This window comes from Anguilla anguilla, chromosome 6 (genome assembly GCF_013347855.1).
Source record: "Anguilla anguilla isolate fAngAng1 chromosome 6, fAngAng1.pri, whole genome shotgun sequence".
Lineage (NCBI taxonomy): Eukaryota > Metazoa > Chordata > Actinopteri > Anguilliformes > Anguillidae > Anguilla > Anguilla anguilla.
The window spans coordinates 21199875-21271963 of NC_049206.1; the positions used below are offsets into that span (position 1 = coordinate 21199875).

The window sequence follows — 72089 nt, forward strand, 5'->3', positions numbered from 1 at the left end:
TGAGGGCATGTGCTATGCAAATGAATAATGTAATTTAAATAACTAAATCAAGAGCAAGTGTATAACATGCAAATTAGCTTGTTTTATGCTAAGTTAAATACTTACCCTAGACAGCATAATTATGAGTATTAAATGCATTCTGTGTTGAAATTTCCAAGGTTAGAAAGATCTATATTTCTTAATTAAACCAGTCAACAATCACCGCTACCTCCTTTTGAATTAGATCAAATTTCCGCATCAGTAGTTTTTGTCAAAATCTATGGAGATATTACCGAGCGCTACCTAGCATCTGCCGCTAGCTCATTATATTTCATGTACATACATAAAAGTGTCTAATAAAAAAAAAGCTTTGAAGACAGGATAATTATGTATATTGACACATTTGAGCCCTTTCCTTTTGTCCCCTGACGTGTCTGGAAGCACGGCAAATTATAAATCTTTTCTGCTTTGCATGTGGTAGAATATAATGTGCTTCACAAGTGAACAACTGTGTGTTTGCTGAATTAAATATGACATTTCATTAATTGCATTTAGAGCATGCTGAGCATGAAAATGTGCTGAACATGCCCAGTTCTACAGAATTTGCTGCTGTGGACGTTTTCTGCCAATGAGACAAAGAGAAAAAAACAAAACAGGAAAAGCATTTTTGTCCAGATAATCAGATCTTTCCATTAGGAAAACAAATTGCATTACATGATTGTCTTGGCATGATCATCAATTTCTAATATGCCATAGTTGTTGTACTGACACTCCGTAGAATTCTTACTACCTGTCCTTTATTTTCATTAATTACAATTTGAATATGTTGATAAAGCCACCTTGAACATTTTCTAGATGTGCACACAACAGAATTTTTCTATCCTTTCCTGTCACATAACAATTATTAAGTTGACAAATTTTTTAACAAAAGAAGTTGATAAACCCAATTCATTATCTGCTGGTTTCTGTAACTATATTGGGGTATTGGGGTATTATTTTTGGGCTTGATTTGTCTGTGGATTTTTCAAGTTTGTGTGTTTGTGTATGGGAGGCTGGGGGGTGCATTTGAAATAACATATCACTGCAATAAATCCAGACAGTGCCGGTGACACTATCTCCTAATTTGCAAATGCACATTTGGTATAAAGAAAAGCTCAAAGCCTTAAAAAAACATTAAATGGAATGTTATCAATTAATGTATTTATTAATTTTTGCCTATCTCTTCCCAGTCCCAGTCTTATTTGTGTATGCCTGTGCTCATTGTTGCAACAACCTGTGTCAATTTAGGAGAGTCCTCAGAGACATATTGTTTCAAGCTGTTCCTTCTCCGCAGTTAAGCTTGCATACCGAGTCAGAAGAGGACACACATACACGCTACATGTTTACCTAGTGCAAGCAAACTATGGCATCCGATTGGCCAGAGGCCACTGGCTGATGGGTGGCTCATCCTATTAAATACATTGCTATAGTGCATGGATGTGTCCTGTTGTCATAATCAGATAGTATTGAAAGTGTTGCTCATGTCATTGCAGAGTGACCGTCAGCTGTCAAGGTGAGAGTGAAAAAAAAACAAGACAGCAAAAATGGACAATTTAAAGTTTTGACATTGCCTTTTTTCCCAGGCTAGTTGCAGCCAAGTTCAGATAAAAGGCAGACTGCTTAAGCAGCCCTGTCCCTGCCATTCAGGGTGTGAAGGTAAGGCAGTAATTCAGAGTCCATTACAGATTAAATTAGGCATGACAAAAACCTGACATCATCAAAAATGCCAAAGAACAGATTTTGGCTTGGCTGGTCTTTTTTCCAAGCAGTGTAGGAGATTTTCTCCATGCTTAATTGCAGACTTTCTGACGTGGCAGGGTAAATCAATAAAACACCCAGAAATGGCTCTTCCTTCTGGGCACAGCTCCTGTACTGATCTGGATGGGCAAGATCTATTGTTTGCTTGTCTATTGTTAGATTTATTGCCAGATCAGCTTGTTTTACAAGTTAAATGTTGTTTAGGCTGTATGTCTGCCGTCTGTGATCTAATACGTGTGTGGATTTAATTGTTTTCAGGTGTGATCTTGTGCTGCCTGCTAAGTCAACGACGTGAAATTTGAGGACAGTACGGAGGCCATGATTTTAAAAAGTCAACAGTGCATCTATCTCCAAAAACTCAAAACATTCTATCTTGTCTATCTATCTTGACCAACTGCTATAGCTCCTTCATTGAGAGTATTCCCATTTGACCCAAGTGCAGAGGAACACATGAGACAGTTTTACACATAACTAACAGAAGACTTTTAATCAGGAGAACCAAAAATAACAAACAGGAGGAACACAAAGAACTAAACACTAAATACTAACAGGAAAAAAAAAACAATACAGGAAACCACTAGAGAACAGCTAACAAACATGAGAGATAATTAGCCAGGAAACACAAAAGGCAGGCGCTAGAAATCAGGCTGAGGAAACCAAGCGAAGACTGAACAAACACAGAGAACATAAATACACAAAACAATCAGGTGGGGCTAATGACTAATGACACACAGGAGAGGTGTACCATCAATGAAGATAAGCTAAGCAGAGGAAACAAGGGCAGGGGTAGGACGGGGGACCAACAGATCACTGGCACCCAGGACAATCACATCCACCTGCTCCAACGTTACAGGTGTTCCACTTAAATTCTTCCCTGCTTTTCATAGGCAACAGACTCTGAAGACTCTCCCAACCTTAAATGATATGTCCCATCTTCTTTACCTACTGCCCTATGTGTAGATAAGGACAGGTAAGGCTTAGGGTTGCATGTGTGGTTAGTCAATGACCTTCTCCCTCTGATCTAACTCGGCACTAAGAGACTGCACCAGTGGGACATATAGATTTACGTGCTCACGTGCAAGCATGCATATCTCTCTCTTGACTGCCCTTTATTGCATTGTAGAAGTATTATGTGTTCTTAGTAATTCCAGTGTCTGTCTGATGAATCCCAGGAATCTGATTTCCCCTCAGGGATAAATCAATTTTATAGAATTGAACTGAATTTTTCAAAGCCCAAACTGAAATTCATTTTAAGTACAGTGTGATAATTCGTAATCCCATTTAAATTTAAAGAACAAATACTGAAAAATTAGAATCATGCTGGTACTCATGGGAAAATTTCCAGTGCATATTGTACAAGGTTCCATTCTCATAATATAAATGGAATACTCATATTTTATGTACCACATTGACCTTGTAAGCATTGGTGTTAAATTTCTGGCAATGCCATTACAAGGAAACCAAGCAATGCAATGACTATGTAGTGCATCAGAAGTAAAGCTAACCTTAATTAGGTGAAGGCAAATTTTGGACCATCACAATTCCACATTATGATGCCGATGACCTTGCCTCTCCATTCTCTGTCCTTGATATTAACATGCTTGATTTAGAAGAGAAACAATGACTCATTGCATTGGCCAGTAATTTATCTTTGATAATATGACATTGTAGAGTAGTTGTATATAATTATGATATCTGGATAAGCTCATTAAGAATACAGATATTTGAGTTTGACCTTTGTTTCAAATGATCCCTTTAACTTATTTTCCCTTAAGAATTATTTTTCTGTTTATGAACATATACCCAGATCTTTACAAAAAAGCAAAGCTTGTGAATGCTTGCACAATCAATGGAAATTATTTTAAGTGGTTGTTTCAACTTTATTTTCATCCCTACGGTTAAAATTGATTGTTCTCTTCATAAGGCTTGAAATCAATCTACATTCATATTTAATAATTGCCCATTTATATCTATTGTGTTTACATAAGTATATATTAAAACCCCTACATGTAATTGTAGTCTATCAGCACATAGTATGCTGGTCATAGATCCCGTGTGGGTGTTGAAATACAATTAGACAAAAGAGCAGAATTTTAAACCTTTTCAGACTTTCCACTTTTGTTGTAACAAGCTCCTTGGACTATTTCCTGGAAATGCATGCACCTTGAACAAAAAGACACAGTGTGGTTGTGAAATATATGCTGATGAATAGCCTGGAGTTGACAGAAAAGATCAGAAGAATATTAATTATTTATTATTGCTCTAACGCCAAGGTGAATTAACAATGCAGGGAATATTGAAGTTCCTTAGACTTTAACCGCGACCACGTGTAAACCCCCTCCTTTCCACCATTAGACTCGTGATGTTGAAAATGGTAGTGATGACGGTCCCTTCTTGAAAGGGGCCCTCAGGGTCAAGTCATGCTTCTGTGGAGTGCTCATTTTTAAGTTATTCTGGAGTGATGGAGTAACTGTTGTGGTGGGATTTAGCAGCCGGGCTAGACATAGTAAAGTGGTTTCATGATTACCCTTGGAGAGTATCTATTACTTCAAATATTACTTTAACAAAATACAAAAATGTATCTGTAAAATTTCATTTTGAAAAATTCATGTTTGGAAATCTCAAATTTGCTATTTTCTGCTGATACACTAATGCAGAAAACAAAATAAACATCTAAGACCAAATATATACTATGTATTATGTGCAAAAATCTAGGGTGCCTAAGACTTTTGCACAGTAATGTATGTGCAGAGAAATTTGTAGAATGGCCTTAGAAACGATTTACACTACTGACGGCCATGAACACCAGCAGACGCTCTTCGGTCTGGATAAATGCCTGTAATGTAATGGCCAGTTATTTTTGTGGCATAGAAAAAGTTCCTTCAAGTCAATGGGCTACATCATTTAGCCATGCTACAGGTTTAAGAGTTCTTTTCATATTCCGCTACCATTTAAGCTTTATTGTATAGAATAATTAGTGCTTAACAACGAAATGTTGATTATGTTTAATGAAACTAATTCGCCAATTTGTCAAACAGATGACAAGGTAAAAACACTTGAAAACAATGTGGTCTAACAAAAAGAGGCTGGCTTTTTTTATTAATTAATAACGCTATTTAAAAATGATGCACACGGCCTACTCTGCTGACATCATAGATAAAAAACACATTCTTCCAGTAATACAAAGAACAAGGGATATTTTATTTTTGAGAAGTGCTGACATTATGGAGGAACTGATAACCGAAGTTTAAAGGAGGCAGTAAATATATTTACTTTGTTTCCACAGCGCAGCACTTTTCTAATGTGAAACAATGCCAGCAGTGCATTTTTCAAACAGAGGAAAATAAGGAAACAGTAGAGTCAAGCTATGCAAGTTCATCAAAATCTTTTGAACAAAGCTGTGTGTCTATATCTCAAGATACACAATTTGAAGTTTACACCTCACACACCTAATTTTTCTAACCTACATTTCTTGATATTTTGACATCCATTCACTTTCAACATACACATGTTCCTGTTCAGTATTTTTTACCAAAATATTTTAAATGTTATTAAGTTTTTTTAAAAATGTCTTTTCTACCGTTTCACTCAGTCAAACTGAGTGCACAATGTGAAAAATAGGTACAATACAGCATAGGACAATGCTGCATGGCTTGGCCCTGTGTTATGCACCTACTTAGTACTGATAACACCCAACAATCTGGTGCCTACAATCACACCATGGCCAAAGTCGCTTAGATCACGCATCTTGCCCATGTCTGGTTGAACAAAAAAAGCTAAACCTCTTCACCATGTCTGTATGCTTTAAATATTGAATTGCAAACACATGATTCTGTTTGGAGGAGCAGACTATTGGCACTAATGAGCAGGTGCATCGAATAAAGTTGCCAGTGAGTGTATGTATCACGGAGTGGTTATTCATCAAAACAGCAGACCATTGTTTATTTTGCCAGGCATTATCTATAGAGCCTGAGAAAGATTTTGATTCACCCCTCTCTCTCCCTGCCCTTACCCACTTGTGAGATTCTGTGCATTCAAAGGTTAATTTGCAAATGATATTCTGATGCTGTAGTTTGAGCATGATGAATCGCAAAGATGAAGTTCAATGATCCTAATTCCCCCAGGTCGTTATCTCCAGCTGTGCAACACATCGGGAATCCTAATGCCTCAATCCCAGACTGCAGACACAAAAACAACCGCATTTTTCAGATCTGGGGGATTAGAGAACAGATTGTGAATAACTCTTCAGTCTCTCTGGGGGCGTACCCCACGGCCTAAAAGCCATGTGCTGTGGTGTGGTGTGGATTAGTGCTGCATGTAGGTGGGGATTCAGAAATATCAAATGGAAAGAATACAGAGCAATTTAAAATTTCAAAGAGCAAAAAAATGGGCTTGTCATAAATTTCAATAGAGCCTGAAAGCAGATAGCAGCAGGATGGCTTTGGATACAATCATCATTTAAGGTTAAGGTTTACTTTGTTGTCTCGCAAATAAATGACCTTGGATCAGAAAGTCTCTACTGCATCAAAAATCAAGACGTCACATTTCACATTCACCATTTCATTACAAAAAACATACACATTACATATACACATGCACACATCTCCCCTCATACTATAGTCATCCATGTCTGTCTATCCATTGGTCTGTCCACCTCAAGTTGCTTATTAAGTTTTACTGAGAGAGGGATAAATGTGTGTTTGTAATGCGTGATACTATATTTGCATAGAGAGACCAATACCTCTTTCCAAATTTCATTAAAAAATTGGTACTCACCATACAATACATGAGAAGGATCTGATGTTATCCTGTTGGTCTGTCTCATTATAGATTGCTCAAAGATGTCTTGGAGATTGTAGTGAATGGGCATCTGTCACAAACCAGTTTGCCACCCCTAGGAGGGAGATGTGGCAGTGAGGAACACCTTTGTCTGTCGCATGGAGAGAGAGTGCGCCCACACAAACATAAAACCAAATAAATGACCCTCTTCACCCTTCCCCCTCACGGGTTCTGAGCAAAAACATTTAACTAAAACAACAAGCTAAAATAACAAGGACAACAGAAAGTAAAACAGAGCAGCAACTTTTCAGTTCCCTGCTCTGTAGCTGACCTGCCTTCCTGGCCAGGTCCAGCTCCTCCAGCATCCCAGCTGAGGATTCCCTTCTTTTTTTGTGTTCAAAATAAAACGAAACAAAAAAACTTAACTGCGCTCCCGGTGTTAGCTCCAGGTCTCAGCCCCGAACTGTGGAGCGCAGCACACCTTTAAGCACCTGGGCTGATCAGCTAACGCAACTCAGGTGCCTGTGCTCTCTCCACCAGCCGGCACAGCTGATTTCAATGTGGGATTCTTGCTGAGATAAAGTACAAAAAAGACTCACAACAGGTTGACAACAAAGTTATGCTGCTTAGAGATGAACTTTATTGAACTGCAATCTGCTTAAAATGGACAGATCATTCTGCTTTGGTTTGGCATAATGGATTTGTGCAATAATAACAATAATAATAATAATAATAATAATAATAATAATAATAATAATAATAATACAGCGCCTTTACAGAGCCCAAGGTTGCTTTAAAAAAGACACACACAAGGGACCAAGGGACAGTATGCACAGAAATAAAAACACATAAATAAAGACACATAGGACCATAATGCAGTAAAGAGCACAGAATAAAATATAAAGACAAAACATACTAGTCAAATCAATAGTGGAAGGCAATGGCAAGTTGTTAAAAGCAGTCACAAATGGTTTTAAATAGTTATAATTCAATACGTGTACTGAAGTGACGCCATAAAAACTGGCCTACCTACTGTATACATACATGTAAACATTTGTGGACGCTACTGCAGAACTGCTACTGCAGGAGTGCTTTAAAACCAGAACAAACCATTTTATGGTTCAGATACATAAGTTAAAGCCATCTAATTTACTATTCAAAACATCTGAGAACAAAATTAAAGAATATTCTCTTTATTGTTGTATCCTCATTGGCACCAAGTGAGGGGGGAGAGGGGCAAAAGGGTTGGATGACCCTCTAATAATTACACTGGGAGAGCACCCCCCAATATTTAGTGAAATAATTGTATTTATTTCAGTCAATGTCACGCCGCATTGGCCTTAATAATTGTGACAAAGTGACAAGAGAGACTTTCTTATTTTAAAGCAGGGACTTATATTTACAGCACGTTTTTTATGGTTCCACCAGACCGCCCCAAGGCAGCGATAAAGGTTTCAGAGCCTTCTCTGCATCTTCAGACTGCAGTTCAGATCCAACACAACATGAAAAAGCATCTACGTTTGGATGCCAGTTAAATCTGGCATCTACTGTTTCCACCCTGAGGCATTCACAAATCAAAATACATTCTGTGTCAGGTGCTTAGAAGTGAACATACCATAGAATAAAAGAAGGTTTGATTACACACTAAATTAACATGCAAAAGGTATTACATTTATTTACAAAATTTGAGCTTTTTTTTTTTCTTTTGATCTTTATAAAAGCTGAATTGCTATTATGATACAGTGACATTCTTAAACAGTGTACACCCATTACTGCTCTGTGAGAACTCCTAATACCTAACACAACTCCAAGACATCAAAGTATTCATGACCGAAAATGCAAAGAACAATATCTGGTCAATAAAAGGGATTTTGGGGTCTAAAATTTCATAGCCACAAAACTTTCAATAATTTCAAAAGGGAGTGGAACTACTTATAAAAATATAAGAAATTAAAAAAAACTGCATATATCTATATTGATAAACAAATCAATGCATTGGCCACAGAAGAATTGGATTAAATGCTAAAACTTTTTTGAATAAAAATGATGCATAATTAATGTGCCATTAATGTGCCATGCGTCATGTAAAAGCATATCTTTTCCAAAGCACGAATGCGCTTTGTTACAGATCCTACAATTTCAACATTATAAAATCTAGCAGTTTTCTCATTTTCTGTGGCTTTTTACATTTAATTCAACAAATCATCTAAATGAAAAAGGTCACCTATTTTATCTGTAGTTTTTATGACAGCAGAGCTCAATAGTTTTACTCTTTATAAAATGGCAGACACAATTCCCTCCAAAGATTCATCTCCATTCTCTGCATTCCAGAGGGTCATCATTAGTGGTGCAGTAAATTTGAGCATGCCTTTAATGCTAGATCCACTCCATCAAACGCGTACTGCTCTCATCAATTTCACACACACACACACACACACACTATAAATAAACATTGATTATGTACAAATGACGCATGACCACTACAAATCTAGACAGCTAGCTGGTCAATGAGTTGACTACAATTATATACAGTATATAAATGTAGTCAGCTTACGGTTATATATACAGTCTTTAAATAACAGGACTGTCTGTAAAGACATTAAAAATCACTGTCTTTTAGTCGAGTAGTAGGTTATATAAAGTTATACATATAGACAAGTTAAACATATTTAGCGTAGACTCCCTATTGTTAGTTTAGTATCTACCAAAAAACATAAGTTTATTCATTGGAAAAAGTTAGTTTTTTTGCAATTTTTCAGATGTGATCAAAGGCTTTGGATTCATTAAAAAAAATTTCACTCTGCAATGTCAACATAGCTGACACAATGTTTCTGTGAATACCCAGAGCTTTTTTGACAAAAAAGATTACGAGAGCGTAATGCAAAAAATGTCACCCATTTAGAATATCCTGCGATATTCTCCGACTATAGGCACTCTCACAAAAAAAAAAAAATAGTGTGAGTTTAATACTTCACTGCAGGCCTCACAAGTTTTACATCCACTAAAATCTAATTGGCCCTCTCGTTTGTGGAATGACCCACGTATGATAGGCTGTAAATCCAGAGTTTTCTAAAGAGGAAAATTGCACTTGTTGTAGGCTGGACCAAGGAAAATACTGTATCACCCTTCTCTGAGTGTGTGTTGTTCTATGTAAACAAGTCCTGAGTGAAATGATGTTGTGCTGCTGCTTTTATATTCATTGTGTCAGATAAGACCCGTTTTACAGTATCTACTTTTAGCTAAAGACCACAGTGGATGTGTGTGAGTTACTGTACACATATATTTATGTGTGAGTTATATTTTTATAATCACTCACAATGCTTTCCTCTCTTTTTCATTGTTGGGTGATCACCTTATGTCTGGACATTAACGTCATGATGGTCAAACCATCATGGTCGCAATTCTTTCGTGGCCTTGGAGGTATGAAAAGGTTTCTGCATCTAACATTAAATCAAAGTATATTCCATTTTCAGAGGGTATGACCATTAATGTGAATCGTTCTTGGCGCAAATGTCCAGGCATCAAAATTAATTTAGTCCGTGTGAACCCCACTGCCGAGTTACATTACATTACATTACAGGCATTTAGCAGACGCTCTTATCCAGAGCGACGTACAACAAGTGCATTGGTTCACGATGTAGAGGTGCAAAAGAAACACTAGGGTGAAGTAAGGATCGTAGTGCCAGAAGTGACCACATCGATCAGGACTCCGATCAGGAGTTGGGAAAGTGTAGACATCCATGGTTCTCCTCCAAAACACACGGCGTTGCCAGTTGCTTCTTTTCACACCGCGGAGCTTGATTAGAGTGGAATTGGAGGAAGACCTTTCATACGCAGCTTTCACTGCAGTCCACTGGGTGCTTACTGAGCTACTGGCCACAGTCAGCACTGGCACATTCCCAAAACGATCCTTGGCCATGAGGCTCATCCATACACAACATCTACACACCCTAGCAGATAGCTTTTTATTGTGATCGCCGAAATGTAGTACCTTTTCCTTTGCAACGTTTATAGTAATCCAATTAGAAATAATAACAAAAAATCACAGTGCTCTTTTTGATTTGAAAAACAGATCTCTGGTCTCTGGTTATGGAAATAATTTTAAAAAATCCAATCTTTTAGTTATATTGTAATTTAAATTGTTGGAATGTTACACAGAGATTCAGAAGAGAAATTCTCACACAACCCCTATTGGTCATACCTTATGAAGCAAAACCGGGTTTGCCTGCAGGTAAATCATTGTGTACCTTCAGTCTGTGTCAGTGGTTTTGGGCATTTCACCCCATCTTCACGATTATTTCTACTTTACTGCACTTTTCACCTTTTCTTCTATCCCTTTGTTGTTGATTTTAAAAAGGAATCGGCCAGTGACAGATGATACTTGATGAGCCTGAGAAACTTAATAATACATAGAAACAGGTTCAGGATCACACTCAGTTCTCAGTCTGAAGGGCCAATTAATTCTGTCAAATGAATGGGACAGGGATAGGTTATTCACTGTCTTTGAATAACAAATCTTGATATGATATAAAATGTCAAGGCTTTTACATGTGTACAGTATATATTTTTTTATCTTTGCCGGTAAATTTCTGAAAAAGAAAACACTTCTGACTAAATATAAAAATGTCAAAGATACAACAGTTGTGAACATTGAAGTAAATATGTTGTCTCCATTAGAAATGCCCCACTAGAACCCTGAGAGCACTAGGTAAATTCTGTGGAGGGCGATATGAAATTATAGAAAAAGTTTACCAACCGTACCAACCTTTAGGGAGAGTAATTTCAGAATTTCATATTTCTAAATATATCTTTCTTACAACCTCTAGTTGTCACCTCATTAGTAAATATTTCAGTCTATTGGCGATAGCACTGCCTTATTTCAGGGCACTGAATGTCTTCAGTTTGTCTTGGCTTGTTCCCTGACTGTGGAGATTCAGCAGTCGTAGTGAGCCACCAGAGAAACGACAGCGGGTTTTGGGATATCCGAGGGGGCCCTGTGTTCCCCACTGCTGGAGGGGTTGGGGGCGCCGGTGGTGGGGTGTCCAGCGGAGGCCACCACGAAAGTGAAGTTGTTGTCGTTGGTATGGCGCACGGTTCGGAAGGGCTTGTTGATTTTGGATGAGCTCTTGAAGCTGGAGCCTCTCTGGGGTGTCTGGCACATCAGAAGAGCCAGGAAACATCTGTAAAACTGACACACAGACACATGCACACACATGCTGAAACAACTGCAAAAGACACACACTAAAACACACATACTGGAGCACCTGCAAAACTGACAAACATGCTAGCATGCACACATGAACACACACACACACACACACACACACATGCGTGCACACACCCACACACACACACACACACACACACACAAAGAAATACCTGCAAAACTGAAAGAACACACATACTGAAGCACCTGTAAAACTGATGGACATGCACCACACACTCATGGCTTCTTTATTTTTTTTTGTGTTTCTTCTTGTTTGATACTTTATTTGATAGAACCTAATGTACATCCATTGGACATACATAAATCTGCTCAGTCGTCACAAAATAAAGCCATTTGCACCTTTGCCATCCATCCCACTGACAAAGAAATGGGTTACAAATGGAATGCTTTTTCCCAGGGAAGTTCATTTAGCCACATGGCTTTTAGTGAAAGGCCAGGCAATAGTTTTCAGTCAGAAATGTCCATTTGTTGCACTCTCTCTTCCGTAGCTAACACCCTCCATACTCAGCCTTATCACTTTAATGGTGGATTTTGTCATTTCTCATGCAAGACTGAACTTGATTGGCAATTATTTGTGTTTCCCAAATTGCATTAAATGACAGGTAATTAGACGCGTCATGCCCATTCAAGCTGGGGGGGCACGTGCCCCACCAGATTTTTGATATATTTTTATTTTATTACTATTATTTTTTATAATATGTAGTTATGATCATTTTATATTATGAGTCAAACGTATTCTTCTAATTATGTCATAGATCATACCTCAAAAAGTCGCACACCCCCTTTCCCTATGGTATTGGTTTCTTCCAAAAGTTTCTGGATGACATCGGTTCGCAACAGCAGGTACACACGCACACAACGCTCTGTTGCGCATCAATGCTGGAGGAGACGTAGGCTACAGTTAAACGGTGTGTTGCTGAAGTGGTTAGTAGAGCATCAGTCCCTTTTTCAAATGTGTGAAAATGAAATGCAATTAGTTATACACACTTAATTGCATTTGAGAAATATAGGCATAGTTTGCTTTGCAAGATAGTTGGCTAGAACCAGCTAAAGTTAGTAGCCATCCCTCAATCTGGTTGTTTAGCCTTCTGGCTCGCTAGCTAGTCGTGACTTGTGATAGCATAGCATCCTATTTAATATTGGTAAAGGAGACCTGTGTGAATCTTATGGCAGTGAGCTGATTTACCACCACTATCACAGGTTATAGTTCGCAAAACACTGAATTCCATTTGATATCTCTAGGTCAAGATGCAGAGGAAAATCTCGTCATTCTTAAAAAAAAACAATAGAAAGCCCTAGTCCCGTTCTCAGTCAGGAGGTTGATAGCACAAGAGGTAGGTTATCTTCTTAGGTGAGATTTATAGTGATAGGCTATTTTTCCTTCATGAAAATGTGTGCAGATTTAATTGTGTGTATGTGTGGTTACAGGTTATATGTACTTAGGCTAGTGGAGATGATGGATCTTTCAAGGAGGCTGAGCAGTTTGGAAAATAGGTTACTATTACTCAGTCTGAGCTTTTATTGGCAATGGAGCATACACTGCTATGTGATGCCAGCACAGTCTCATCTGTACTCATGCTGCTTCCTATGCATTGTGTTTGAAAATACAGCTAATACCATGTTGGCAAGTTTTTAAAATCTGTGGCTTTATTATCTGTTCTCTAAATTAATTTGCATTGTGGATATAGTCTTTGTATGTGAATTTATGCCCCTTAAATTTTTTGGGTGAAGCAGACAAGATTGAGCTCTTTTTCAAGAAAGGTGGCAGCAGTGTAGAAGCTAGTGTAGAAGTGAGTGAATAAGTGAGTGTCATTTTCAATAACCATAACAGCACAAATAATTGACATGAAAATCTCCAAATAAATATACACTACCCTAATATAAAGTGGGAGATTACTGAGCTACAAAAACTGATTTAGTGACATTTTAAAATAATCCAATTGCATCATTATGTTCTTTTTCTTTCTGGGGAAGGACCCACATGCCCCCAGCTCTAATTGTGCCCCCCCCCCCCCCCCCAGCATTTTGGCTTGCATGACGCCCCTGCAGGTAATTACATTTTCTAAAAAAAAAAAAAAAACTTTTACGAAATCTTCAATTGAACACATGCCATGTGAAAGAATGGCACTGAATGCCGCAAACAAAACAACAACAGATGTAATCATTATTATACAAATCTGCATTTGTTGTCCAAGGGAGAAATTGTTTTGCAGGTTGTTCAGTATTACAAATAAAGGCTTCAAAATTAAACTGAGCTGCTGGGCAACTGGCATGCAATATATTGTCAAGTATTGTTAAATTGAGAGAAACTTTTCAATAGGAATGGCACCCAATATAATTATTGGGCTTTGAGGTCAACCTAAAGCATCTGGTGGCTGTAAACATACTATACCTATGAGAATTTATTTAATTTGACTTATTTGCCTACCTATTGCTTAATACACATATTTACAACACAATGCAGTGCATACTGTGCTTACAATAACATACAAAAATATAGTTGTGATGAACAGATGGATGCATTTTTCCCAGTGGTGACTTCCAGCTTGGTAGTACAAGGACACATCTATAAAATGAGCTCATATGCATATAGAAATTTAAGAAAATAGCTCAAATGAAACTGGAATAAAATGATAATGAAAATAACAATAGATGGACAGTATCAACTTACCCTCACAGAACCTCACAAAAATATGGGCTCCTAAAAGTAACTTTAAAGTAAGTCATGCCTGGGATAAATTTTTAACAGCTTCAAAGCTTTCCAGCGGAATGATCCTGTTTGGTTTTCCTTCTTCTGCAGAGGCGTAAAGAGTTTGAGAGGTGAGAGCTAAACATGTTCATCTGAAACATGCTTCAGATCTAGAGGACAGAGATTTCACCTGTGTTGAAGTAGCTTGTACAGGCTTAATACAGAATAAAGTAAGACTTATATATATATTCAAAATATGTTTATTCCTACACTGAACAAATCCACAAACAAACTTTTGATGACAGTTTAGGCAACATCTGTTCAATTGCTCTGGGTTGAGCCCCTCCCTCCCCAGACACATACAGTACATTGATGCTACTTCCCTTGAGAAAACCTATGGTACCTAGTATACTCTTGTATGTCTACTATGCCTCCTCAAGAAATACCAAAGACTAATGTAAACTCCTCCCAATACACACATATGCACAGAGAAAAACCTGCCACAAACCGAAGGCACATTCACCTGCATGCATATTCCTGCAGCTAATTCATCAGATAAAACACATGCACACACACCTATACACACTACGCGTGCACACTCAAACACAAACACATAGGAAGATAATCAACTACCGTGGCTTTTCACCTGTTCCTCAGCAGGTGGGTGGTCAGAGACAAAAAACTGAGCAGTGCTGTAAATCTCTCCAATCCAAACACCCTACACATGTCTGGCACAAATTCAACACTGATTCAACAAAGTGTACCCAGACAGTAAAACACACCATGACATGTCACTCTTGGAATCCCTGGTCACAGAGCAAACCAAGTATGTTTTTGCAAGGCACTCTATGTGTTTGACTCACTGGGTTATATCATCTGTGCAAACAGCGACTCTTCAGTATTTCCAAGGGAAAAAAAACAAGGACAGCACAAATGAGCAACCGTTTAAACAAGGGTGTGGGGGGGGGGGGGTACTTTGACACCCAGAAGGAGGACACCTCTAATGGCAGGGACAGCCAGCTCTCCCTGGAAACCTGATTCGGTTCTGCCATGCTGGACATAAGTGTTTCGTGCGCAATTAGAAACACATGACTCAGATAAGCAAGGTGTTGCTGTTAAAGTTTCTGCTTTTTAAATTTGGGGATCAGTTAAATATTAAATCCTCCCACCCCTCTTCCTGTGAACAGATTGTAGAGGACTGCAGCTTTCCATTTGCTTAGTCATTTGGCAGCTCTGGGGATTAGCCTACATTCTCTATTGCATAAACCAGTTGATTCGTTACAGAAAAGACCACATCTGCAATGAAAATTTGTGACCAACATGGCAGAAGAATAATATATTTAAAAAAATCAAATGTCAAATGTCAGGCTCATAGCAACAAAGACTTCATTTCCTTATCATTTAAAGTTTTCACTTTCACTAGCTTGTTTTTCGTGGAGTAGAACTCTCTTTGAATTCTCAGACTGTAAACAATCCAAGCCCCTAATTTTGGTTGTGGGTAGAAGAATATTGCATGCATATTATTTTAAAGTTGACTGCTGGCGGAACTAGTCGCATTTGCTAGCCACGACTCGAACCAGAGACTATTGGGCACGGTCTGCTCTTGTGGAGAATGCCTTTATTGACTAAGTCACTGAGGAGCCCATTAATAATATTCAGAAAGAGCTAATATATTCCTTATGAAGGTGTTACGTGTGTTCCATGAGGTATGGCTGGGGCATGATTGTTAAGCTTGATGGACCCTGACAAAACCTCACAAAAAGATGAGCCAAAATGGAGAAATGGTAGGAGATAGGCCCAGGCCTATTGAGGCTATGAAAATTATCTATGTGTGACATTAGATGTGATTAGAATTTTCTTAACTGAAACTGAACTGAAAATTCCAATGCTGATGTAACAATCACTACTGGTAATTGAATGGACTGGAGTTCTAGAATACTGACTGAAAAAAAAAAACGTTGCAAAAGACCTACTCTTCAATGGGTTAAAAAGACCAAAGACAGAGAACTCAACACTTGAGTCAGTGTTGGTATACAACATGCAAAAGACTGACTGCACAACTGACAACAATACGGATACAGCAATGCCTATGGAAAGCTTTCCCAAAAACTAAATGTAGCCTGTTGAACAGTTATTCAGCATATCATGAAATATACGTAGGTAATGGTTAGCTTATGCAGTCAATTCTTGATTGACATGAGCTCTTTGATTTTTTAATGCAAATTACAAATGGATGGAACTAAACAGACAAATAATTGAATTATACAGTGCAAATCAAAAAAGGATTTTCTCCTCCATACAAGCTGTAACATCACAGCACTCAGTCTGACACCGTACAACTTAATGCAATTTAATAAAATCTCACAATGTTGCAAATTACTTCCCATGGAAAGCAATATTGAAATTAATGGGCTATTAAAGTCAAGACGGGAGAACATTAGCTCACAGAGCACAGGCATTACCACAATGATAAATCTTGACTCCAATTACAGGCATTCAAGAGTGGATGTAGCACAGATTTAAAAAAGGAGTGCTGACTTTGATTTTCACCTCCAATTTTATCCTCCCTTCAAATTTGTGGGCCCGTTACTTCTAACATATAGTAGCTACACACTGACATGATCCATAAATATATTATCATTACATATTATACATGATTTATTTATTTGGGAGTTTAAATTAACTAAATCACCTCGATATACTTACAAGGAACTTATTTTCATCCATGTGAGGATAAAAGGCAAAAAGTAATGATTAATATTTGAATCACAAATTAATTCAGCAAATATTTGAGAATACTTTCCAGGAAACATTTTTCATTTTTTCTTTACTTGTTATTTTACTTCACTACCTGAAATGCGGGTCAGTAATAACCATCATTGAAACCATCATGGTTGCTGTCAAAGACAATCATAAAAACTCTGCTTCATGTACAGGCATACCTTGTTTCTCACACGAGGCATCATGGTCTACCTGCTAGGGAACCGTACTTCGAATGAGACAGCTTTGTGTTTAAGATCTCAATGGGTCCTTCCTTTAAGACCCCTCCAAACAATGCACCTTATCTTAATTTATCTAATAGAAATCCTGCTTCATAAATGGTTAATAAGATAGATATAAGCCATGTTAATCATCCTACGTGAGGCTACTACAAGCTAAAATAGTAAACCAGGTGATACAAGTCCATCAAGCACCCCAGTCAGCCAAATGGTCCACTGTCCACCCTTTGTGAGTTGAGAAAGAATTGGCACACAAGTACTCACCAAGGCAGGAGTTCCCCCACCTCTCCAATAGGGGGTGCCCCTCCCATCTTCAGTGATTGGGTGCGTGCCCTTCTTCGCGGATATGCAGTGCTACTTGTATCTGTACAGCATTTTTAGTCTTCAACTCGCCTCAACTCACAGTTTCCATAAACACGGGCTGGGAGGAATTGAAGACTGAAAATGACATACAGGATAAAGGGCTTCTTCAGCGGTCGAGGCGGACACTTCTCAAAATATTGCAGATGTTTTTGATGAGGTAGGGGGATGTGGGAGGGAATGGAGAGTGCTTCAGAAGCATTATTGCTACCAATAAGCACATTCATCTACTTGAAAAGCTTGAATAAACCTGGATATGCTTGCATAAGCCTACAGGTATATTTTCCCAGTGAGCGCTACTGCTGAATACTTTTTGAAATACTGCAGATCATTTGTGGAAAAATTGGATCATTTATAGAAAAGATTTCACATGAAAGGCAAACTGCTGTGTGCAGATGCAAACTTGCAGGCTTATTTTGGAAGGGGAGGGGGATATGTATGAAGGCCTTGTGTATCAATCATTTGTTTTCCTGACATTACTGTAAAAAGGCTGATTTGATCACCTCTATCCAAGTATCACCAATTAACATTGTTTTTGCATAGATTTGCACATTTAGGTGAAAAAGACAACTACCATAATGCATTCATTTCTTAAACAAAGGCACTTTCTAATAGACAACATGATTTTGAAGAGCAATGAGTTTGCCTGTTTTCCAATAGAACTGACCTGGAATGTATGCTCATTTATGTCCTCCACATTCAAGATACATTCATAATTATCTGGAAGCCCATTCATCTGTCTTTCTTTTTACTTAAACAAAGATCGACCTATTCACAACACACTATAGCCTTGAGGCTGTAACAGAAAGCACAAACATAATAATTACACGCGTGCACACACACACACACACACACACACCCATGCACGCACACACACACACACAAAGAATTAAAGCACACAACCATACACACGCAAATAGGGAAAGCATGCACAAATACACGCATACAAATATCTAAAGCGCAAAAACACATGCATGCACCCGCCCTCCATCCTGGCTGTGTGGACCAGCCGCCTGATTTACGGCATCATTTCTGACGACTGACCCATGTAAAATGTTTTAAACCGAATTAAGTTTTACTCTCCTTGTAACTGATTTTCAGTTAAATGTAATGAAGGGAAAGCCAAAGGGACAACCACTGCAGTAACCCATCTACAAATCAAGAGGAACCACTTAAAAAACGGCTCCATCGCATTCAAAGGAAATTGATCTGTTGTAAATTGTGGCATTCCAGGAATCTGATTGTTTCAGAAATGAAACAATCTTGACTGTATATTCTCTCCAATCACTCAAATAGATGTATGTCTAAGATTATTTTAATTCTTTGTATTTTGCGTGAACTTCAGAATATCTATCCGTCTATCCAGTGTTTCATATTACACAGTGAACCCTTGGGTTTCCTCTTTAGGAACTGAAATCAGAAGTTTTACCCCCTTTGACCAGCTTGTGAATTGTGCAATAGGTCTTTAAGAAATAAGCATTATACGATGATGTAATTGTCTTTAATAATTAAATGATTCATCAGAAGTACTAACTGACCACTGGATTATTAGCAAAGCACAATGATCCCAGAAGTTGGGCATATTTGTCAATGCATCAACCTTGTCAGGGTTACGGTACCTTAAGCACTGTGAAGCTAGTGGTCACATGATCCCCAGATCACATGATCTAGATCTCATGATCTCCCAAAAGGCATGCCTGTGCTCACCTGCTTGTTCATGAAGATGTAGATGATGGGGTTGATGACGGTGCTGGTTTTCGCCAAGATGGACGGGATAATGCTGGCCTCGGGCGTGACCAGACCTGGGCGGCCAAAAGTGGCCAGAAGAGCCATGACGCCGTAGGGCAGCCAGCACAGCAGGTAGCAGATCACCATGGTGATTACCATGAAGAGCACCCGCTGTTCACGTTTACGAGTCACAGAGCTGTTGACTCTGCTCACCTGTAGGAACACAAGGTGAGAAGTCATACAAGGAAATAAAATAAAACAGAAAAAGGAAGACTACTCAGTGAAGTGTCAACCTTCACATCAACAGCTCTCCTCAGTGAACTCAATGAAAACGAAGTCTGCAAACTGAAGTGTCACAGAACTTTTTTGTTTCGTGAAAATCTTCCCAATTTTAGCTGGAGGCACCGGTGGCTGATTTCTTTCACCTAAATTGTATCTGAGGTGGTAGCGATATGATTTTCTCAATTCCAACCAAGAGGGCCATTGAGCTATAGTATTTGTGGTGCCTGGCTCCAGTGATAGCTTTTGCATTCTGTTAGGAAACCCACAGAGGAAGGTGTTTTTTTGGTGTAGCTGATCTTTCCCTGGCCTTCTACACGGCTCACAAATGCTCCTCAGGTCCTGGACCATCTCTGTGAAAGCAGACATTAAAGGGGCTTTCTTGCAACTCAGCCTCACAGCCAGGTTCTCTTTCTCTTCCTCTCTCCCATTCATGGTCTTTTTTTTTGTTTTTCGCCAGCATACAGCGATTTGTGCAGCTCCATTTGCACATGTAGCCACTAACCATGCACGGCGGTGGCAGAGTTTGTTTTGGAGCTGAGATCCAGTCATAATTCAGGTCTCTTAATAGCACTTTAAAAATATCCCTGCAGTGTACATGCACTGTACTGAAGGTTTGCGACAGCTTTTTGAGTCGAGGTCGTTCTGCTTTGGATACTCTGGATTGCGAAGAGTGAAAAACTTGGGGCTGGCATAAACATGGCGTCAAACATCAATGGCTAGGAGCTGTTGAGTGATTATGCTGTGCATGACAATGCACACAAAGCCAGTTATCTGCTCTCCTTGTCTCTTCCTGCCTCTCAAGAGTAAACCCCAGTTGCAAACTTTCAACTGCTTTATGCAATGACATTGTGTCCAGAGGGGACCGGGATAGGACCTGGCTTTTAATGAAAGTAGTAAATAAAATAATAATTTAAGTCTTAATTCCAGCTACTCAAATTCTGAAAAATGTTGCTACAATGACAGCCTTTTAAAATGACAGCCTCCTAACAATTAATTTTGAATTTTAATGATGGCAGGCAAGAAAAGTTGCACCTGCCACCTAAAATCATCCCAGATACAAGTGTATTTCACACTTTATAGAAGTCTGGGGGTGTCAGATGCCCAAATATAGCTTTAGAAAAAATTTTCCTCATTCATTTCTCGGCTCTCGTGACTTGCCCATGAACAGTTCTCGAAACAGCCCGTAGGACAGTGGTGCCTGTTGAGTGACTGGTAACTGAGTGACTATCTCCATCAAGGTGCTCATTAGCTGACTGGGGAGCTCAAGCGAGTTTCGAGGTGGCGTGTGCCTGCCAGACAGAGTGTCATGCCTGCAAGGCATCATGGGAACATGGGAAGGCGTTGGAAGCATAGGGCACTGGGAGGAGGGAAGGGGGTACAGTTTCAAGCAGTGGCCTATCTGTCAGTACCCATTTACTCTAAGTGACAGTGAAAAGGCAACAACAGCGATGACTGTTAAATGTACCCCAAAAACAAACAGCCTCAGTGTCACTTGTCCTTTGTATGACATGCCTGGCCTCAACTAATTACTCTGCAGCACAGAGAGAAGCTCATTTTTTACTGGCTATGTCCCAACAAGTGTTCATCTTCATCACAACTAATCTTCCTCAAATTGCTCCAAAATATCCTATTGAATATTTTTTGGCTTTGAGAACATACCCCGACATATACATTTGTTTGGTCTGCTGGATGTTCAGAGAAATTACTTCCAAATTATAAGTACATTACAGAAATGGTCTTGAACCTTCTAAAATATTACTGACATATAGCATCCATGAAATTCTTTCATGAGAATCAGTAGGAGAAGTTATGTGTAAATTTGTACTTGACAAGCTTGGAAAATTTTACTGTGACTGACTTGTTTATGCAACGTTCTCATTATAATGCCAATCAAATTCTAACCAGAATCAAACCAGAACACTTCCCTACATTCTTGAACTATTTTGTGTTAGGCTATAGTTTTCATTTCATTGCATAGCGCTAGTACATAAAACATAAGTACAGTGAGCTGTATTATGTTTGGGACAAAGACATATTTTTTTCTGGATTTAGCTATGTCCTCCACAATCTATTTTTCAGTTAAATAAGTACATTAGAATGTGTTCATTGCAGAGTTTTGCACCTCAATATGGTACCGCTACACTGGGTTATGAGTGTAATTAAAGGTAAAAAAAACCTCCTGGCACTGGGATCTGGAAAGATTGGTCTCTGGAAGAGTGCTGAAATTCACTGAGCTGCCACTGCAACTCTGCCCTCCCAGCAGCATTATAGTTACGAGATGGGGCAGCCACGGTGGTAATGATATTGGACAGGGACTAAGGGAGACCAGGTGCAGCTGGAATTAGTGTCAATGTGAGGGAGGTTACTTCCCTGTCAGTCATACGGCGTGTGAAAGCCAGTGCAATAAATTGGGCATTTCGGTGATGGCCTGGCTTGTCTCTCCCACCTTCTCCATGCCCTGTGGGAACCTTAGCACATAGTGCACTTTTGAAAAGGTGTTAAAAAAAAAGAAAAAAGAAGAAAAATTCATTGAATGGGCCACATTCCGTGTGCGATGGCAAAACAACATTTACCGCCAAGGCGTTTAAGTGCAAAACAACATTTACTGCCAAGGCATTTATAGATATTGAGAAACTGCTTGAAAAGTGCTTTATAAATAAAATTTATTATTGTTTAAGTGTAATCGAAGCCTTGACGTGAATGAGCCATGAAATCCTCTCAGACCTTATGCTATTGTTCCTAGCGGGTCCCTGGACTCTGGCAACTCACCATGTTTTTTGAAAAATGAGCAAAAAAAAAAAAAAAAAAGACATCATTTGTTTTGGCAAAATAGGTCAAACACGGAAGAAAGCATGCCCCTTGTGTTTGTCAACCCTTCCTCCTGGGAGACTGCTGGAGTTTGCGCACATAAAATCAATAATGGGCTTTAGCACCTGCAAAAGAAATATGAATCTGAGATGTGTTTACACAGATGACCAGTCCTCCCTCTCAAACATCCATTGTGCAGTGGTCATTACATCAGACATTACATTATGTCAGGTGATATAGGAAAGAACTCCTGCGCACAGAAAATGAACTTCAGGGTTTTTGCCAACATGCAGTTGAAGTGAATCATACACAGCAGATCAGTGGTGTATGAACTACTGTACATCCCACATCACTACTTCTAAGCTGCCTGGCGGCATGTGTATTTTTCTTCAAATCTGAGTATAGCCTCTGCTGCGTTTAAATGAGCTCACAATATAATTGTTTGGTAGCAAACTCTGAGTTAAAAAATTATTTCCTTTTCTTCTTTACTTTTTTTGCGATCTGGAGCCAAGGAACCAAGGGCTTATCTTTTTAAGATTTTTTTTTTTTTTTTTTAAAGAACAGTGGTGAATTCTAAGAGGAAAATACTACAGATTACTCGTCGGTAAGACGTGTCGGGTGTTTGTCATGGGAAATATTGGCTGAAGTCACAGAGCAGGCATGGCAAAGGGGGAAAGAGGGCTGAGAATCAACACTGTTGACAGGGGCCATCAAACATCTGATAGCAGCTGTCAACTGTCAAGGAGTCTTGACCCCAGCGCCTTCCAGAATCTATGACCTGCATTGTCACACTTTGTTTTCCCAGTATTTGGCAATAGGCTATTGCTAGAATGCGTAACATAGCGTAACATGTTTTGTAACATAGCCTATAACACTGTATACGCTATGTTACAAAACAGTTTCAATCCAAAACTGCTGAAAAATCACAGAAAGCACTAAAAACAGAGGAAATTGCAGAAACAGGGAAATTCATGGACTCTGTGATACCTGCACTTTCTGTGACAAACACCCAGCCTTATGATCAGTATATTCCAATCACATCACCAAATCCCCATCTTTATTATATGAAATTATTTGTCTCATCGTCATGCTATATTGGGTGGTTATTTTGCCTGTTTTGTAATATTGGTTGGGTTGTAAATTACACCCTTGCCTTCAACAGTCAGTGAAAGGTATCACAAAATGCTGTGAAAGAAATGAAAATTATTTTTTTAAAAGTTGTTTTCCAAAATGTCAAGGACTAACCAAACTGGTTAGAGTGGATGTGGGCCTGCTGACAGGAGAAAATGGAACCTAACTGTGAGAAAAGCTGCAGAAACAACAAAGTAAAGCCAAAGTGACAGACATTTTTGGGCTGCCTTGTTTGCAGGTTTACACTGTGGCTTCTCTGATTGAGTGTGACCAGGGTGGAGAGCACTCTGTCTCTAACGGACTGCCTGTTTCAGTGGCCATGTTACTTAGTACTATTGGATTACCTGACTGCTTTGTGATGGGGCTCAGAGTGACTGATTATATGCTTTGTGTTCTGAGTTAGCTAGGAGAATCTCCTCCACTCCATCAAGCCAGGCATGTGATTGCATAAGGACCTTCCTCAGCACTAAGTTGGGTCGGCCCTGCCACAAACATTCAAAATCATTTTGTCTCAACTCCCCCTCCTTCCCTCCTGCTTTTCTTTCTTCCTTTACTCTTTTGCTCCCTCTCTCTTTCTCAGCACCATTCAGTCATCACTGGGGAGGTAAGACAGGGGAAGGCTGTACCTAATTAAAATGTCTGCCTCAGAGGACTGTGGGAAAACATTGATAATCAGTTGCTTTAAAGCAATTCCTTGCCACCAGAATGACAGGCGTGAATTGAATGGCCACTGTTTACAAAGCAATTCTCAGGATAAATTATTAATCTCAGTATACAACCTATACATAGCTAACGGTGTATAGGTTGTTAGCTTGTATACAAGCACATGCATTGTTTCTCTTACATAAATAATAAGGAGTAGGCCTGATTTGGAATAACATATGTGGCATCTAAAATTGTGGGATGTGTTTGACATGATGGGGGTAGGATACTTCATTAAAACTCCAATCAATGGTTTGTTAAACTGGATAGCTAATGCAGTTATTTTCTGCAGTCTTTCAGACCTAGTGCTGCCAGAGGTGGGGTAAGAAGAGAGCAAGGAGAGAGAAGTAAAGAGGGAGATTGAGAGGAAGGGGGAGCAGGAGGGGGGGGGGGGGGTGACAGGCAGGGGGAAAGTGAGATAATATCAGCAAACCTCTTCCATAAGTGTATAGTATACAATACTGTATATAGTATTTTACACCTCTAAAGTCCCATAATATCATTTGGTGACCAAGTGTACTTTTGGAGTCTCCAAATAGCCTTTTTGGAAACCGGCCTAGACATAGCTTACTTTTGTAAGTAACTAAATATGAATTTCCATTTTTGTTGGTATTGTCATCAAATCTGAACCAGTATTTGTCCAGTGTTATGGCTGTGACTCTATTAGGTTTTTAAGTTGACCAGGTAAAGCCACAACTATCTGTATCCACTCAAAAACATCTGTTAGGTGAGAAAAAAAAAAACATGCACCTACACTATGTTTGAGCTTCTGTTTACATTGTTTCAGTGATGTTTAGGGGTATTCTGTGTCTTGGGCAACAAACTCTCGAGCACTGTCTTTCAGAAGAGATGATGCTTGTCATCAAAAGGGTTCAAGAATAGCAAACATTTTATTTTGGGCTTGTCATTTTCAGGCTTGCGTAAAAAGAGGAACTGTGAAAATCCTGGCAATGGCAGGCAGTTCACAGTTGAATGTAGCATCACTGAGAAAGAGGGGGGTTTCAGTGGGGGAGATTTTCCTCATCTCTTCACAAAAGAGCAGCTCCTCTGGTCGATCAGGTGCCTACAGTCTGTCTCAGCCAATTGCCCAAGAAGCCTACTCCTGCTTCATGGAGCAAAGTGAAAAAAGCTGACTGGTTGCAGAAGTAAGCAAGTGCTTATCTGCACACTCCAGAATGAACTGAGGACATTGAGGGGAAAAGATGTGCCTGTGAAGTGTAATGTGCTTTCGTAATGGGAAATAAAAATGAGAGGATAAAAAGTACACTCAAGAAAACATAATGACGCATGTACATCCACCCATATGAGAATAAACAGAATAAACAAGAATAAACAGAATAAACAAACAAACAAAAAAAAACACGGCGACACACATACATACACAAACACATGCACACAATTACACATGCACAAACGCACACGTGGCCACATATGCAGATAAAGCCACACAAACAAGCGCACAGACACACACACACACACACACACACACAGTCAACAATGGCGAGGGGTGGCATGCAGCCTCGAGTGTGTGTCGTTAAATAGGCTGTGTACCATTACACTTTAATCATATTCGCTTCACCATGATAATTATTCACGCGCCCCGTATGGGGTCAGCTTAATAAATGGTCAGAGCACAGATTTCAAACAGCAAATTCATTAAATATATTGATAATGTAGGGGAACTAGCCAGAGAACAAAAAATTAGAAAAGCAAAATGATAAATCAGACTGAGAATTAGCATTTTTTTGTCATGATTATAGAGTGGTCATGCCAGTTGTTTAAAGTTATGTGGTGTAGTTTCCTGTTAAACACGATCCCTTGACAAAAAAAATGCAAATTCCTTTTCTGCTTTATCATTTTTCGTTCCTAATGACACACATGTACATATGAGTATGTGTGCTGCTTATGGTCATTTTAATCTAGATGTCTATATTGCCAGTATATTCCTGCCCCCTGATAGCATATTTTCATTGTCTTCAATTGTGCTTAATTTTCAAGTAGTACCCTGGGTGCCAAAGCAAATCCTTACAGATATTCACAACACGGCTACTTGCCACACTGAATATCTTTGCACAACAAATTAAAGAATTGCTAGTTTGGCCAGGAAAAACACAACAGTTAACGAAACATGGGCCCTTCAGTTAAGGTTTTGTCAATGCCTCCGCTGTCATCACATTTTTAATCATGTTTTCTACGTTCCCTTTACTTCTTCCCAATGTAGTGAGCCCTCCAGTGATGTACTATATCATATGACATATATACGAGGGAACCATTCCAGAGTAAGGAGACTGACTGAGGGGAGGGGTCAGAGCCGTTTAAATTCCACACTTCAACATTCATCATCAGCAAAAAGGTTGTTTCAGTGTCAACCAGTCAGATAAGTGAAACCATATAAGTTAGATAGCAGCACTCTAAGCAAATCGAACCATGAAAACTAACCAGTTCACAAACTTAGGCAATATTACGTTAGCCTACTTTATTCACTTGCCCATGACAGAGGTCATTACTGTGATATACATGATAAATATGTGAATTGATAATTCACTCAATAATCAGCTGTGGAAATTTGCATAAGTAAAACCCTTGCCTGAAAAATTGACATTGAATATATAAATATATAATATATATCAAAATTGATATAAATAGCTGCTGCATTAGGCTTTCAATGATCCCCGATATAGGAAAATACAGGGAAGGCTACAAGCAGCAATCAATGTTCACTAATAAAGGCCAATTTCTAAATGCATTAACCAACACAAGCATCAATGAAGAAAAAAACAAAAACAAACAGACCACGTGTGAAATGCATCTACGGATCCACAATTGATCAAGCAAATATTGAAAATGTATTGAAGCCCTTCGGGGGTTTCTGTGCTGCTACCAGGTTATTGCTGAAACATGAGAATATTAGAACGTTCGCACCCAAGAACAGGCCAGAGAGCCTGTCTCGGCACACAATTAGCCTAATTCGAAACAATAAAAATGACATTTTGTCAGCGGCAAAGAGAGCGGAAAAAAACCAAAACAAACTACAAAAAAAAAGCTTGCCGAGTTGCTGAGCGGCTGCTGACTCGCCGACTCACGGCGCTGGAAAAGCGAGGGCGAGCGAGGGAGAGAGGGCGAGAGAGCGAGAGTCTCAGATCGCCGCCCAGAAGATCGATAAAGGTGACACCAAATTCGCGTGCTGAGTGATGCGCTTCGCGCAAGGCGCGCGTGAGCCCGCAAACGCCAGCGCCGGGAGCTATCGTAATTAAACGAGCCGTGAAAGCGGCCCTCGGAGAGATCCGCCCGACGGCGGCTAAAAGAGCCCCGCTAGCACGCTCGCGCTCGCGCTCGGATCTCCGAGAGAATGAGAGGCCGGCGCGGCCGAAGCATGCGCAAGTCTGGGCGGGCGACTTAACGCGCCTCCTAAGCGCCGCGATCGACGGCTCGCGTTTACAAATGAGGACGTTCATTATGTCCTAAGGAGTCGTCCGAGGTTCTCTGGGAGTCAGCACGGCGCGTGCTGACACGCCGGTATAAAGCATACAAACGTACAAGCGCTTCACAGTGGCTCCTGAACCGAGCGAGCCCAGGAGGAAAATACACTGACTGAGACATCACTCCTCATTAACATCATAATTATTAACCTCATAATTGCTGAGGTCAACTATTAACATTAACATGACTTCTTATTATGGTTCTGACTAATACACGATTAGATATGGAATTGTAATGTTTTAACAAACGTCATGTAACCGAAATGCAGCGTATTATTTCACTGGTCCAAAGGAAGCTGACATTTCACATTGTGCAAACCGTTTTAATAATAACAGTGGGCCATACACTGCTATTATTTGGTTTGCTTTCTTTTATTTCTGTCAAAAGAAAAGATAATTGAACACATATCTCACCGGAGCTTGAAATGGATTCTTACGACATTTTACAACAAAGTATGAGGAAAGAAAATCATGGACGTCAACGGCGATGCAATAACAGGTGAATGGCAGGTGTTGCAGACTGCAGGCCACAGGACCTGGTCTGAACTCCATCACTTTGCCCCGGAGACCCACTGGGCATATTCAAAATGCAGACCCGCTTCAGTGGTGTTTTCAGAAGCTTACATAGGCAATGTCTTGGGCATGGAGGCTTGCTAAGAAAATACACAGCGATACAAAATCATTGCTAAGCAGAGCAACCCATAAAAGGCATCTTTGTATGGTTCTACGTAAATGCAGTAACCATAGACAAGAGTGCATAATCATTGTGACCAAATTATAGTAACAGATGAAGTTATGAAAAAAGAATAAAAATGTTTTGTGACAATAAGGCCTATAATAGCACCACATGGCATAAGCTGGTTATAATATTCATGTCTGTTTATGTGAATGGTTACGATAAATTATGTATCACTAAAGGTATTAGACTACATATGGCCAATTTTAAGTGTTACCAAAAATGCATTTGATAATAACTAAAATGTTTTTTGCGTATTTTAATAAAGAAATATTGTATCAAAAGAACTAATTTCCCCATAAACGCAAACACATATACAGCGTAGAGAGCCTTTTGACTCAGTTGGACATGCCTTCATTTGCCTATATCTTGGAGCACATTCATTCTGCAATGACAGTTTAACAGAAGGAATGCACTTTCAAGCACTCACTGAATGTATACAATTATATTATAATAGCCCAATAAGGTGTACATTAAATGAGAGTTATGAGCTAAACTACTAATACTCATTTCAGAAGTGTCCCTTGGCATCCTTCACGATAATGGAGTTATGCAGGGGGATGGTTGCTGCCCATATTAATTGTCCCTCTATTCACACTGCAAATCAGAACTGTCAAATCAAATGACCCGAATCAGCTAGCCTGTCCCCCATGTCACAGTTAAACAGTGGCTGTTTTCTCAGAACAAATGTCGACTACCTAAAAAATCATTAAAAACAGGTTTGTCAAATGGAATTCAGACATCAGTAATATGATACAATAGCCTGGACAGGTTCCAGAACTGCTTATACCTGTCATAAAAGTGAATGGCTAGGACTGCTAAATGGCACATCATTATTCACTGTAGCATGTAGAAATCCATTTCTTGCTAGTAAGTAATTGATCTTTTTTGCTGTACTTCTGTCATGTGGATTCCAGACGATGGAGATTGACTGTTAATTAGGGCATGCTACATTGTTATACAGACCTTTATCCAAGACAGCTGTGGACTCTTTGAAAACAAATTCTTTGAAAAGGTCTACAATTAAATACTTCTACACCACTTTTTGTCTTTGTATACATACTGTCATAATGTATGGTAGACTATAACACCTGCAGTTGTCTGTGTTCATCTGTTCAATAGTTATGCATGTCGAAATAAACAGGAATAAAATCAGATTATCTGTTCTTCGTTTACTGGTCACATCAGACTGCTTGGCCACTCCCTTGGAAAGCATCCCCAATGCAGGTCAGCAAGAGCAGCCTCCGGTTGCCCAGTTGCAGTAATGCAGCAGCAAACACTACCTCAGACAAACACGAAGGCTTCATCGGGCGAACTCTTCCAAAAATCCTGTTTGCGCGAGATAATGGTCGACGTCCGCGGTGAATGAGCTCCGCATTCTGGCGCCTGTCCATCACCAGAATGCGGCCAGATGGTTGTTTCCAAAGACAGGAAGAACAGGGGTTTCGGTTTATGGCTTTTTTGCTAACTAACTCCTGACTCCTGAACTCTTTCTCCACAGCTAATTGTGTGAATATGTTAAAGAGTGGAAGCACTGCCAGTGATAAGGGAACCTTTTCATAGACACAGATGCGATTGCGAAATGAACCTCGTTATTAATTAATCTTACTGAAGCTAGCAAATGGCACGCAGTATGTGCCCCTTCCCAATTGGACCTTTGAAGTGGTATTTAGTGGCTTTTCAGTCCCAAAACAGATTCTGCTCTCTGAAACACGCGAGCACGGAGCCCCATAAATTACAGACACGCGTGGCAGGCTGTCTCATTAGTGTTTCATTTTCATGGTGGCAGAGCAATATACCGGCCTCTGTTGGCACGGGAGCTGTCTCCACAACGACCTGAATGTCAGGCTCGGTTTCTTGGGGTTCCAGGGGGCACAGGACACTTTGTAATGCGCCGTCTGTGGCCAATTAAAAGCTGCTCGAAAGTCAGAGGCGAGTACGGCAGCGAAGGGTTGGACTCCTGGGCGCTACCCAGGAAAAAACCCGCTCCAGCATGTGGAGTGCCGAGTTGAACCCAACCCCCCAAAAAAAAGCTGAAGCCTGATCTGCTCAGGGCTGCAAATGGGTCTTCAAAGCGAAGACGGCCCCGCGCTGCGAATGCTCCCCTCTCGCCAGCCGCAAACCACCGTCCACGCTAAACGACCGCAAGGCACCGATACCGAATCCTCCGTCAATCAGGAGCTCTGCGACGTCATCAAGGGGGCCGTTTGATCTTCCCCGCCAGTCCTCCTGCTGATGCTCCCACACCCTGGGAGGCGTGGAGCCGTGCTCCCTGCTCTTCTGCTGGCAACAGTTAGCACTTGCGCTTCAACTTTTATGGGCGTTTCATCTGTGAGCTGCATTCGCATCTTTTCCTTCTACTCGCTGTGTTTCTACTGTCAGGATAGCACATGCCTGTTACTGTGGCTCTGTGGACATTGCACAAGGGCCGTGAGATCACACCATGAGAGGCCAGGCTCTGCGCCAGAAGGCTTTTAGTTTAAAAGGGGGTGGGGGCGGGGGGTTGGGTGGTTGGTAGCACTGATCTTCCCGGTTTGCTTCAATAAAAAAGGTCTTCAATTTTTCCTTTACTTTTCTTAGCCAAAAACCAAACAAACAAAACACATTATGTAACATAATAATAATAATAATAAATAATAATAATAATAATAATAATAATAATTATTATTATTATTATTATTATGATGTAACATTATGTAGCAGTTCTGATAATATAACTTGCTTTAAAATAACTGAATACAATACCTACAGTAGTTGGATGTCATCATGATAGAAATAGAAACAAGAGTGTTCCTGTGCTACCGAAATTGATCATTCCAGCTTTGCAGTCCAGCCAAAATCACGGTGATATCTATTGTTACTGTTTTTGCAAAATGTACCAAATCCGACAGAAATTGTAATTAAGAGTCATATCTTAATTCCAAAGCCAGCGGGCCTGCTAGACAATCATACATTTCACCTGTCTCCTCCTGCTCCTGATATCCTATTTATTATTTATCAGGCAGAGATTCCAGAGTTTCTCATAGATGAAAGGAGACAAGTTGATTTTGCTATCGGCTGTAATTTAGACAAGAGGAGAGCACTTCATTAAATTGGAGAATTTGACGCAAGCAGTGGACAGCTTGATTTTAACAGATATGTACCTGCTCAGTAGGAGGAAAGAAGCACATTCGTCTTGAGAGTTGCGCTAAAAAGATCAGAGGGAATGTTTATTGATGATCTTCAACCCTCCTTTAGATAAATTAATTCCATAAATCAGCCAGCTAAAACTCTATTTCTCCTCATGTTAAGATGCTGCACTGTGCTGGGACTACCAGGCATATAAGGCTCTAGAGCTATATAACACCCAGGGAAGTGGCTGGTTTTTCTTTCCGAGCATTTCATTTAATTCGGCCTGGCAAGGGAGAGAACCAGAGGACTGGTTGCACAACATTCTTCCTTAACTTTTTGCCATTATTTACTATTAATGGCCTTTCTCTCCGCAGTCACTTAAACGAACATGCCAAACTGTGTTTGTGAAAAAATAACAGATGTTTACTTTCATTTCTGAGTTAAATCCCAGAACAAATGTTGACTAAGCCCAAGGTATCAATGTCCTGTGGTCAACCATGCTCCTTCATGCTCACTCATAATGAGCCAACAGGTCAGACTGACCTTCAACAACGTTTCCAAGTCAAACATATGCTGAACATCTAGTCAATAAATATCACATATCAAATATCTACCTCGCCTGGTAGACACTGGAATATAACACAATGGCTTGCATTCGGATATTTATTCATGACATTGCCCTTTATTCAGTCTACTTAATCAACTTTTCTCCTTTTGTAAAGTTTTTTCTTTACATAAAAAGTTTTGCACATTCCCTGATTATTAAAGAAATAGTTCACTTTCTGGGGTGTTTTGTATGTTTTTGATTGGCCCTGACATTTTTGTGTGTCCAATAAAGGAGACAATTTTAGGTATTTCCAGAATTTACTGATGACTTGCTCGCTTTACAATTGCTGGTGTAGGGGCATTAGGGGGTTTGTGGTTTAAAGCAAGACAATATACTTCAAATAACAGAGCAGCTTGCAGTGATGTTACTTTATGCCTCCAAAGGATGTGGGTGTTCATCAGAAACTTTTTAGAAACATATCTTTTATTCCACATAAAACTGTCTGGAACAAAACATAAAAACATACTAAAATTAATAATATCAAAAAACCCCAGAAACTGAAGTATCGTTTGATAATTGAATACAGTTTTTTATATCCAGGATAGCAAGTTTTTTTATTTTCCCACTGCAAACAATTTTTCCTTTCATTTCGGTGATCTCTGAATTTGAGATGGAATTTAACATTACGAATGGATCTTGAATGAGGCCAGACCACTGTCCTTGCAAGACTGGGGTAATGTTACAAAGGCCTGTATTCAATATGTGTCATGTACAATATCCAATGCTACTCACAATGTGAAATTGAGGATTATCTGTTTCCTTTCATTACATTTTTGTTTAACAATTTGGTGAGTTCAGTGAACAAAAAATTCAATAAAAAACAGTGTACTTGAAGAAGATTGAAATTTTAGTGTGTTAAAGTTAGAGTTGACTGAATCCAGACCAAAGTCTGTCAACTGGATGCCTGCTCAGATTGTAGAAATGTAAAAATGTAACATTGTTATGACCTGAGAATTTGTCATTATAACTGAAAATATAAACATTTGGACTTCATTTAAAGTCAGAATTAAGGACAGATGTTTATGAATCCTGAAGCAAAACATGTTCACTGGACGTGTGCTCAGGTCACAAATGTAAAAATGAAACCTGTTCATTTCGGACTCACCTGTTTAATGACGTGCAGCAGCTTACTATAGCTGTAGACAATGACGACGAATGGGAGGATGAGGCAGAAGAAAAAGAGGCAGATGATGTAGGAAACGTTGTTGGCGCTCTTGGCGGCCCAGTTCACGGAGCAGGTGGTCCCGGGGCCCTCCGGCCCGTATCGGCTCCAGCCGAAGAGGGGCGGCACCGCCCACAGCAGCGAGTAGGCCCAGGACAGCCCGATGCCCAAGCCACTCTTGCGATAGTTGGTGGCATCGGCCTCTGTGGAGGCCATCATGGTACAGTAACGCTCGTAGGACAGCACAGCCAACGTGATAAGAGACACCACACCTGGGGGACAGATGGTAGGATAGGTGTCAGGATGTGGAAAGAAGCCCCTGGCGCCCCCAAGCTAACATGTTTTAAGAATGTTAATGATAATGTCCCTCAGACTGCTTTGTAAATGGTCTCTTGTTCCAGACAAGTTCTTATAACCTAAAGACCATAGAGAAAACCTGCAGGTATGTTATATAAACCTAGTGATAAGTAAGGGGAACATTCTTGTTAAATTCCTATTTGGTTGCACAAAAAACCATGATGAAAATACTCACTATATAATATATATATATATACAACCGGTATGTCTTATGTGCCAGACGTGTAACATAAAAATACAGGCCTACTGGTAACAGACTCTTAAGGTAATAAAGTCAGGAAAAACATCAATGAGACTGAGAGCTTAATTTGTTAAAACAGGGGAACAATGTTTTAAAGGAACGCTGACTCTGAGCCCCAGAATACTGCCCCCCCACCCGAGTCAGCAGCAGTCACTCTTGTTACACAGGCACGTTTTGTTCTGGCACCTTCTGATTAGCAAAATCAGAGCACAAGTACAGTCCGTTTTACACCCTGTAGTGCTGCAGTAGAGCAAACACTGATGAGAGAAAGCGTAGCCCTGGCTCTGGAACAGTGGGGCCCAACTTGCACTTGTGGAGAAACTACTGAAGCACAAAATTGGTTTTATCAACAAAATGAATATTGAGTTGTATCAGCCCATACTCATTTGACCTGCATGACAATTAGAGACTGTACGACAGAGAGCTTTGTGGTACTTCATCTTCATTTGCTGCACAGCAATTGAATACATTGGAAATGGATAATTGACCCGAAGGAGGCCGCCAAGTACAAGGAGGGGACAGCGTCCCTGGACAGCTGAGGGGTCCTCAGGCTTTTTTTTCTTGCCAACCCTTGATTTCTTAATTGGATCAATGATTGGACTTAGAGTTTAGAGGTAACGCAGAAAAACTTTGTCTCAAACATTATGTAGCTCACTACGCACGCACGCACACACGCACGCACGCACAAATTTGAAGTATCTAAATTAGAATTACGAAGGTAACTACACAGGTGAGCCATATTAGGCTGAACATCAGAAAATGAGGACAAACTTTAAAAACAGCATGTTTTTTGTAATGTTCTGACTGTTTTGACAGTCCGGAGTGGAAGTGAATTAAGGCCAGTAATGGAATTACCATGAACAACCAAAGCCCACTGCCCACTGGAAGCCCACTGCTGCTAGGAGCTGTGTAAAAAGTTGTGTAAGTCGCTCTGGACAATCTGCTAAATGCCTGTAATGTAATATAATGCAAGGAGAGCAGTTCAGGCAGAATGCAATTCAAGAACCTAAGTTAATTGAGCCATATACAGTAATTCAGGGTTATCGCAGCTGGTGAACTGATTAAATGCTGATGCACCAGCTTAACATGTCCCCTGGTGTGTTATCTGGGATCAGCCGCAAAATATCTCCTATTGTACTTGAATGTGCATCACCAGCAATGTACAGCACGATGCCACCTCTCGCAAGTCTAAGAGACTGATAAGACTGGAAAGGAAATATGGAGACTGGGCCAGTGAAGTAACAGTTTTTGCGGTTCAACTAAAGTCAAATTCCCTAGTGGCTTTAAAGCTTAGATGGACCATGACTGTATATCACTCATTTTTATGCCTTCATCTGCATTATCTGCTTAAGGTTTAGTATCGGACACTCGGGATGTTCTCATTTTACCGTACGGGAGCAGCGCTGACTTAATGAGATTGGTTAGAGAATATCGATTATGTGTCAAATGGTGGACAGGTTTTGGTTTACCACTTTGAACCACAATGCTTTCACCAGGAATATAGTGGAGAGGTTAGATTGAACTGATAAGTGCAATCTGTCCACTCTGTTGGGGCCTGAAGACTCCAATGCACTGAATATTAATTACAGATTAGGTAATATTTTAGTCAGTTAGCATGAATTTACACTTTAGAAGAATTTTGCATTACTGTTGTTCGGACCTTTACAAAAACACTTAATTGGCTTGCCTCTGGAAATGCAGTCCGAGACTGTGCAGTAACAATGCCTCAAAAATGGCATTATAGACCCAATGTTGCCTCCAGTGTTAATTAATAGATTCCGATGGGGGGAATTATTTTGTGCAAAAGAATGAGTGTGATGCTATTCTCTGATGCTGGGACAGCCACATTCTCTCTGTTGGAGCCATTGTCATGTATCATTTGCCACTTTTCCACTTCTGCTAGCGTCAACCCCGTGGTTGATGTCGATCTTAAGAGGCTATGCAACAGCTACCAGTCCATTACTGTGATACCTAAAAAATAAATGAAAAAAGACTGCAGTGCCCAGGGTGAAAAAAGCTCTGTTAAAACACTGACAGTCAGAAAACTACATTTTCTAGAGGTGCACTTTGGGGCGCATGGGGACCACTTAAGTTTAACTTAAAGCTTTAATCTCTGTTTTCATGTGTGGGCTTTGAATTTCTGCAGTCCTTCATAAAAAAAGCCTTTTGTTACTTAACGCTTAAAACCTTAGGGCTCCTCACCGGCACAGCCCAATAACAACAGAAATTTTATTCTCAAATGCAGTTTTATAAGAATGTTTGACTGTTCAATGACATGCTGCAGCTTTCTGCAGGATAATTTAAAGCTGTCATCTTCACATAAGGGCACCAGTGGCAATGGAATCCCTTTTGTGTTAATATAAAAGCTTTCCACTTGCAGTCATGGACAGTAACTTATTTCACAAAACTACATGACTGATAATGATGTAAACTTTGGTACAAAGCCAAAAATGCAATTTATCCCACATACCTTCTGGACATGCCTCTAGGGCAGGGACAGGATTTCTCCCAGTTAGCTCAGTGTTTTTTTTAGTACCTCTGGAAAACTAATCACCTCTTTGTGACAATGTGAAAAATTGCAATTACCAAATATTTTCATTGATTGATTGATTTAACAGTATCAATCTTCCAAGCCTCATATATGGTGCTCTCCAAAATGATTGGCACCCTTAATAAAGGCAAGTAAAAACAAGCTGACAAAACTTTTACAAACACAGGACATAAGTTATATTATATGCTCAAAAATGAGAAAATTAACCTTCTTTAATACAATTCTTCAGATAATTATTTTAGAACTAAGAGTGAGTTTATTTTCCAGAAAGACAGGTGTCAGCATTGTAACAATAGCAACAATAATTTTGGAAGGCACTACACAACGATATACTATATCTCTCAATGAGCCAGAACTATACATAGTATGTCCCAAAAATATTGTGAAATTCCTTTAATTTTTAAAAAACCTTTTTATCTCAATTTTGAGGCATTTGACTGTCTCCTGTGTAATGAGAGATGGGTAATATGGCTGACAAAAACCCTCTTCTTGGGAAATATGGCCTTAGGGTGTGCCAACCTCACCTGCCAATGGTAGAGAAGATTCAACACCAATCTATGAGACCACTACCCTGAGGCATTCAACACCAATCTATGAGACCACTACCCTGAGGCATTCAACACCAATCTATGAGACCACTACCCTGAGGCATTCAACACCAATCTATGAGACCACTACCTTGAGGCATTCAACACCAATCTATGAGGCCACGATCTTGAAACCAAATGTTTTAGCCACCACCAGACAGATCACAAAATGATTTTGAATGTTTGGGACCAGAACTTGAAGGACAACTGCCTAGCTGGATGCACCTAGCAACCAACCCCGTGAAGGCCAACTGTTTCTTGTCTCCAACCAAACCATTTATGTTTACGTTTCTAACAATATTTAGACTTGGTACCCATTTAACAGAATTGGTAACTGGCATGACCAGAGGTACAGAAGGATCCAGATCCATTCAATCTGGTGCATGAGACCACTATCCTTGCAGTCCCTGAGCAATATTTCTACCCTTGTAATGAACTATAAATCTACAGTAAATTACTCATCTTTATCATCAGACACAGTAGATACAGTAGTACCTACTGACATTTCTCCCTCTCACTCAGGCTGGGTGTGTTAACATTATTGATTTTGTCACAAGGCTATGTTTTGGAGGCAAGAACAGTGCAAAGCGCAAGGAAAAAGAATGAACCGTTTCTCCTCTGCTACACACAAGGTTACACTATTCTCGCTGTTTGATTATCACTTGAAAAAGCACCTTGGGCTTTTTCAAGTGACAATGGTCCAAGGTGAGCACAGGAAGCAAAGATAAAGTGTTTGGCCATAAATTCTGAAAAGCCATTTCCTGTGCACCCGGGACATCCAACTATATCATTCCCCAGTAATTCCCTGTAAAATATCTCTCACCTTTCTTCCAGGAAACAAATAATACCATAAATAAATACACTTGCAATGTGACTCCCAGGCGATAGAAATTATCTTCCGCGTGGGTCACTGGCCGTCCTCGTGTACATACTCCCTCCACAGATGGTGAAAACGAGCTGTTATTGGACACCCAAAAATCTATTGAAACAGAAGTTGTGGAAAGTCTTCGTTGGCGGACCCGTGAGATAGATATACGGACTTACTGTGGACAAAAAGCGAAAAGGCGAATCAGGCGGAGTTCTGCACTGCCGTGCGCAGCCCAGATGCACCTGCACGTGCACAGATTGTGTTGTGTCATCAACAGCTGCGGTTGGTGAGCTGAAAATTGTTGGTGTGGAAAACCTTCTTTTGAACTGATCATTGGTCGCCACCCGTTTTCATTCATTTTCCTTGATTAACAAGAGTGCCAACAATTCAATTTAGAAAGATCCCTTTTATCACCAAGTACACTAAAGGAAAAAGATACGCCACTCTGTCAACTACCGCCTCAGCTTTCAGATTACCAGTAATGACATAACCTGCACTTTAAAATATGCCCATTGAAGATCTTCGCTGTGAATATTACCCGAGTGTGAGTGCGGTGAAAGAAGAGGTATACATGTACCTGTACAAATAATGTTGATAAAATGTGCGCCATTTTTCAGTGCAAATAAAAATGATTTTATTACTCACTAAATTGATGAGAGCTGGCTATATCTGATGGTAGGCTATTGAATAGTTTGTGAATCAATCGATGTGTTGATAGGTCGATTGATGGACCAATAATCAGTTTAACCAATTTTCAGCCCCACCAATTTTCAACTCACCAACTGCATCCGGTCATCAATATTAAGGAGAATCAGCGTTCGCGCGTCTCTCTTGTTCCGTTTCTTGGCTGAAACCCTTGCACCTTATAAGAATTCCACAACAGTTAAATGAGAAATTCAATTATTTTCCATCGGCAGAGTACAAAAAGAGGACAAGGGATTCTGATCACGTGCTATACATTACAAAAAAGTTTTTGTATTTTTCTTAGTGGCGCTTGTCATTCTGTATTCGTTCAACAAAACCGTCTTGTAAGTATAAACTCATGGAAATGTACGGTTGAGGTACCGTGTCACAATGGCAAGATTCTGAAATAAACAGCTTAGCTTCCGTAGGTAGTTCTTGACAATATATTGACTATCTCAGTTTAGCATTCCGAACCTTTGATGGAAATTATAGTGCTGAATGGAAAACGGCAGTAGGGTAAACTACCAATTAAGATCACGAATTATTCCTGAACTCTAAACCCAAATATTTTCATTTGCATGTCTTTTTTATTCATGGGATTTGCCTCAGAGCTACTCTGACAAGTGACAAAAATGCATACGCATATGTAATTTCATGTTCATATCCAAGTGTTAGACAATGATACTTCGTGAATCTATTAACTATTAAAGAATGTCCAGAAAATCTTGTTTGTAAAAAGCTACTTCAAATCTTTATGACAAAAAACCGAGAAAGTGATGATTACTGCCTGATTCTCATGTTGGTTGTGGAAACGACCCATTACATTATAAATATTTTGCTTATTACAGAATCTGCTATGCGAGTTTTAGGTGGGTGAGATATTTCCTATTACATCAACCTTTCGGAGTTTTTCTCTAACTTCTCTACAGTACTGCTGAGCTCTAACATAGCCTACTGTAATTTGTGCTATGCTCTGCCATACTAATTTGATCGCACAGTAAAATGTTAGTTCAACCCTAACAGAGTAGCAACATATGAGCCCAATTGGGACCCTGTGTGCTCTGTAACCGTTTGGTTAATATTAAACATTTTACTGTGCAAAAATAGCTATTCGACGCGGTTTAAATTTGAATTATTATTTAAACGTCATGTTGCAGTTGTTCAAATTTAAACATGAGTTTTTCAGCATATGGGAAATGCATTATTAGTAGAACTCATCAACAATTTGTGAACCATTCCCTTGCCTAAACAGCGCGTGCTGAGTGTGCATATGGAATGTACTGTAGAAGGCGAATGTCGAGAGCAGCAAATAAGAAGTAATATGGAAACCCAATGTAGGCAAAGCGGTTCCACTAGACGTATACGTGCATCAGTCAAAAGTGTAGAGAAGCTTGATTAAACAATCCGTTGATTAAACATATTTCATATACATCAGGGAAACAGAATCAAGCTAATCCTTTTCGAGAACGCACAGGGGCTCCAAATCAAGCGCTTAAGTTGGTTAAAGCATTTGCTTTCTAAATAGCAGCCTACTTTTGTCAGTAACAAATTAAACTTACCGAATAATGTATTAGCGAAGCCATACCACACACATCCGATCGGTCCGATGAGCCACCGTCCCTGCGTGCTGGCAGCAAAGCTGAACGGAGTTCCAAGAACACAGACCAGCAGATCACTGAAGGAAATATTCATCAACAGCAGGTTTATGGGCGACCGAAGCTTTTTGTAGCGGCAAAAGAGCACGAGAACAAGCAGGTTGTTGAGGAAACCAAAGGTGCCGATGAATCCAAGAAACACCGCCACGACCAGGTGCCCTGTCGGGCTCAGCGTACTATGAGAGGACGCATCCAGGTGCCCATCGCTGCCGGTGGCACACCAAGCGCCTTCAGACCTTGTGCAACTGCTGATGCTCACGTTAGACACAATCATTGCAATCCGTTTTCGGTGAAAAAACATTCAGTGTGCATTGAACAAGTGTTAACCAACTGCGTTTATATAGTCTTGTATTGTTTGTGTTTGTATTGTATTGTAGAGTTGTGCCAATGCTTCAAAGTTAATTAATGCGATTGTTACAGTGATATCGTGTTGGTTTTAAGGGAAAAATAAGCTACTGCATACTGCTATATTTACATCAAAGTAAAGTTAAGTTTAATTTCTCAGTTCATCAGCTACTGAACTCCGAAGAAACTTTAGAATGGCTGTGCTCCACCGTGTGGCGGTAAAAATCTTCGCATTCATCCGTAGCAGATGCCGTTTGTGTTTATATTAGTGTACCTCCTTCTGAGCTGACGTATAGCCTACTGAAAGGACTCGACGAACGTCTTCATTGATTAAAATGACTTTAAAGCGAAATGTGTGCCATCCGAGTATAACAGACCTAATCACCGAAAGTAAAATGGCCGTAGTCCTATAAATGTAGTTTACAGAATTCCTGTACTTGTAGTAGGCTAGTTACGCATATTTAAGCATAGCATACTGATGTCACTGAACATCATCACCGCAGAAACAGCAGCAGAAAGTTATATTTCTGCTGTTGATTCTGAATTGATTAATTGATTAGCTTAAATCAAAATTCTCCACTTCAGATGTATTCATTTAATCATTCATGTATATTTACTTTGTTTCGTGTCACTTTATAATTCACAGGCAGTGGATCATAAGCCTAATGTTGTTCACTGCGGCGAAGCTATCGCCAATTTTTAAAATTACGGGTTGTGCGCTGTCCGAGGTCCTGAGTTTCGTCTCTCTCTCTAAACCAGCGGTAAATCGATATTATGACCCGAATCAGAAACTGTTCTAATGCGACTTAGTTTCATTTTCATCATCATTATCATTACCTTTATTTAACCAGATAGGTCATTGAGAACACATTCTCTTTTACAGTGACGACCTGGCCAAGAGGGTACAAGTTTGAAACACATTACTCTGCAACATGTAATTTTAGTTTCATTCATACCATAAAATTGCATTCTCAGTGTTGGAAAGGACAACGAAAATACAACGGGCTGATCCTTTTATGCCCAGACTACTAACTGGCTGTGTTTTTACTTTACTCCTAGATGACCTCATTAGCAGTGATCCAGTCTGAGTTATTGTGGACAGACATTGTGGACATTATATTTGTGTTGTCATGGTTATTAAGAGTGTCCCAGGAAAAGACAGGTTCTCTTTACATGAACAAAAAATCAGATGGGGCATCATAACCATCTTCTATTATCCTATGAGAGACTCTATTCTAGAGTTTATATAGCTGTGTATACCCAAGTAGATCACTCACATTCTGAATGTATCTTTTTTAGCAAGACCATACACTGCAGTGGGTACCCAGACTAGGATTCTTATGTAAGACCTTCCATTCACATTGCCCAGCCACTGTGTCACACTGATAAGCACTTCTCACCCTTATGCCATTTACAGAGTGCACAGAGGATAGCCTGCGATCACATGACCTGCTCTCCTGATCAAACAGCTTGATTACGAAGAAACAGAAAGAACAGACTCACCATATGCGGGTGTGATCACTTCATATAGCATGTTAAAATGTATTGGTAAAATAAGGCTTATGAGTTCCAGCAGTGATGCTGAGATTTTTTTGCAGTGCTCCCTGTGCGGATGATCACAACACTGATTTGAGGGGCACAAAACAGCTGAGAACCTGAAAATAAGCAGAAAGGCTGAACATTTTCATTTGACTGAACGCAAGAATTATAGAGGCGGGACACGTGGACTGAATTATTATGGTACTAGTCACATTGGGAATCTTTTTGGCTGAAGAGAACAATGGCAATACAATCAGTTTATCCAATTTTTTAGAATTTCATACTTTATTAATATAAATTATATATTATATTATTATATATGAAATATAATGTGTGCACATTATATTTCATGCTGCTTAAGCATATCACCAGAAGTCAGATTGATATAATTAATCTTTTCATTTGTATGCAGAAAATTAAATAGAATTTTTAAGACCTTAAAACCTTTTGATGTGAAGATTTTTTTAAGTCCACAGCTCATGATTTCTTGTGTTCAATGAGTCTGACTGTTGTCCTGACCAGTACACATTGGCTTTTTCCTGTGGTGCTCTTCAGAAACTGTTTTGCACAATCAAAACCAATGGGGAAAAAGCAGAATAACTGGCTGTTAATTAGCTGCATAAAGTTGAAGACTATTGTGACCCATAGATAGATCAACAACATAATTTCCAGCCTATTTTGACATGTTTAATACTCAGTTTTCCTAAATGAGACAGGAAAGTGCTGTCCTCTCTCACTGGGCAAGGAAATATAAATCCTTGACATTTGCTTTTTTCATAGAAGCAATGGCCCTGTGCTTGCTGCACAGGTCTAAACTTCATGCCTTTTGCAGGAGTCATCTTCATTACATTCACATCAGCTGCATTCTCAAAATTTCATGACAATTACCTTTGACACCTCTGAATTACCTATGGGGTTTTTCTGGAAAGTTCTGTTTTGAGAAAATGTGGCACATGTGCAAGTGAAGGAACCGATTCTCCTGTAAGGCTGTGAGGATCTACAAGATCTTTGTTGACTTAGAGAAGAATGGCTTCATAGCATGTATGTGGTACTATCAGAATATCATAAACATGACTTGCACTGTCTGGTCAAATCATGTATTTTAACAGGCCCAATTATCCTTCAGTGGTATGGATTCGCAAAAAGTCAGAAGTGGGAAGGGATGGTCTCCAGGATGTCTGTGTGTAATCATACATCAGTGCCCTGTGGTTAATTGAGCAGTCACTGGCTGCTTGGACACGCAAAAGATATCATTGTTTACAGCTACTGATAACCTTGGAGCCTATGTTTGGCTTTGAATCAAAACAATTATTTTAGACCAGTCAGAAGGATGCTTTCTTCTGCACAGTTCTTATTTTCACCATACGCTTTTTAAAGTTCAATAAGAAATATCATTGTAATTAATTATTTGAGAAGACCAGTGTCTTCTTATGAAATATTAATTTGGTAAAAAATTATATACATGTAACTGATGACATGAACATAATTTCTGTCCTTCTGAATAATTATGTAGTGAATGTGAATTCACCTCAATTCCTGGTGAGGTTATCACAATCAATATTGTATTGATATAATATTTGGAGCTTTTGAGTTGATTAAAAAAACAGTTTAACTCAAACTAGCAATGTCAGCAACAGCACTATAAAAGTATTATATATTTTGTTATTTACTATACCAACACCACCACCATTACCACCTAATATTATCACCACCATCTGTATCATCATTGGCATTATATCTGGCCAAAGATCATCCATTTCAGGAAATGGTATTGTATTTGACCCAGGCTAGGAATCATACAGCACTCTAGAACATTCCAGTTAATACTTACATCAAGATGTGTTGTGCTGAAATGCTCAATGTTATTGTAATGGATGACAACAAAACAACTCTGTATCAGTAGAAATATAGCCAACATGTCCAAAGTCACTGTGTAAAATAAGGCCCTTTTAGAGCCTGGTTCATGATTTCCAGTTGAAGGTCAGTGGTAATCACACAGAATTTTTCAACTCCTGTCCACAAATTCTAATCAGCAGTCTTGGTGTTGGACCTAACAAGGTATTTTGTATGTCAGTGAGGAATGCTCACAATCGGAGCGACACTTCCGTGAAAGGAAGGTAACCGCTCCTTGACCTTTCTGAGGGGAAAAAGAACATACAGGTTCAATTCATTTTCAGGGTCAACCTGAGCTTCTCTGGGACAGACAATGTGCACATCCATCCATTTTCCTGTAATAACAAAGACATTATGTGCAGCTGCCAGGGAAGTGTCAAGTGGCAGCGGTACTTTTGAACCTCTTCTTCGCAGGCAGGCTAGAGACTCCCTCTCGAACCACATTTCCACCTCCACGGATTGGGCTCTCATAAACAGCAGAAAAACAGCTGGTCGGAACGGAAGGAATACACCGCTTTAAGCACAATCGCACAAATGCAATCATAATATGAATGGGTAATGACTACACCTGTCATGATAAAAGAACTACAAAAATCCTATTTATGAAAATTAATTTCAGGGTGTTCTCTGCTGTTCGAGAACTACGACACCCAGGTTGATTGAAATAATGAAAGCCACACAACAGAAGCTTGATTTACATGTAGCTCGTACCCAGCCATCTGACCAGGGATCAAAACTGATAATGACCAGAGTGAGCTTCACTCCTGATTGCACACTCTGGCGATTCTTCTGTGTTCAAAAACGTTAGCTTTATTCATATTGAGCATACACTATCAGCTAGATGCTTTCTATTATTCATTTGAACAGTGAATATTGTTAGACTGTAGGTTTAATGTTTACCAAAATGGATTTATCAAAATCTTGAGCTGAAACATTTCAGAAGCCTTTTCCTTACATGGAGCATGCAGAAATGAAGCAGGGGCAACAGAAGGTACCTGTCTGGTGTGTCATCAGGCAATGACTATGAAATCATTACTAGTCTATTTGATCTACCTTTGGACAAAGCACTCCTTTTGCTCAAAAAGAAATGTATTAATTTCTTCCCAAGGTTATACCATCGCTGTATAATAACAATATTACCCCATTCAGACTGGGACACCACAGAGAGACATTTCCTCTGCAGCGACCTCCTCACCTCTCCCCAGAGCCTCGGATGAAAAACTCAGCTTTATTACAGCAACACTGGACAAAGGCCCTGGTGGGATGAAATCCAATATGTGAGATGCATCAGTTCAAAGATAAACCACTGAGAAGGGTATGGATTTCGTGTCTTTTCCTGTATAAATGACAGAGAAAAAGTGACCGCTTGGCCTGAACCCGTAGCCGGCGTGGCGATAACCACGCTCACCGTTAATCAGGAGCGCTGGCGGCAGGCGTAAGAGCGATGGCCGCCGAGCGTGCGCTCAGTTCGCGGAATTTCAATGAAGGGAAACGCGCACTTTCAATGCGCACTGCAACACTACCGCTCTGAGCGCTCTGAATCTGCGTTTGCAATGAAGGGAAACGCGCACTTTCAATGCGCACTGCAACACTGCCGCTCTGAGCGCTGTGAATCTGCGTTTGCAATGAAGGGAACGCGCACTTTCAATGCGTACTGCAACACTGCCGCTTTGAGCGCTGTGAATCTGCGTTTGCAATGAAGGGAACGCGCACTTTCACTGCGCACTGCAACACTACCGCTCTGAGCGCTGTGAATCTGCGTTTGCCAAAGCAAACATACCGAGATGGAACCATAGAACTCTAAGCTAAATTCAGTCTATTGCAAGGAAATCATGAACTGAGGTGAACTGGATGGCTAGGACTTGGCATGCTGTCTTGACACACACTTATGACAGGCACCTCTGAGATGAGAGGCCAGAACAAAAGGTCAGAAAGTTATGCATTTAAAAAAAATAGTTGACAAGCTCAGAGGAAACCTAGACATTTCTAGGTTGATATGTAGCAACAACCTTAAATTCAGGAGTCAGGCTATAGTGGATAGTACCTCCAGTGGACAGTACCCCTTTCATCAGCAAGAACAAAGCTACTGTCATCTCACCAGGAGGCCCTACATTTCTGCAGCTGCGTGATATGGCCTAAAATCTAGCCTCCAATGACCTCAGCGCAGAATTTATTTATTAGCAATGCAGTTCAATTTTGAGATAATTCCTAGAACAATGCTCATGGTGCATACTTTCCATTTTTTAGCAATAATATGACAGAAGTACCTGATAAATAAAGCTTGTTTGTCAGCTGGAGTGAGACTTCACAAAAGCCAGAATGCTTGGGGCCATTATATGCAAACTGACATATCATTTTATTTTGTTTGTCAGCAAATTGTTTCATTGGTTCACAAAAGTTAACAGTTCATTGTAGCTGCATCATTTATCTTACTTCCTGCTCTAGTATCAACCACACCTGCACAATTCTGGTTCTGGAGGGCTGGTCTGCGTGCTGGTTTTTATTCCATCCAATTACCTTAGTTTTATTTTTCTGACAGCTCCACAAACTATGCTGGTTCACTTCTGTACTTCAGCAGAGTACAATCTTTAGGATACACTTGTAGTCCGCAGCTGCAGCTCATGCTTATTTCAGATCAAGATATGATTGAGCTAATTGAATAATTAAGAAAATAAGTTGGAACAAAATCCTGGAATGGATCAGCACTTGTGCACCCGTGATCTGAGTGCTGAGTAACAGCAGCCAGCATGCCCTGCAGCACTCCAGGACTAGGCCTGGCCACCCCCAGCCTGCATGATGATGAACTACTGTTGAGCTCCATCTTGTGTACATCAGATCCTCTTCATATACTTGGTTTAAATAAAGCATCATATGTGACAACGGACAAGTATCTGCATACATTTCCGTGTTTTCTCTATTGGTGGTAGTTTCTCAGATGCTCCATCACTGTTTGCATTATGGCAGTGATGCGTCTCCTTCAATGTGTGATCAGGCTGGTGATAAACTATTCATGAAGAGAAGGCAAGAGAGTATATCACTGCAAATGGCTTTGTGCCAATAATTAATGATGGAAAAAAATGAGTTCCTGGTGGTGACTTTTATGTTGCAATCAATGATTTGTCATGACAACCTGTCAATTAAACCCCAAAAGAGGAGTCATAAACAAGGTGAGGTTGACACGTCACCTTGGACTCATTTAAGCTGAGTGTGCAGATCTGTGTGGCATGGTAGACCATCTGTGGAAAAATGGCAGTACGTGCTCTTGTAAAATTCACTACTGACTGCTTCAACCACATTTCAACTTAAAATTTAATGTAAAATGTGAATGATTTACTGTACAAAAAAACATGCACACAATCATATTGTGAATGAAATGGGTTATGTGCTATGTGTTCTGTACAAAAATGGAAAGAGCATTTTTAGATTTTACAATAAGTGCTCCCAGCTAACAAGCATATAGTGGCACAGCTGTTGGTCCACCAACATTTTACAAATCTGCTTTACAAGTGATGGCAGAGAACATGGACAGACTGACTGTAAAATGTCTAGTAGTACTACCGTTACAGCAACTTTATGATACTGGACCTCCCAGCTTCACAATGGCTGTGATAGGGGCATTGATGGCCTTGTTGTTTAATGCAAAAGAATTCAATTTAGGTAACTGAAAAGCAGCTCGTACTGTGACTTTATGCCCCCAGAGGTTTTACATGTGTATATTACCTGATTATTATTATTATTATTATTTAAAAATGAAAAATTCTCTTCTTCGGTTGGAACCGTTTCCTATAAGGCAAGCAGCATGAGATCACTGTGGCAGCACTCAATGTAAGTGTGTCAGAAGTGGGCTACTGCCCATGAGACAAGCGCTTCAAAGCAGCGACAGATGAACACTACGGAAAATGAATTCTGTCGCTTTCACCAACTACCTTTAGACAACCTTGATCTACTGAAAACGTGGCTACCTGTCTTTTAACAGGTCAACATGCCAGTTCAGGCTCGGGGGGGGGGGGGGGGCGGTTATATAGTAAAATATTTACTGTATAAAAAAAACTCCACACACTGAAGGTTAAGATTCTGGTGTGGACTTTATATGTGAATGCGTTTTCAATGTGAGCTCGTTTTGTCAGGTTTTGTTCTCCTTTTGTTTTTTCCTTTCCCTTTACCCTTTTAAAATCTGCTTCCGTATGCATAGATACAGAAAGCGAGGGCGGAACAAACAGCATCACTTCACAGCCGGCCAGCCTCTTAACACAATCAACACAAGAACACAAGAAACACAAATCAATTTACTGCTGCATGTATTCATTTCACTTACAAATATTGTACAGGTCATGTATGTGAGCATCCTATACCATACATACAGCCATATGTCATATCAGCACCGCACCCCAAAAACGGATACTGTATGTGAGTTGCTGTATCCCATTGCATTTTCAATTAAAGAAAACAGACAATGTGCTGGGATTTTAATGGGAAAACCACCCATGTCATGATTAACTACAGGCTGCGTTTATGCCTGTTTCCTTCGGGCCCCATTCCTAGAGCGCATCTTCTCCCCACAGAAAAGCAATATTAGTTCAATAAAACATTTTTTACATAATATTCACACGCCGGAATTCCTGAACAGGTTTTAAAAGGCTGTGATCAACTGTTGACCGTCTGCTTGGAGTTATATTGTGACCTCCATGTAGGTCTTTCCAGATTTTTATTCACATCCTTTGAATACCTACAACATATTCTAAAAGTGGATATTTTTAAGCAAACGTATTGTGACTTGACATGGTCCAACTGGACACTCTGTCAATCTGTTTTGTAAGGAGGAAACGTTCTCTTGACATGTTAAATGAGTTCTGTGAGTGTAAAATTCTGAAATGCATCTATTTATGGCCAAATCAATCCCAATCAATAATCTGTCAAGTACGGAAAAACTGTATCGGATATCACAAACACTATAGATGTTAAAATGTTCATTGCTAATTGCTTTTGACAAAAATGTCAGCATCTGTCTGCAACATTGGTCCTCTGGCACATCAACCATGGTAATTTTTTCCCTCAGTCAATCTGTGCTCAGCTGGTGGACTACAGAGGAATGGAGGTTTTCTGAACTCCAATATACTGTAGGATATTCCATAGTGCCAGCACAGGATAGGATGCAACATTATTGGTTTGACTTCAGGGAGACAGAATCTGTACTTGGTCCTCCTGAGAGCTTCAGTCTTTACAGATCATTTATCACAATACCCTGTACACTTCATGTTAACAATTATAATCATATTTGCCCTCATTTATCAAACTTGTGTGCAATCAATCTCACAATATGCGTATGATAATTTCACCACAAGTTTCGATATTTTTCAATGTCAATCTCGATTTTTTTTTTGTTGGTATTTTGGCTTCCACCGTACGCCATTGAATTATTTTATATCTAATCTCATCATATATATCTCCTTTAACCATTTCCGATAACAGCGAAATTTGCAAGGCAGCTAAGGTGCGTTTTGGTAGTTGTTGTTTTGAACAAGTCACTGTTGAAGGCCAAGGATTCTAATATAATCTGATGGACACTTTTGGTAACAACTTATGTTGGGAGGACACAGCTGTAACTTGTTTTTTGATCAGAAGAATGGACAAAGTGGTAGTAGAGTGCACAAAAGAAGGTGGGACAAATACAGATTTTATATTATAACGTATGTATCGATGGTGGCTTTTCTGTAATTTTCTTGTAAAAATGCATTGTTTCCTGCATTATTATCTCACGTTGAAAAACAAATTGCATCCATATATGCACACACACACATTAAAAAAACAGATCTATAATGTTGTACAGAATTTGTTTTTGGCTTTTATGAAGCACTGGGTTGTACACATTATACCTATGCTATTTTCAGGATTAAAAAAAAAAATACATTGAACTGCCTCAAATTTCACAATGACTCAGCATACTGCTCAATGTTTCCTACATGAGAGACTGTCCAGTGGAACTCATCTGTTGCATCTGTGTCCTTTTCTGAAATATAAGCCTGTATGAGCATACTATGAACATTGTGGTGAGGGAGCTCCGCTATATGAATTCTACTGAGGCCTCCTGAATTTTTCTAGGTTCGAGTTAACCGGGTTTCTCAGCGCTTCTCATGTTCCATGAATTTTTAATGGCCACTTCCATGCACAAGATATAACCCACACACAGCGTGTTGTCTGCCACTCCCACCCCGGCCAGCAGGTCTGTGGAAACATGGGTGAGCCGCATGAATCTTCATGCACGTGTTGAGCCGAAGTGTTGGGCTCAGCGTGAGGATGCTCCGGTGAGCGCCCTGACTTCGTACGAGAGGGCTTTGGATCACCGAGGCCGAATGTGAGGGACGAAACAGAGCGTGCTTCGAGTGCCTGGACCCCTGCTGTTGGACAGGGCTTGACGCCTTTCCTTATTTTTCAACATTTTATTTTATTTTTCACAAGGCTTTATTTCAAAATTTTGAAACGTCTTCCAAGTCTTCCAAGCTTTAAAGTTACTGTCTGTCAGACAAATGGCTGTATTGCTGCCTTGAATTTTGTACTGAGGCATTGTCTCTGTAACGTTCACTTTGCATTTTGGGTCCTACTTTAAGGTAATTAGTAAAAAATTTTAATAGTCAATTATAACTGTATGTGTTGTAATAAAGGGATGTTGCTCTCTGTTGTTTGAGGAAAGAGAAATTCGTTTTTTTTTTTGGCTCTATTGTGTCCTGAACAGCTAAAATAATTGGCTTTTATAGAACACAACAAAGCATGTAAAGTTAGATTGAAGTTCACACCACTCTGGGGTTATGCTTATTGAAAAAATACTGTCCTGGTACACCAGAGACAGCTGTTTGGGTTCATTTACCTAGTCTTGCTCCCAAAACTCTGACCCTGACCCAGCGGGCAACCAATCCACAGTCAGGTTTTAATTAGCAACAAACAACTAGCCCTGAATAGCTAGCTAACACATATACTCCGTTGCTAACATTATCTTACAATCTGCGTTCCTTTAACAGAGATCTTTGCTGACGAAATCTCCTGCACTAATATTCAAACCTTTAGATTTATGGACTTTTATATTTAGGATGGCCAGGTGCACTGGGATTGGCTAGATGTAGCTGAACTCAGATGCCACCTGTAGCCGTGTTAGCCTCACATGCTAAAAGCTGATTCATACTCCGCTCCTTCAGAGTAGCCTTTGTTCTCTCCTGCACCACGTGTGCTGGTGAAAACACACATGACCACACACACAACGCTCTAGTCCCCTTTCCATCTCACTTATTTAGCCTTTTAGGATTTTAGTTTAGATGTGTTTGTTTAATAAATTCTATTTTATTAAACCTCGTCGTTGGTCTTAATATTTGAATAAATTCTTGAGCTTATCACCTCAAAGAACTTATGCATTGTTATGTTACTGGTTATTATTTTAGTATTTAATGTTGAAATTCATAATCATAGTTTAACAATGAATTTTATGTGACTGATTAATAATGCGAGTGATTATACTTTTGCACCATTTGATCACTGAATGAGGTAATATACATTTATATCCCCTGCATTCCTACTTGTGAGGATTGTTAAAGGAACATGTTTTAATAATCTATCCTCACTATTCCATAATTATTAGCTATTAGGTATTTCCCCCTACAGTGACATATCCATACATGCACATTTCACATGCATCATTAACTCTAGTGTTCATGCACTTTCCACATGCATAACCTCAGATCCGCTCTCTCCATGTATTTGCTGTCATTTTTATATTAAAATTATGTGACATTAATGGAAAGTGCAAAGTGCATTGGGATTCATGTACTGTAAAGGCGGAGAACTTCACACCCGCAAGGAAAACAAGACATCTCTTAATGGCGAGGAGTACAGTACAGTGCGGGACCTTAAGACGAGCGGAAATGAGAAAGAGATAAGCCGTTGTAAAGCCCAATGACTGAACATGAACCATGGGAAGAGTGAAACAGATGGGTTTTTTTTTTTACATCATGTTTTCAGAACGTAGCGGGATGAGTTTTAAATTGCATCGCGAACCTCTCGTCTCCCCTGGGATCGCAGGGCCCAGCGCTTAGCGCTTAGCGCTCCGTATCAGAGCTAATGGCAGCGTCGCTGCCTTATGCACCTGGCTGGGCTGCTGGGGTAGAGCAGAGTCATTTATCATGCTCTGCTCCTGTATGTAAATTCACACAGTAGGCATGGCGCCGCTGCTCTCAGTGCAGGGCCCAGCTGATACATCCACAACGTATCATATTTATTTTGACACACCCAATGTTTTGGCTATATCTCTCTGATTGATTTATTCAAAATTTTCAGCCTCACGATGGCTTGCTTTACTGGCATTGACACTTATTTGGTCCTCATTTTGCCTGACAATGGACTCCAAATGCAAATTACACATCAAGAATCAACTCTAAACCTTTTGCTAGCTTTCTTGTGCATGAACGAATAATGCAACAAACACACATCAGGCAAAGAAAGAGCTGAGCAGCAAACTCTCCCATTACTTTTGCTCCAGTACAGTGGAGGGAATATGTACAAAAAGGGCTGTAATTCTTGCATTGATCACCTAATATGGATGTAAACGCCCGCAAATTAAAGCTGACAGGTGGCACTTTAACCAAATATCCATTGTTATATTTCACAGCCAACATGATGGAGTACTGAGGCAAAGCAGCCAGATCGAGTCACTGTACCAATACCTTCGCATTTACCTGTAAATCTTCTGTCTGTTTGGTTTGAGTTTGGTTCGAGGCCATATGTTCTTGTGCTATAAATAGTCCAACGTTTGGACGAGCTGCTGTTGATTACGTCAGATTTTGCGTGTATTCCAAAGCGTGCGCCATTCATTGTCCTAAGATGAATGGAGGCTATATATGAGACAGACAGATATGGGTCAGTATGGATATTTTTTAGATGCTGTTAGCGAATGTAAAAGGTCTCCTTGGCACATAACCAGGCTTAATGAATTGTAAGGCACTGTTTCACAGGGTCAGGGAGGCAGTCATTCAGTGTCTTACATAATAATGCCTCTTGTTGCAAAAACAGGGTCTCAGAACCACGTTCAGTCAAAAAGAACAGTGAGCACACAAGAGAGGCTCAAGTGGAATGACCCTCTTTAGGTGTAATTATCTGAAGGAAGGACAAATGACCACATCACCACCTCCTATTACAATGATCTTATATTGGTATAATCAATTTGAGCGTGAATGTGTTTTTTAACTTCAAGAACAATGGCAGTATTTTAATTATTAGGCTATGAAACCAAGGGAAGTTATTGTATTGCATGAAAGCATGCTCACAATGTAGCCAACAGGCCTGGTATCTGTTTTACAGGAATAAGAATTATCACTTTTTTAGTTTATAAAACAAGCCAAAATATAAAATGAATGTATCCAGAAATATTAATATCAATTAACAACAATATTGAAATAATTATAATAAAAATGTACCTATTGTCCGTGTGAAACAGATGGATGGTCATCCTTAGTGGTGCTAAGAATAGCAGAATTCATGAATGCTGTGTTAATTTAAATACATTTTTAGTCAATACTAATTTTTTTGACTTTGTCACACACTAGTGTGACACCCCTGGGAGGGAGATGCGGCAGTGCCGGGGAACACCGTTGTCTGTCGCATGGAAAGAGACAGCGAGCACCCACACAAACATGAAATAAAATAAACGCCATCTTCACCCTTCCCCTTCCCGGGTTCCAGGCAAAAACAATTAACTAAAACAACAAACTATAATAACAAAGGCAAAAAGTAAAACAGAGCGACAACTATTTCAGTTCCCCTCCCCGTAGCTGGACTGCTTTCCAGCAGGCCAGCTTCTCTGACTTTTCAGTGGGGGCTTACTTTTCCCCATCTTTAAAAAAAGAAGCAAAACTGGAATTAAACGCAACTCAAAATAAAGAAACTTGCTCACTGTGTTAGCTTCCGGTCTCGGCCCCGAACTGTGGAGAGCAGCACACCTTTAAGCACCTGGGCTAATGAGCTAACGCAGTCCAGGTGCGTGTGCTCTCTCCACCAGCCGGCGCAGCTGAGACCAATCCGCCTCTCCGGCGGACCGAATGCCACAGACTTAATGTTATGTTTGTTTTTATGTGTATACAATTAATAATATTAACATACATTTGAGTCATAAACATTTAATGCAGCTCGATATCTATGCATTATAAAATGTGTAAATATATATTCATCAAAAGTACACCTTTTAATACTTAATGAAGCTTTTCTACATGCAATACTGTTGATATCCTTGGTAATGAACAATACGCAAATGTGAAAACTACCACTCGAATCTTTAATCTGACTTCAAGTCGTATTTATTCACACAAAATAGTCAGTTTGATTCATCAATTTCATCGAAAATGCAGCATTCATTTCCATAAGGGTTTGAACTCACGCCGATGTTACATACCTACACCATATTTTACAGATTCTCATATTACATGCTCTTTCTGGCAATAGTCCTCCTGAAAGTTGCTCCCTCTACTAAAATAACTCTTAGGGCTCTGCGCCTGTAGCTGCTAATCATTTACATAAAACAGGATGGGAGACCCCTACTAGCTAGGCAGAGTGCACTGACAGGCTGGGTGATGAAATGGCCACTCTTTATTTGCAAAAGCATGTGAATTTCCCTGACACCACTGCTTCATCCTTCCAATATTTGTAATTACTATGGGAAATGGAGTTCAGGAGTAATGCGTCGCTAGATGAGCTAGTACCAGGAACGGACTCCAGTAAATGGGGGCCTGAGCCTTGCACAGAGATCCCCCAACCCGCCCACTAGCCCGAGAATAAAATGAAATCCATATTTTTTTGTCAAGCCATTTTCGTACGGCTGTCATACTTGCTATTCACTCCTTCCTGTTCTATTGAGTAAAAATTTGATTACATGCCAGAAAAACCCCATACATCAGGAAGGGTCAATATTGCCTAATTACAGTAGGTGCACATTGGTCAATGTCCCTGCAGGTCACAGAACTGACCCTAAAACAGCTTAGACAGATGCTTGGTAACCTTGCAGTTACATGCGTTGCAAAATTTGACAAAAAAAAACAGGAAAACGTGTCAGGAGTAACATTACATGTGTTGAGTAGAGACTCTTATCCAGAGCAACTTACATAACTTTTTACATAGCATTTACATTGCATCCATTTATATAGCTGGATACATATTGACGCAATGGAGGTTAAGTACCTTGCTCAAGGGTACAACAGCAGTGTCCTAGTCGGGAATCGAACCTATGACCTTTAGGTTACAAGTCCAGCTCCTCACCCATTATACTACACCGCCGCACATGTGCCAGGTGCAGTCCTCACAGGCACGTGTTTCAGACACAATCGCAGCGCTATGACTGAAAACCTGTGCCTGTGAGCGTTCAGGTAATGTCACCTTCTCCCTGCGGGAGCGCTCGAGAAGCCGCCACGGTTGCTCGGAGCCGAAGTAGCGGAGCGAAGGCCCCGCCCACGGCTCTCGGGAACGTCTCCGGTTTCAAGCGCTTGCGCCGCCGTGGTAACCCCTGCTCGCCCAGAGGCGCCCGCTCCCCTTTCTCCCCCCTGTGGAAGGTGCGGGATATCGTGCGGGGCGGACGGTGATGAGGGCAGACCCTTGCACAATGGGCGCTGAAATATTTATAGATGACCTTAATCACGAAAGATGCGCTGTGACATCTGCGGCGGCGGCCGACGTATTTTTCGAGGAAGAGGTGATGACACTACGGAGGAGCTCTTTCTATTCGAACTGACTGCTCCTCCTGCGAGCGCCGTCACCAAGAATGAAGGCTGGGCCCTTCATCGCTCAATCACGCTTTATTACCGGATAGACTTATTATTTTTCTGGCCCAAATTCAAGGACCGATGCGCTGTACAATAGGGCCCATATCACGGGTACTGCCAATCGTCAACATACTGCACCAATGGCTTCAATATGCATGAAAATGACTGACCCAGGATCGGCCATTTCAACCCCAATCAAAATTGTAATCTTTTACAGTCGAAAGTGCACATTGTACTCCTTTATATTCAAAATTTTCAGGAATATAAAGGAGTGTGGAATCCCTTTATAGATGAATAGATTTTTTTTCTACTTTGGAAAATGCTTATCATATTTGTAGCCGCATGTTGTGGGCTCCAGGTCAATTTTAATGGTTTTCTCTGTTTTTACGGCTCAGTCATTTATTTGACATTTTTGATGACGTCATGAACTGAACATTGCACTGTGGTTCATCGCAGGATTGAACCAGGGTTGGTCTGTACTATCATTTGGAAAATTTTGCCACAATCATCATTTGGAACAAAAAACCAGTACATACATCAGCCTTCCAGGGCTGGATTAGAAACATATTTAAGTGCAGTACAGAAGTAAGCAATGGCCAAATGCAGGAAGAAGCCAATCTTTGTTTTATTGCTCAGGATGTGCTTTTTCTCTGAAGCTAAAGAAAAATATCTCTGCTCTCTATCTCTCCACGCGTACGCTGCAGAAATTTTGTCTACTGATTATTACATATATCCAGCGTGCTGACAAACGAGAAGTGGTCACTGTAAAAAAAAAAGTCCTCCATTAGTGCCAGTTATCTTCCATTTACTGTCAGCGAAAACGCTAACGGTCCTCGCTAATGTTTTAATTAAAGGGATCTGCCTCGGAGCAGAGCGGCCCCCAGGCCACTAGAGAGCTGGGAATGAACTGCGTGCTGGTGCCCGCTACCTTGCCTAGTCAAAGCAATTCATCATCATGTCACTTAAATCAGGAAAAAGGAGGGGGAAAAAGCATACCCAAAAGTATCCCTCCCAAGTATTGTTGGGTTGGAGGGGAGCAAGGTTGAGAGATTCTAGTGTAGATATATTCAATATATTCAAGCTTAATTAAAAAACATTTTTTTCCAGAAAATTTCTATGTCCAAATATAATAATCATTTCTATTTTTTGTCTTTCGTTTGTTCTATTATCACACTCTACAGCAGTGCAAACAAACTTTCAAGCGCAGGAAGGCAAATAGTGATGTCAGGTTGGTGCTCATGGTCAAATGTTTTGCATTCATTGAGGCTTGGGAGAAAACCAGCAAACGCTGAGTCTCGTAAGCACCGTATTGCACACACTGCTTTGCAATTCCTCACAAATCACTCTAATGCCTCTGCATCTAACCTTAAAAAATGAGCTTGGAAGATAAGTGGAGCGGTTAAACAGACAGGGAGGTGTGTGAGAGAACGAGGAGGCTTATGGAAAATGTGTCTTGTCAGCTTATTGGAGAGGAAAGGAACTCATCGCCTCTCATCTATCTGGAAATGTCCCTCCCACTCATCGGAAATTATTCCAGCCTGATGACGAGGCCAAAACAAAACAATCAGCTTAGTCGAGCTGAGTTTCACCTACTCACAGCCTACATTCCTCTTTTCCTCTTTGAGAAAATGTAACCTTGACAGGCACATATTGCAATTTTTATATCCTGTTATTTTCCTTTGAAACTGATTTCAAGGAAAAAGCATCACCCTTAATTATCCTTATTTTTTACCAGAAAGTCCAGCCAGCAGCTCTCTCTCTGTCCCTCTCTCTCTCTCTTTCTTGTTCTCACACACACTCTCTCACATACGCACACATCTCTCTCTCTTTCACACACACATGCATGCACGCACGCATGCACGCACGCACACACGCACACACACACACTCCTGTACTGCTATCCTTATGAGGACTTCCCATTGACTACATTCATTCCGTAACCTCTAACCCTAACCCTAACCCTAACCCCAACCACTATATGCCTAACCTTAACCATTACAGGCATTTGGCAGACGCTCTTATCCAGAGCGACGTACAACAAAGTGAACCTTAACCTTAACCTAATTGTAACCTTACCTAACCTTAACCTAATTGTAACCCTAACCCTATGTCCTAACCCTAAAACAGCCTCTTGACCTTCTGGGGACTGGCAAAAGATAGATTTTCCTCATCTTTCTATCCTTGTGAGGACATTTGGTTCCCACAAAGATAGTATTACAAGTTCACACACACACACACACACACACACACACACATCTCTCTCTCTTTCTCTCACTCACTCACTCACACACACACGACCAGAAATTTGCAACACTTAACTTCATTCTTGCTCTGCATAGGTCTACTGTTCTTACAAAAAAGACAAGGAGCTCTATTAAAAATGGCTGTTCGGCACATGTCATTCCAGAAGCACAATACACTTTTTCAAATTTCTCTCGAGCTTTCAGGCCACACCCCCATCCCCTGGGACCTCCTCAATCACACTCACAGCATAACAGTGACCCTGAAGTCATTTTTTTACAAATGAGGCAATTTAGAAATCTAGTTGACAGAATTTGCTTCATCAGTCATTAGCGCACGAGGCTAACGTGCACGATTCCGCTCATTTGAGTTATGCATCACACATTGAAAGGTGCAGATAAAGGGGAATTTCAAAGGTTTGTTCCCCTCTGGCTTCATGCACTTTTACCTGCATGGGGAAATTAAATGTGTGTTTGTGAAGGGAGGTGGGGGTAGGGTTGTCTTTCTTCACACTCAGTGTTATCTTCAGAAGTTCATGACTCATTTCTCTTGACTTACCGGGATGAAAACTAATCAAAGGGTATCATCATTCAGCCTGTAGTCATTAACAAAGGGTCAGTTCTTCAGAGGTAACAGAGAGATATACCCGCTGGGATTGAGATAAATGATTTGCCACAGCACATTAGTTGTACATTACAGATGGCCACTCTTCATTATGTGAACTCAAGGTGCTTCAGCTGCTGGAAACATTCTGCCAGATAGGGCATTGCTCAGTGACGATGGCAAAATTTTGGTCTTTGGAATAAACTCTCTGGGAGTTAGAATCAATTCAATTTGAGTGTACATGCAGAGTTAAATAAACTCTTTTCTAGGAATTGATCTTTTACTTCTCTCCAAAAGTTGAAACTGAACTCTGTTGGAAAGTAAAATGTTACTTCCATTTCAAAGATTTTAGAATCGGTTTTATAAGAATGTTATTGTTATAAAGATTCCATCCATCCATTATCTAACCCATTTATTCCTGGTCAGGGTCGTGAGGGGTCTGAAGCCTATCACAGCATGGCTTTGGGAGAAAAGGTAAAGGCAGTTTTGAGTCTCCAGTTAACCTAACCTGCATGTTTTTTGGACTGTGGGTGCACCCAGAGGAACCCATGCGAGCGTGAGGAGAACATGCAGACTCCGCACAGAAAGGCCCTGGCCGGGATTTGTGCTGACAGTGCTATCCACCGCATCACCACAGCAAACATTACCCACACTGAAACCTTATCATGTCATTCCCTCCACTTCTCGTTGGAGTCAATATCCTCCTCCCTGCTGATGAGTCTACTTCGAATCCTACTGAAAATGAGGTAATTTCAGAAAGTTTCTAGGACTAGCCTAGTGAGCAATACAATTTTACAGTAAATGAATCATGTAGGAGAAAATGCGAGACTAAAGTTAGGCTAACTGTTAACTACATGAGCACTACATGAGTGTGCTTGATGTTACAAAGTAGACAGCTAATTGGTCAAAGAAATATAAAATGTTATATTAGCATGACAACTACTAGCCATCCAAAAAAAAAAATAATTTTTCACTTTTACTTGCTTCACAACGCAAAGACCACCTGAAGTTCACTGGGCAAAGTACAGCACAAGGTGTGTAGTCAACACCACTGTGGAGTTGAATCAGACTGATATACACCTAATAAATTAAATATAAAATAATTCACCACAAACCATGAACACAAGCTGGAGTACTGGTCTGAAAATGAACTCTGGAAATCTAACACTTTCATACTTTTTTGTCCAACTCCGGATTTTTGATTCACAGAAATGTGCTGTGTGAAAAATATTGTCAGGCTTCCCTGCGTGGTGTGGAGAGTGTAGGCCCTACCCTTCTCTCCCCTTTGTCTCTCTCTCTTGCCTGTCATCTCTTCTGATTCCCAACACCACAGACAGCAGTCACTGCTCAGAGTGGATCACCACAGACAGCACTATACTGACTGCCTCAATAATTCAAAACCTGCTTCCCTTTTCTCCAACTTTCCTCCCTACAAACCTGGCAGGGCTGTAAAATTCCATCCCTCCCAGCATTTATCCGTTGACGTCTGGGGAAGCTCTGTCGAAACCCTGCTGGGGTTTGGCCGGAGTGGTGCTGCCCCACCTAGAGCGCCAAAACCAAGCAGGACTCCTGTTCTTCAGTTGCCCTTCGCGTGCAGACGGGTTTATGTGCACTGTGTGCCCGCCTCGTCCCCGCCAGTGCAGAGTGTCCGCAGCTGCTGGGATCTGGATGGCAGTGCGGTGCCCAATCTGCCTCACCACTTCCGATAGGACGCAACTGTCCTGGCATTGAGCGCCTCTCTCAGGTAGCAGAGCCCATGGCGCTGCCCTCGAAGCCCCCCCCTGATCTCCGGCACCTTCGGCGTCCCGGACCGCAGTTGGGGCTCAGAGCGGACTTCAGAGCACTGCGCCAGAGTGATTGCCTCAATAATTCAATCACTGGGAGCTGGCTGTCATCCCTAATCAACACCAGTTGCAGGAGATCCAGGCCTCCACTCAGGAAAGAGGGAGCTCGATATTAACTCCAAAAGACAAACCACTGTGGCTTCCTAGGAGACAAAACCACAGCTGGAACCCCCCCACCACCATCCATCCCCTTCGCCACCTCCACCTACAGTTCCCTGCCTTTGTCTTGCCTTGTTTGAGCCACCTCTCCATTGTTACATCTTTGACAGATTTGCAGACCAAAATAGCATTCATTTAACCTGAAATGGATATCTCAGCCTTCTGTTTCTGTCTGTATCACTGCCAGAGGTTCTCTTCTCCAGGATGAGCACAATGTCACCAAAAATTATGAAAATGAATCTGAAATTATCTGAACTTTTCTCCATGCTGGCTCAGCTAAGAAGGTCCAGTTGCTCATCAAGCCATCAATGACTATGTTTACATGCATCCTTTTGCAACAGATTATTGCGAACAGTTGTCATCAATTTCTTGAAAGACATGATTGTTATAGGCCTTTCTTTTGTCCAGAAATTGCATTGCATTCAGGTCCTTGATATGTGAAATACATGCTTTGTGCTAGCTTTTTGGGTTTGCCATGATGACAAACTGGGAAGTGAATTACGATAAAAAAATATGTTAAAAATTGAACACAAAATTAATACACATAATCACACTACATTTAAACTTTGGTTTAAAACCACTCAATATTGAATCTATTAGAATAACATTCCACCAGTGACTCCTACCAGGATCCTGGCTTATAAAGATTATGTTTATCAGACTAAAATGTTTACATGACTCAAGTTAGTGGAATTCTTTGACTATTGAAGATAATAACAGAATATTAGCATACATGTAAATGTAATCCCTAATAGTTGAGTATGAGTTCCAGTGTTAAGGTCCGATGACTGTAAAGGTGTAAAATGTACTACCTCTGTAATATGTAAGTGTCTAACTACAAATTTCCAATTGAACAAGCTGTGGGGGAAAACCAGTAGAACATACAGAGATATTAGGGATAACGGGAACATCAGTTTATACATTTTAATTTCAAATGCACTGCTAACTACAAGATAAACCAGTTTGAGGAATTTTGCATTTAGAGGAAACATACAACAGGCGAGGTACTCAAGGTTTAAATAGATTATAAATTTAATTCTCAAATTAGATTAAGGCAGTCACCAAGTAATTTCATGGTAATATCTAAGTTTTTTAAAGCCAGTTCATGTCTATTTAAATGCATCTCATCATAGATTATGCCTGCTGTATTTTTTTATTTTTAGAAATATGCTTTAATGTTGATGGGTAAAAATATTAGGAGGGATATGAAAGTTGCTGGTTATTTATCTTAAGATAGTGCTTTTGACCTGGCTCACACTACACTGTGATGCAACAAAATTTCCACTTGTGTTCAAACAATGTCTTGTGAATATATTGTTGTAGTTGGTGATGCAAGTCAAGTACCTGTTATTCATGTGGACAAAAGGACAATGACATGACAATTCACATTGGTGATACAGTAAAAGCAAACTGGAAATCACCTTCCGCACTTTTTGTCATGGTAAAATAACAGGTTAATTCTAATAATCCTACCTTTAGCTTTTTCAGACTGCCGTAATTTTACTCTGCCATTCTTCAATTCCACAAAAAGACCAGGAAGACTATGGCCTAATTTATGGTGCATGGTTCGCATCTGGAGGGCACACTTCGCTGCTCGGCTAGCAGTAACTTCGAAGGAAAACAAACGGTGGCTGTACCACTACTAATTTAAATTTTCACGCAAGTCCGAGTTTTCGTTCTATTCTTGTCATTTTGCGATTAGCCTATATAGAATTGACGATGAGAAAGTAATCAAACAGCAAATTGTTTACAACGTGTGCATGTTTTCTGCTGTTGTTGCCAGTTATATTGGAAATGTGAATGCATTCTGTCGCTTCGGATGTCAAGACATGAAAGCGAATGTTCGCATAAAAACATAATGAATGTGTTTGAGAGGATATATAAAACAGTTACAATCTGACTATTGGTCTGTTATATCCTATTTGTTGCATAACGGTCCAAGTTCAACTACCAACGACAGTTTTGCTTGACAACGGTAAAATATTCCCAAACGGCTGCAGAAGAATATTTCAATTCCATGTGATTAAATCGATAAAAATCAATAAATACAAAAGTAACCATATATAGTCATTGTTGGTAACCCGTTGTATATAAGTGGAATAAACCCCTCCGGGCTGTCCCGGTTATTAGAAAATAATGTAGGCTACTTCGGTGGTAGTATGGGGTTACAGAAGAAATCATATGACAGATGGACCGACGACAACGTCGCTTTTTCATACGTCAGTGGGCTAATTTGCCTAATCTTCGCGGGACTTTAGACCCCGGTGGAAACGCAGACAACCATTGGCTGAAGGAACCTTTTAGTTCCTGGTAAAGTAGTTCCTGGGACTGAAAGTTCCGGGTAATTTTGGTGGAAACGCGGCTATTGATTTGTTTGAGAGAAAGAGAGTGAGAGAGAGAGAGAGAGAGAGAGAGAGAGATAAGGGGGGGGGGGGAGAAAATGAAATGCAGGTAGCGAGAGTGGGAGTACTCGCAAAGAGAATTGATTTAAATCACAGGGCCTGGTTTTGATTCTAAGAATAACCGGCAAGTTTTAATTCACCCCAGTGTCAGTCCCAAGGGAGATAATTATTAAGATGGATTTATATTAAAATATTGACTTCACCGTCTCATTCCCTATTTGTGTTCCTCTCTGAGCTACTGTGCAGTGAGTGGAAGTATCTTGTGCCTCACCCCTGAGATCATTTCCATGCCTGAAACACAAAGTGACTATCAGCTGACAATGATTTAATAAGATCCAGTTTGACATATTTACAGTACTTACCGTAATGTGGTACAACTAATTAAAAAAAAATCCCTTCCCCAATTACAGTCACCAGACTCAGCGTGAACAATATTGTAATTATCGATCAAACCAAATTAATTTCTGTAATGAAAAAAGTCAAGGGAGAAAGTGGCTGAACTGTGTGGACACCACATTCTGACACGTGGAAACTCCAACTGTAGTATTATGCTTATACTCATTCAATATTAATCACAAAAAACTATGTCTAAACGAAATGTTTGCATTTGCCAATATCCTCAAAAGACTGGAAATTAAATTGATCAGCCTGCTCTTCATCAACGTGTATTAGCACAACTCTTTGACAACTACTACAGCCCTGCATATGTCTGCAGCACTTCAAATAACATGTACTCAGCACTAGGCAGATTCAAACCTTCTCTGAATTGAACAATTGTGTTTGTGTAATAATATAATTTAGAAATATAATTAATAAATAATATGATTAAAACTTTTCATTTTTTTAACCGATAGTATAGCTCAATTCCTCTATTGTTTATTATATATAGCCTTCTTAGTTCATCTTTATCAAGGATAAGAATAAGCTTGGAGGGGACCGTATATGAAGGGTTTTTTTCCAGCATATATGTAGCTATTTACATAGTGATACGTGGTGATGCAATCAAGGTAGTTCCAATGGGAGTTTCAAGTAATTGTTATCTTAATTGGAGGCATCATGCCTCTGCTCTTTTCAATCACTCACACAAAAGCATATTGTTTGAGTATTTATCCTCAAAAGGATGCCCTCCCCCCCTTTACAAAGAAAACACTCTAAAGTCATCTTCTAAAGTGCTTTTTGAGATTGGTGAACATCTTGAGATGGATCTTTGACCATTCCTCCACAGAAAACCTTTCAAGCTCATTCAGATCCATTGGTCTGCCTTTGTGGGCTACCCTCTGGAATTCATTTGTGTACTCAGGTCTTAAAGACTCACTGAAAGATCCGTTTGTGGCCAAGTTTGGGATACCAGGCTTGAGGACAGAATTCTAGTATGTATTATCCAAGCAATAGTGTTTGCAACATTTTTACAGAATATCATGATGTTTGGTCTTTCCCAAAAACATGAAGTGTTGTTCAAAATTGCTCTCTGACTTCAATTCAAATAAAAATAATCTGCAGCCAACTAACACAAGAGATGTAATATGAACTGTGTATATTCCAAATGAACAAACCTTGATGACTTTGATGTGAAAAAAAATCTTATCCCATACTTTTACATTTGTGCTTCATTAAATAAAGTTATCTGTCTCACATCTTAGATACTGTCAATAATCAAAATATACAATATGTTTAGTGAAGTGATTATGTAAGTGTGAATGAATACAAATTATATATATATATATAATATATATTATAGGCCTACATTCTTTATTTACTGAAAATCAGTCCAGTAATGGTTGGTAGACTAAAGATGTATCCAGGCAAACTGCACCACCACAAATGACCATGTAGAGCTGTAAATACATGATTGATGTTCTAGAGAGAGAGAGGCCTCCATCAAGTCCTGGAGGCTGTGCGTAACCTTTGTAGCAAAACAAATAATTTTAAACACACTTACATGTCAAACAGCGAAGTTAAAAGCCTGAACCCCAGGCAATAAAAATGGATTGTTCCAGAAGGGAGAGGAAGCATGAACAAAGGTTGTTAGTCCTAAATGGACTAACTTGAAGAGAGTGGGTTACGATAGGGCATTGTTCTCAAAACAATGAATGAAGAAACTCTTAAATGACATGAGGACATTTTACATGCCTCACCCCAAGATACTAATTAACTCAGATCTACCCGGGTGTGCAGTAGTGCTGAGTAGCACAGTTTAAAACTGAGAAGTACGAGGCCTGCATGTACTTACTTTGTGTCATTACACTTTATGTTCGCTTTTTACATTATAGGTGCCTTTTCCCCTGATATATATCGAGATAAGTCTTTTAGAGTAACAGATGTGCCATTTCTCATTCCCTTGGGAATTGAGGCTAGGGGTAGCTGCCCTTTTAGTTTGGACTGGGCAGCACCTTTTTAAATTACCGTAGTAATGATCTGTAAATATGCCCCAGAGGCAGTGAAATCGATGGAGAAAATGTGGATGACGGTGGAGCTAATGGTCCCATTCTGCTGCTTGAGGAACGCTGGGCGCCCAAATGTGACTGCATGGTGCCAAATTTTGTTTCTGAGTGTGGAACCACTTATTTATTTATTTGTTTGTTTATTTATCAGGGGCCATGCACAACACAACCGCTGGGCCAGAGTTAGCTATATAGCTAATTTACATCTGCGGTCCCTGGGCAGGAAGATATTAAAAACAATACAGTACAATACAAACAATACAATACAAACAACTAAAAACAATACAATTAGCAAAATTAAAAACAGTACATCACAAATAAAACAACATCATATAAAATATGCATTACATACTCTCCATGTTGGAAAACAGTTGGTTCCATACAAAGGTTTAGATCAGTGATCACATGATTGGTTTGTCTTGAGCCATGTTTTAAGTGTTGTTTTAAAAATACTGAAGCTTGTGCATTCTCTGATATGGGTGGGAATTGAGTTTCATTTATCTGCTGCTCTGACTGAAAATGCTGATTGTCTGGAAGCAGTTTTCCTAAATTTAGCTGAGCAGTCACCTCTGACTGATGCCCTGGTCTCCCTAGCATTACTCCTGCAGGATGCCACACATCACTAGGGTTGCCTGCAGCACGCTTCCCCAATAAGCTGTTTGCCTCTTTGTGATTTCTGTTGATATGAAGACAGGGCATTTGTTATTGAAACAAGGACATATCTAATGAGGGTGAGAGAGGGAGGACGACACAGAGCATCCAAACGAGCCGTGTCCGTTGGCTCCGGTCATGCCAGTGACACGTCTGCCTGCAGGCTCAGGTGCAAAGGAACGCTTCTATCCCTCCTTTTTGTACAACAGCACTAGAGGAATACCTGCCATATTGCATGAAACTGTGTAGGGTATTGGTCCTGCGTGTGTTTGTGTGTGTGTGTGTTTGTGTGTATGCTTGCATCTGTCCATCAAATTTAATGAGAAATGTTGAATATTAAATCTGGGCCTATCTGCGCATATCTCGATGGGGGCCCATATTAGAAATGTGAGTCTATGAGTTGCTTCTAGAGCTACTGCACTGCAGTCAGAAAGACTAAGGAAAGTGCTGAGGCTGTACAGAGGAACTGAGTAAGATAGATTAAATGCCTTTTAAATATACAAAAGCTGCATGTACCTGCAATATTGTAAAAAAAAAAAGTATTTGTACACATCTGACAGTAGGAGCAGGCTAACATCACTGTTCTGAATAGTGACCCACCAGAGATACGGCAAGCAGTAATTTCATTATAATGTCAGAAAATTACTTTGAATCATTGTTTCTGAAAGACCAGCAAAGGTGCGTTGACAAAATAAACCGAACAGGACTCGAGTTCTCCGTCTCTGATGTCATCTATCTTATTTAATTCCCCAGTAAGGAACCATGTTAATGATCCACCATGAGCCCGCTTGCTGCAATTGAAAATGAAATTGTAAAACAGTGCAGTTTGAAAAGACTAACTTCAAAATTGGCCGAAGCAACTACAAAATACTAACATTACTACTAACTACTAACAAAATACTATGTAAGCCCCAAATGTAGAGCGAAAGCACGATACACAAAATGGAACATGGAAAGACTAAAAAAGATTTAGCTAGCTAAGCTAATCTAAAGACAAAAACACTTTCCAGGCTGTCACAACTCGATGGCAGGCAGTTTGAAATGGGCAGGGTAATTTAGTTGTGACAGGTTGAATACATGATACATCGATCTAGAAGAGGGGAAAAGATGGGGCTTTGATTTGTTTACTTAGAATTAGACCTTTACTTACTTACTGTATATGTCATGGATGTGGGCTAGGCTTCAGGTGAAACAAAACTTCTCACCTTTGAGTGGCAGTGCATGGCTCTTTTTTTGCACAAAATGAGGTGGCAGGGCATAATGAGATTTTCGTTTTTGATGCACCAATGTGATGTACACATCAAACAAAGACAGGACACTTAGCTTTAGAACTCAAAAAACATGATATAGTGTTTATTACCCCTTTAATATTAGAGAATTTTGTTGTCCATGGCTGCGTGTGTGTGCGTGCGTGTGTGTGTACGCATGTGCAGGGCTTGTGTTCCATTGTGACGTTTGAGCTTCCTGTGGTTGTTTGGCTGCTGTGTTCAAAGGTGAATGTCACCTGTCTTTGCTGTTCAATCTGTGTACACAGTGTTCCATTCCACCAGACATCATATTGTACAGCTGGAGCCATGCATCATTCATAATGTATTGACCTGGACTGGTTTCCTGATCCAATCATGAGAATCAATGAGACCAGCCGAACTGTTAATCAGGATGACTAAATTCTCCATGTGCTGTCCTCAGTCTTGGCCCCTGTTTGACCTGCTGATGATGCCAAGACTGTTCTGGATTCAGGAGATCTGGCAAAGTAACCTATTGTGGTACCGATTGAATTTTCAACATAAAGTCTATGAAGTATCTTGTCTCTGCAGGTAAACTTTGGCCAGGTCCTGGAAGGCTGGGACCAGGACACGCTCCATTGAGTCCAGACTGCAATCTCCCCTACACACCCAGCTGAGTTTTGTTAATGGGGCTATCAGTCAGCCGGAGAGGCTATCACAACCTGTGGCCAAGATCTCAGCATCAGCTCCACCCACATTGACTTCACTACACATGCCGTGGAATCATCAGGGCACAGCACCAGCCTTACCACAGTTCCAACACTACACTGTTACCTTGCATTAGCATCCAAGCACTCTTCTGAGTAACTGTGAGATATCATCTATTATATTTATTATAATTACAGCAATCTGTGGTTTCGAGATCAAGCTTTTCAGTTTTCCAGTATTAGAGCATTATTTTTGTGTCAGCTCTGTGTTAGCTTTCACATAATAAAAAAGGCCATTGAAGTGTTTCTTCTGCCTTATAAGAAAATAATAGGAAAGATTATTCTGGTTTTTGATTTCTCATTTTTAGTAAAAATGTGAAACAGAAGCTTATAACCTCAAGCTTTTCTGGGACATTAGACTGTAAATATAGCACAGTGAGATTAGGCAATATAGTAATTTTTATGCTCAATGTCTTGGTCTTCGGGGTTTATGAATGCAAGGCATTCACGGACTTGATCAATTCAGTGATTGGCTATTCACAATGTAGTCACTGGTATTCTGTTTTACTGGCGGTATCTCACAGGTTTTAGATTCTCTTGACTTACCAGGTGCTACATCTGCTGGGCCAATTCTCTCCCTCTTGAGGATTTTATGTATGACTTGGTGCTCAAAACATGTCACCCTCTTTTGGTTTGATAGACAGTTTTGAACCCAAGGGAGTCATGTGTCAAAATTGGAATTTTTATAGTAGCAAGCAGATTTCGTTTATTTCAAATTAATTTAATAGTAATATAGCTAGGGATGTTAACTGAGATCTTTCTCACAGTGATGACCTGGGAAATCAAAGTGGGCAGGGACTGCAAATGATTATGACCAATCGGTTGGAAGAAGGAATTGGAGGACGATTAAGCCTCCAAGGGGAAGTTAATAACCCCTACCCCTTTAATAAGTGGCATGGGGTTTCTCATGAATACAGTACATCCTATCCTCACATCCAAAAGACAGTCCCTTCTACAACTCACTGCCCACCATCACAGCACCGGGGATCGAACTAAAGCTAAAAAATACTCCGCTGAATCAAACACTTTCATGTGCCCGGAACACTAACTGTGATTCCCATGTTCCCCACGATTCCCCACAGCGCTGGTTCACACACCATTTTCTTGAATGAGAATTGGTAACGATAGAGCGTATGTTACGTCAAGGAAAACTTGTCACAATCTCTCCATTTCCAAAAAGGCTGACCGCAACTGGAGACCGACGCACAGATGGCTACGGAAAATGGTGCTTCGCTACGGCTTTAACGAGCTGCTCGTCGGCAAAGTGATTTCTGAGCCTCTGAGCTCCGGTTGATTGGCTGTACTTTGGAGCCCCCGAAGACTTCCCATTTGCGAGTCTGTAATGAAGACTTCACGCCTCGTCATCTTTGAGATACGCTGTCCCTGCATGTGTGTGGTGACAGGTTATGACATGTTCTCTATCCCTAACCTCCAGTTCACACCAGATGCTCCCTCAGATCCCCCCCCCCACCCCCAGTGTGCTTCAGTGTCACTGGGAGACAGGCTGTCCAGTGGAAATTTAATACTGAATTCTCACATGTACTCGCAGGCTAGCTCGACCAACTTAAGCACATACTGTACCGCAAAACAACACTCACAACCAGACATTCATATGGGCAAGCACAATCATGCACATACAGTATGCAGTATATGCACCGTGAATATACACAGTGAAGAGATCTGTACCAATCCACCCCAGAGATAAACCTTAAAACAAATGTGAATACGTATGTATTTTTCTGTTAGCATATATACTTCCGCTTTCATGGCTCATTTACACCTGCTTAAAATGGCGGGTTGAAGCCTGTGGCAAACAAGCCTGCCACAGGCCACCGAAGTGGCTTTCCACGGGGCCCTCCGGCACAGAGACACAGGGAGAAGATGTTCAAATAGTCCACATTTATTTACGAGGGTTTGGCAAGATGTTACAGCCAAGTGAGCAGATCTTAAACACTGTCATGACAGGGAGGCTCTCCTTTGTGTGGGTGGGGATGGCAGATTTAACCTGTGTGCAGTGATTACCTCACTACGCACAGGTGCAGCCACTCCTGTTCCTGGGTCCAATTAGCTTGGCCAATTATCTAATTCTTAACCAATTATCCAATTGGCCAGGTCTAATTAGCTTGACCCAGGGCAGCTGCTTAAACCAGCCATCCCCACACCACAAAGCCCTTCCTTGAATAGCAGTGAAAACACAGTGACTTACTTAAGGTTTCATGTACAGAATGCCATCGTGGGTTACCTGAGCCAAGGCTTTGCTCAAGGAAGGCATGAAGAATGTGACAGAACATACTGCACAAGGGGGAAAACATAAATGAACAGTTTCTACTTACTTGAGCTCCTAATGAATGCAGTAGTAATTTGTTAGCTTGAGTATTATTTAAATCAGGCGTCCCCAAAGATTTGAGCTCAGTGAGCCAAACCAGGATCTCCGCAATGATATATGGGCGAAAATATTAAATGTCCCAGGCACAAAGGGAAGCATATCATTTTGCAAGTGTATGCATGTTTCAATGTTTAATGTGTGCCATTGCAGCACAGCCTTGCATTACCAATTATGTTAATGTGAACACAACTTTAGACAGCACTGCATTAGTAGGCCAGTAAGATGTTTTGGGCAGAAGTTATACCACCCATTTCCTTTGCATGCGTCTTAGTTTACGACTGTGGCCCACGGTCTGATGAGCAAATGGCCGGCACATCTGTTTGAGCTGAGGATGAGATGCAGTGATATTTACAAACCTGCTGCATGCTTGCGAGAGATACATTGAAGCATGACAAAAAAAAAACTTGAGTGGAACAAGGAGCATGGCTTTTCAAGCACTGGAAATGTTGACTAGAAGTAAGCATTAGAAGGAGAGCTGTCAAAATTGCTGTCAACAACATCCCTATGAGGAACATTTTACTGCGGTCCGATTCCTGGAGTGAGCCAGTGTTGGTGTACACAGCTGATAGAGCCAGAGTAACTGGTAGCAACAAAGACTTGCATTACATACTGAGACAGAGTTGCACACCCCTGGCTGTGCCAGAAAGTGTTTACCCAACGTAAGTCAGTTTGGTTTATGCCCGGGCAAGTGAGTGGTGAGGTTAATGGAATGTAAGGGTCAGTGTACAGAGGGAGGATAAGGATGGGAGGTAAGAAACAGGAAAACTAAACTGAAATGGAGTGAAAAAGAGTGAGGTATCCATAAAAAAAGAAATGAAAGCATGAAATCAGGAGGCCAAACCATAAGGGCAGCTGAACCTCCTTACATCCTATAAATTACTGGCTATAAAGACAACAAATAGCACAGGAAATAAACTTGGAAACCAAGCTGAACCAAAACCAATTTGAGACCAAACAAAAAAGCAGAGGGAGAGAGCATGCCACTCCTGTGACTGAAACACTGAAAAACTTTGCCTGACCCACATTCACACCTGAACTCAATCATCAGTAGGTCACACCTGCTACTAATTAACCCACTAACCCATTAGTTGGACGGCAGCTGTGTCACAATATTAATACACAGAATCCAGGAAGTGTAAAAACCACCTGAACTTGTTGCCATGTTCTCAGCCATGATATGTTCTGCCATCTGTTATAGTCAACACTGCTACAATTTTCTGACATGAAAAATGAGGCTTGTTTGCTGCATTGTGCTTGCTGTGGTATTAAAAAATTTAGACAGGTGTT

The 72089-nt window shown here is 40.2% G+C and overlaps 1 protein-coding gene and 1 long non-coding RNA gene across 2 annotated transcripts; both read right to left on the bottom strand.

Moving 5' to 3' along the window:
* Positions 1–5329: 5329 nt before the first annotated feature.
* On the bottom strand, positions 5330–6703 carry LOC118230551. The gene is made up of 2 exons (XR_004765872.1): positions 6553–6703; positions 5330–5987 (listed from the first exon to the last, which is right to left on the bottom strand). It is a non-coding gene; the product is annotated as an uncharacterized LOC118230551 (long non-coding RNA).
* A 3597-nt stretch (positions 6704–10300) lies between these two features.
* On the bottom strand, positions 10301–40793 carry LOC118229430 (pinopsin-like). Its single transcript, XM_035421376.1, has 4 exons — positions 40424–40793; positions 33520–33848; positions 19538–19771; positions 10301–11743 (listed from the first exon to the last, which is right to left on the bottom strand). The coding sequence occupies exons 1-4, from the start codon at positions 40791–40793 to the stop codon at positions 11489–11491; spliced, it is 1188 nt and encodes a 395-aa protein (XP_035277267.1). The 3' UTR covers positions 10301–11488.
* Between the last annotated feature and the right edge of the window lie 31296 nt (positions 40794–72089).

What these genes read in the sequence shown, in the direction of transcription:
- LOC118229430 (XM_035421376.1), bottom strand. Translation starts at nt 40,793, where the DNA reads ATGATTGTGTCTAACGTGAGCATCAGCAGTTGCACAAGGTCTGAAGGC. An exon ending in TGCTGCACGTCATTAAACAG is followed by an intron (nt 19,772 to 33,519) that starts GTGAGTCCGAAA and finishes GTGTTCCTACAG; the next exon opens with GTGAGCAGAGTCAACAGCTC. An exon ending in ACATCTTCATGAACAAGCAG is followed by an intron (nt 11,744 to 19,537) that starts GTGAGCACAGGC and finishes TCTGTGTGTCAG; the next exon opens with TTTTACAGATGTTTCCTGGC.